Consider the following 72,089-nt stretch of genomic DNA (forward strand, 5'->3'; position numbering starts at 1 on the left):
TGCCTGAAGTTATGCATAATGTGTTTTCATGATTATTGCCTTTATGCCACTGTTTTTCCCTAATGCCCACGTGACTGGTTTCAAGTTTAGGCCTACCTTGACAAATGTCTGAAGTGATTTATGCCAAGTGTGTGTCTACTCACCAGTAGGTACGGTCGATGAGACGTTATTGCTTATGGACTTTCAGCTATCCTTGGACTTGTGATGGTTCTGGCAGCAGGCCGATTGGCACTGCCCTGTATATAGTCCCCCTGTGAATTATTCCCCGGTGCCGGCTGGCACAGTTTATCTGCACCTGTGATTCCCTTCTGATGTGTTTATTTTACAATACACATACTGTTTTTCACTTAACCTGGTGTGAAATCTCTTTTTGAAGTGTGCCTTGTGTGTCGCCTGTGTGTGCTGCGCGGATGCTTTACACAATGCCCTGGAGTTTAGCCTGCCCGCTCGGCATCAGGCTACCCCATTTCTAACACTGCCCTAAAAGTATTATGCGTTGTATTGGTATGCGCTGTAATGGTATGCATTATAATGGTATGCTTTGTAATGGTAGTTTTAAAAAATGCGTTGTAATGGCATGCATTGTAAAATCTTGCAATGTAAGGGTAGTTGTGATGTAAAGACTGTGTTGTAAAAGCATGCATTGTAATTGCATGTGTTGTAACAACATATATTCTCACACTGGCCCACTTTAGGGCACCCCAGTAGTTTTGAAAAAGTAAGAAGTGCTTAAGTCAGTGTTACATGTGGATATACTGGGTCACGTAGCCTCCAGTGGGTGCAAGAATGGTGAGAGACTCTTGCCTCTGTTGACCCACTTGCCTTCATCTGGCATCATCCTACTCTCTCTTTGACCCATTTTATCCATGCAAGGAACACTTTTGCAGACTCAGGTTTACTTTGCCATGTGCGCCACAGGCAGACAAATGTTGTGAAGTCTTTAACAAAGGGTGTGGGCCAGTCAGCTGCTAATTCCCAAATCCACCCCTCACCTAACCAAGGCTTTCCTTGAGCCCCAACACCCAGATCCTTTATCTTTGTAGCTTGTGTCTTCGAGCCTACTGCAGGGCATGACCCTGGAGGGAGCCACAGACTGCCAGCCCTTCATCTAGACACAGGCCCATGTCAGATAACCGCTACTTTGCCCAGACTACGGTGGGCAATGTGGCATTAGTGCTCTGTATCTTTGGGTAAAGGGACTTGAAATGTTTCCTCTTGCTGGCAACTTTAATTTACCACCCATTATTGTCTATTAGAGCATGCTGTTGGCTTCAGTAATCAAGCTCTTAAGTAAAGGAGCAGGGAAACACTTGACTCCTCCCCATCATTTATTTTTAAAGGCAATTAACCAGCAAGAAAGATACACAAAAAGAACAATTGCATAATAATGCAATTTTGGCGCTAGGGATATTTTTCTGTAGAATTGCATTATGATCATAATTCTTGTAGGTAAATTTGATTTAGGCATGATCTTGAAGGTGATGGAAAAGACACTTACATAATGACTAGTAATGGAGGGTTATTACTCATAAAGTAAGGAATGGGGTGAGTGAGGTGAAGAGGAGGTAATGTGCCAGAAAACGACCTTTACAACGCAGTCAAAACACCGCAATACATTTACATTGCTGTTTTTACAAATCAAGTGGTTACAATGACTTGCACTGGAGGGCACTCTAGACTAAGGAATAGTGTGATTTACCATTCAAACACCTTCCCTACTGTACGTAGACTGGAGTTGGAATAGTAAATCACACTATTCCTACATCCAGCGCCTTCCAGTGCTGTAATGTACCACAATCTAAATGATCGAGTTGTAACATCATATATCCAATGTACTGATGCTGATTCATTGTATATTTCACCTAAATATTTCATGATAACAATAATATGTACTCATCAGAAAAAACATAGAAACACATGAACTCAATGCCTAAATAGTTAATGCACTACAGCTTATATTTATAAGTAGGATGTTTCATCAAGACAGATTGCGCATTTCATTCAAAGAGCATGGTCTGGCATTACTGAAGTCCATCACCCATTCCAATGATTCCTTTGCTTTCCACAACTAAAGGGTGTTCCCTTCTATAAATCTCCTCCCACCCTTTTGTGCCCTTCCATTCCAGAGCTGCAGAGGTGTCTTCAATTTTTTTCAAGGTGCACTGGGTCCCCCTTTCTTATCAGTGGCTGTTCTGCTAAAGCTAGGGAGCCTTTCTATATTTGGTTTCCTAGTACTCTGCCCCAAAGACATTCCTTGAACACGGGTGTAGGGTTTGGGAAGTCCCCCTTGTGGACTTGTTTGCACCACAATTTAATTCTCGGATCTTGCGCTTTCTCTCAAAACACCCGGATTCATAGGCATTAGGGATGTATCCTCCTTCCAGCCCCTGGCTGAATGTTCTACTCTACCCATTGCACCCCGATTCTGGTAATTCCAGAGTCCTGGCCAGGTTACACAGGGAGCTAGCAAACATGATAGTCATGCTGCCATTTTGGACAAGGGGGCCATTGTTCCCTCTCCTTCATCACCTAGCAGCAGAGAGGGACTCTGGGGCATATTATCAAGGGGGGCGATAGGCAATTTTCGCCGCTTTAGAAAATACTATCGCACTATTAGCAAGCTCTCGCTAACAGCAGATAGTGACAGCTTGTAGGCGATAGCGAGCGGTTTGGGCCCGCTTTGCATGTCAGCGATATTTATCGCTAATGATATACGAAGTGGGCATACCCAACCTGTTAGCAACCGAAAGCAGTCGCTAACATCGCTATCGCCTATTAGAAAGGCAGGCGTAGCGATGGAAATATTTGCGCTAAGCGCAAATATCTTCAAATACTAATACCTGCCCAGACCAGTTCTTAGCCATGTTATCCAATGGGAGGTGGATAACATGGCTAAGAGCATTTCATCGCTAATGCGTGAATATCGCTGTATTCTCAGCGATATTCACGCATTTCGCTGCTATGGCCAGGTATTTTATAACTTTTGAGATAAACGTTGCTAATAACACATTATCTCAGCGATAAAATCCGGCGATGCTTGGCGATAGAAAAATTGTTGCTAAGCCTATTTAGCGATAATTTTCGCTAGTTGTTGGTAATATGCCCCTGTAGCCTTCTGATGACTCCATCCCCTCTTCCTCCTCCTGTAGAGACCTCCACATAACTAAGACTATTGGTTTGGAGATTGAGAGGGAGGGTTACTTGAACAAAAGTCTCCGTCCATTTTCAACTCCTTAAAGGTAACTAAGGGGGCTTTCAACAATCGAGAGCATAGTCATCATTGGGAATTGTTGGACATTTGTTGTTCAGCCAGAGCTAGAGATCCTATTATAACCCAGGCCATAAATATTGCAGTTACCACATGGCCTGTTTTATTTATTTATTTGGTGCTTTCTATAGCGCGAACATGACCCTGCGGGGGGTATCAGAGCGCTTCACATATGCATAACAATAAACAGTCATTAGTAGTTATACAATGATTTTGATAAAAACATTAACCCTTACTAAACATATATACAATACCCCAAAGAAGTTAATGGAAGATTAGAGGTAGCATGCATATAATCGTGGTGGAACAATGATAGTGGCGAGTCTGGTGCGAGTATGGGAGATATTTACTAATGTAAAAAGACTTGGCTTCATTTTTGATAGCATAGATTGATGAAATTCTTCTAATGTTAGGGGGGAGAGCGTTCCAAATTCTGGGCGCTGCTCTAGAGAATGCTCGGTCATAAGTTCTTTTCATGAGGAATCGGGCCGCTTTTAGTAATAGATCTCCGTGGCTCCGGGCGACACTGCATCGTCATGATAGTGTGTTTTTCTGGGCTAGGTACACTGGTGTTTTGTAGTGCATCACTTTGTGGGTAATGCATGCCATTTTTAGTTGTATTCTCGCTTCGTAAGGCAGCCAGTTAGGAGCTTTCAGATGAGGGGTGATGTGGTCAAAGTTCCTGGAGCCAGTTATGAGTCTTGTGGCCGCATTGAATAAGTAACTGTCCATAACCACTCTTAGATTGTAATGGCAGCAGTAACCTCCTTGGTGTCATCTATCCTCCGTTGAAATTCTTGTCTCATGACTATTCTGGGGTTTAAGTAAATTAAGGAATCCTTTCCAGCTTGGAATCTTCCCTTGGTGTTGTCTTACCTCCATACTGCGTCATTTGAGCAAACAGAGTGCATGCTGAGACGCTTCTCACCCTTAAGGTGGTATTTTTGGAGGATATAACCCCTACAAAAACAACATGGAAGATAGGAGCATTGGTATGTTGTCACCCCTAATTAAGAATATTTGAGGATCAGGCAGTTATCTCCATTGATCAGAATTGTGGTAAGGAAATAGCTACTCCAGTTAGAGCACATTCCACTGGGTGGATGGTGGGCGCTTGGGTGCAATGGTCCGGGGTCTCCATATTTGATGTATGTAGAGGAGGCCACTTGGGCTTCCCCTCCATGTTCAGTAACCATTATCGGTTAAATGTAGCTCATGGCTAAATGCTGTCTTTCAGTTCACTTCTTGTTAAGGGGCCCATGTTAGGCTGTTGAACATTAGATTTTGTTGTATTGATTTGTCTGGTAAGCTGTTGACAGGTAAAATCATAAGACATCAAAAGGGAAGGAGATAACATTTTGTTTCCTTTCCTAAACGATTCTAAGACCAGTGTCATCTTTTTGATTGAAGAGAGTCATGCTTGGGCCTTCCTCAGAGAGTAAAGAATGTGGCGAGTGAGGTGAAACAAATGAATGTCTGACATAATATCGACAGACAGAATATCGAACTACAAAAATATCGGAACAAAAATATCGACATCAAAAATATCGGAATCCTATCTTCATAAAGGTAAGTACAAAAATATCGAAAAAAATATATTGTAGTACAAAAATATCGGAATTAAAAATATCGTTTTTTTAAATGTATTAATAATAATGTAAAAATAATTTTAAAATACATATAATTTTACAAATATTAAATAAAAATATTAAAACAAAATTAAAACTAATACATATACATTTAAAATAAATAAAACACTTAATAATTTAATGTAATTTTATTTTTTTTAATGTTATTTAATTGATTTAATGTAATATTTTTTTGTTTTTACCCTGTACACCTGTACCCCAAAAACCTAAAACTGACCCTGAACCCTAAAAATATCCCTGTACCCCAAAAACCCAAAACTGACCCTGAACCCTAAAAATACCCCTTTACCCAAAAACTGAAAACTGACCCTGAACCCTAAAAATACCCCTTTACCCAAAAACTGAAAACTGACCCTGAACCCTAAAAATACCCCTTTACCCATGAACTGAAAACTGACCCTTATCCCTAAAAATACCCCTTAACCCAAAAACTGAAAACTGACCCTGAACCCTAAAAATACCCCTTTACCCAAAAACTGAAAACTGACCCTGAACCCTAAAAATACCCCTTTACCTAAGAACTGAAAACTGACCCTGAACCCTAAACATACCCCTTTACCCAAAAACTGAAAACTGACCCTGAACCCAAAAAATACCCCTTTACCCAAAAACTGAAAACTGACCCAGAACCCTAAAAATACCCCTTTACCCAAGAACTGAAAACTGACCCTGAACCCTAAAAATACCCCTTTACCCAAAAAATGAAAACTGACCCTGAACCCTAAAAATACTCCTTTACCCAAAATTAATTAATATTATTTAATTACCAATTAATTATTAATTAACAATAACAATAAAGTAAATATATTAGCACATTAGCTGTAATTAATTTAATTTAATAATTAATATTATTTTTCCCAATTAATTAATTAAGAATAAAAAAATATTATATAAAAAGAATTACTAAAATTAATGTAATTAACTAATTAATATTAATTAATTACCAACTAATTAATACTTAAAAATATGTACACAATTATATTAATTAATGAACTAATTAATATAAATTAATTACCAATTAATTATTAAATAAAATATGTACAAACATATATTAATTAATTAATTATTATTAAATTACGTCCCACCCTATTCCCCTATAAACCCATAACCCGCTACAGAACATATTTATCAATTATTCAATTAATTAAAATTAATTAAAAATTATTTCTCAATTAATTAATTAATAATTCCTACTAATTAATAATTAATTTAACATAATTAAATTACTTCCCACCCTATTCCCCTATAAACCCACAGCCCGCTACAGTAGTAAAAGACAATATTTAATTAAATCACATTAGAAATAAATAATAAAACATAATAAATACAATGTAATATACACTAAATTTATTTAAAAATTGATATTAGTAACATCGAAGTTATTTATTTCGATATTATTGACATTGATATTTAAAAACTTCGAAATTACTGATATCATACTAATATCGATATTAAGACTGTCGATATTACTTACCTTCGATATTTTGTCCCATCGATATTTAAACTTCGATATTATTGTATATCGATATTTAAAACTCGATATTTTGTCTGTGTACCGAAAAAAATGTAATGCCCAAATACTTATCCAGTAGACTTCATTATGCAGATTCTCCCCTCTCTTCTTTCCTCATCAGCCTTCTGTTTAGACTGAATACAAACAGGGTAGAGATGAAGTGTGTGGAGATTCATGAGGGGAAAACTACATTCAATTATGAAAAGCAACTAAAACATTAGAATGGGTGATGGGCTTCAGTAATGGTTACACATTACTAATAGAGAGAGTATTGGGACGAGTAAGGAAGAATCAGAGTAATGAATATTACAGACAAGTAATCCCAGCATAATGGAAAATGATAATTGCACGTATCATTTGAAAGTGTAACCATAGCTAGCGTTAATTCTACATTTGTATTGCATAGATTTTCCTGCAATACTGCCCAGAGCACAGCTGAACAATTTTTCCCATAGGTGGAGAGGTTGAGAGGTTAAGCACGTCCGGAACAATACTAAATACCTCAAATGGACAGCAAGACTGAGGTTACATTTGTATGCATCTTCTGGCTACTATTTTGGATTGCTGTGCTTAGGGCCACTCATGATTTAAGATTAGCTGTAATTATGAACAAGCCATCTCAAAGACATTGCACGTTTCCCATCTAATATCTTTTTGATGGCTGTAATTAGGATAATGAGCACATATGCTTAAATTAAGGCAATTGTTCACAAGATCTCTAAATGCATTCTTTGAAACAAAAGTATTCAAAAAAGCAAGCAATAGCACACATCACAAGTCACAATGAATATTAAAAGAAATGATGTGAAAAAATGCAGATTGTGATTAAAGAATGTAAAGTCATCACAATGTAACACAATCAGGAAATGTAGAAGATATCAGTTAGACGGTTCTTCTGTAGGGGCGAGTAAACTTGTAAAATAATGGGCAAAATTAATATTCCTTCATTAAAGCAATTTGAAAGTGACCATGTCATGCCCTCCTGTAATGCTGAGTAGACATTAACATGCATTTAGAGTAGACATGTATATGCACTGTCCCTATCTAAGCTGAATTCTAAGAAATATTAATACTTGCAGACTAGTATGCATTGCAGTCTCAAGATGCTTCAAACCCATGTCAATCCTGTTGTTAAGTTCTGCTTTATTTCTCAGGACATTTCTAGCTAGTGATGCCCTATTAAAAAGGGAAAAAGGAACAGTTGATGGACAAAATGCAGAACAATGCCATACATTCACCCCAGTACAGAGATATGGACCTAAATCCATCGTGATTTTTGCTCACCATGCCATTCTAGTTTGGACACAGCCCTATGCAAATCAGTCTTGACCCTGCGCCCAATGGGAACAGTCCAGCCTGAACTGCCAGGCCAGGTCCTCCCTGGACTGGAAACAAGCATCCTAGGACCATTTTTGGACGTGCCCTTTATGCCCAGACGTGGGTCCCGTGGTCACTACAACACTGGATTCAAGCTAGACTGGTGGATGAAGGGTGGTGACCTGAAACCGGTCCCAGGATGCTCGTTTGTGGTCCAGGGAGGACCTGGCTTGACCGTTTGGGCTGGACTGTTCCCACAAGGGACAGGGTCAAGAATGATTTGCATATGGCTGGGTCCAAACTGGGGGGGGGGGTGGTGAGGAAAAGAATGATTGAATAAACCTAGATCCTTGTGACTGGGGTGAATGTTTGCATTGTCCAGGACTCCGTCCATCAATTGTTTCTTTTGCTGTTAAAAAGAGAGGCAGAACCCACCTCCTCATTTAACTTCAGTTCATGGTTAGCCTTTGATTGACTATATTTTTCCATTTAGATGATTTGTCACTCACTAAAATGGATATCACAAGAATGAAAAGTTTCCTTTGGAAGCCCAAAACCTTTAGAAACAACCATAATAACGAAGGAGTTTATAATACCATAAATCCAAGCAATTTCAAAGTCTAGCAATCAGGTTGTTCAGGCACCCCATAAAACCATCCTCAAGGAACAGCACTTTCTCTTTCTTTGTATGGAAGTGTCCAATACCATAGGTCCTTTACTGAAAATATTGCCACTGATCATTGCCTGCAAATAGAAATTCCTATTACAATCCCATTACAATCTACCTCACGGTTTATGCCCAAACTTCAACATGCATCTTCAAATGATTCTTGTTTAAATCTTATTCGCCACCATAGATGCCATGCTTATAATATTGAATCAAAGGACTAGTCTGCTGTCCTCAAGATATCCTCCAAACAGCCTTTCATCTCAAAGGTTTTAGAATCCATGGCTCCCATTACAGAATGTGTCCCAAAGGACGCGGTCTCTATGCTGCTTCTGACATCACCCAGTGGACCCCTCTGACAATTGTGGGAGAAGAAAGCGGCTTTAAGGTTGTTTTCTCAACAAACTCAACAACTGGTGTAGAGCTGCTGATCTGACCATATCCATGAACATAAGCTTTATTATGACACGGAAAAGACATGTATTGGACCATCCTAATGCTGGTCTTGGTACTCCATGAGAGGGTAAAGGTAACACTATAGGTGTAAAAATCCTAGAAGACAAGTCCACCAGTCCCACGACAAAGTCTGTTTGCAAGAGATCACACATAAAAGCATTACCAGCTTACATGTAAAGTCCTTCTGGGAAAGATAAACAATATCCTGCCAGAACTCAAATAGGCACTACACTAAAATGATACCCGTTGAGTATCAGCACTGCAGAGGCTCAGAGAGGACCACCCCTCTCAAAAGCATGCACATCAAAGCATGTTTCCCTACCAGAATGCCATGCCATGGCTCAAGACCAGCTGGGATTGCAGTCTTAGTTCTTAATTGTATTAATATTAATTGTACAATGCATCAGACCCCTCTGCGATAGTTTTGACGAGATCACTCCATCTTGATCGACCGTGTCTCAGCACTGGGGGTTAACAATCTAGCCAGAGACCTTATAGGTTCCTTTCTGGCCAACCACTCCCAATCTGTGAAACTTGGTACTTTCTACTCGCCCACATCCACACTACCCCGTGGAGTACCCCAGGGATCCTCGCTAAGTCCGACACTATTTAACATCTATGTGTCGGACCTGGCAAGGGTCATAAAAACTTATGGGCTGAACCTGACTACCTAGGCAGACGACACCCAATTGGTGTTGGCGGTCCATAAGAATGGTTTGGCAGTTGCATCAAGATTTCAGGAGGCTATGCTAGCCATAGGCTCCTAGATGCTGATGAACTGCCTAAAATTAAATTAGGATAAGACAGAGGTGATGACCTTTGGCAACCTGTCCCCGGTATGGTCTGACATCTGGTGGCCCACTGACTTTGGCCCCCACCAGCACCGGTTGCCAAGGTCAGGAACCTGGGGGTCATATTCGACACCAAATTAACATTTATCCATCATGTTAATACTGTGACCTCATTCTCTTTCTTCACCCTCAGAAAAATAAAAAAAATACTTCCCTACTTACCTCCAGCTGCAGGAATAACACTGATAACCATCCTAATATTTTCAAAACTGGACTATTGCAATGCCCTCCTGCTAAATGCCCAACAGCAGGTTGTGAATAAACTGCAATCAGTCCAAAATGCGGCAGCTAGGGCACTTCTTTCCATCCCAAAAAACCAATCCGTTTCGGCGGCCATATGTCAACTGCACTGGCTCAGAGTCAGAAGCCGCATAAAATTCAAGGCCCTCTGTATTGCATATAAGGCCATCCACAACTCAGGTCAATTTTTAATAAATGCCTTCAGGATTTACACCCCCAGCAGGTCTCTCCATTCGGCATCCAACTTCCTTCTTCCTCTTCCTCGCACCAGAACAGTTGTTTGGGGAGACAGACGTTTCTTGGTAGCCACGGCGAGGCTATGGAACACTCTCCCTCTCTTCATCAACCAGTCCAACCCTTTTAATTTTCCGAAAACAGTTGAAAACGTGGCTCTTTGATCAATAATTTCACTTTTCATCTATTTCCGTCAACGTATAATCCTCTGCGCCGAGACACCTTCGGGTATTTGTGCGCAATGCAAATCTAATAAACATAAACATAAACATAAATTCAAAAATTGCAATAAATCTGCCCTACAAGCACCAACAGGCCCATCTACACCAAGCAGGCCTATACTGTTCAGAAGTAGAATCTGCCTATGCTCTCCGGATAGCTCCTAACTATGTTTCAAAAGGCCCAGGAGAGACTGAGCGAGGCATCTAGCACCAGCTGGTGTAAGATGCCCTTTGCATCTGACAGAATGGACTCTCGGGAGGACAATCAAAGAATCCATCAAAAGGGCCAGAAGAACCAGAAACCACGCTTGAAATCTCCAAACGGGAGTTATCAGAATTAAGGATAACCCTGGTGACTTTTGAAAAGGGTGGGAAAGCATAGACCCATATCTGCCTCCTGCCATACATGAAGGCATATATCACCATAGCTAGGGAAAACGGCTTCCAGCTGAACAAAACATGGAAGCTAGTGGTCCAGGCGAGATGCAAAAAAGTCCACGCCTCAAGGACCCAAGTTGTCCATGATTGCCTAGAATATTGCTAGATCCAACTTCACAGCTCTGAAGTCCTTCATATGCCTTGAATTCCAGTCTGCACAGATACTCTGCTCTGACCACTATTTTCCTGTCCAGACAAAATGGCCAGAAATCCTCTGCGAGTTATGCTAGTGCAGTTGATTTTGCTCCGTCTAGTTTGTTGACGTATCAGACTGCCGACACATGGTCCATCTTCAGCAGGATGGAGCATGACACTTTGGGACTTATTTACAAGGTCCTTGCATCAATGGTACATCACTTTTTCCCCATGTTAAAAAGCCCCATTGTCTCTTGCAATGGATTGCACCACAATGGATCCTGCGAGCAGTCTAAGCAGATGATATGCAACTCTTGTTCCTGGTCTGATCACGTACTGCTGGTAGTGATCTCTCTGCAGAAAACCCTCCAACCTAGGAGGCTGGCATCCAACTAGAAGGCCATGTCCGGTACCAATTCAATAATGGCTCTGCCGTTTCAGGCCATCATGAAGTCTAGCCACCACTACATCTCCATCTTGTCCTCTGCTGACAGCTGGACTAGGGCCGAATAAGAGAGGCCTTTCAGTTCCACAAACTTGTAAACCTTATTGACCCAGAAGAATTGCAGGAACCTGTGATGTGTGGGGAAAATCAGGACGGTGGTAAAAGACTGTCCTGCACCCAATGGAGACCCTCCATCTTGAAATGACGGTAGACCAACCATTGGCCCCATTGCCGCCATTTGCGCCGCTCTACTTCCTGACTTTCTTGAGGAAGAAGATAGAGTTGCGGCCACAGCGTGAGCATCCCTGAGCCTGCCGTGACCTCTAGTGGAGTCAAACTGTCAGCACTCCGAAGGAGACCGCGAAGAAGCCAGAAAGGTGTGCAGCGGCCTGCCGAGGAGGGGAACTGAGACCTTGCCAGGTACTGCGGCTGATGTTGTCTCTGTGGGGAGAACCCCACTGAGAGGCCCTGCCTGTTCACGAGCTGCGTCAAAGCAGGAAACCAGGACAGTCCTCGCTGCATCACTAGGTGTGCCAGGAGTGGCCTGAGAGCAAAATAGTACACCTAAAAGAAGAAAAATTGGCAATGAAAGCACAATGTCGCCTCAGACTGATACAAATGAGTCAAAATTACACACAAACTTACAATAAAATATTCTCAAGAATATCTCATCTGGCTGCTGAGCAGGAAAAAGAGGAAGTTCGGTTTCTTGAGGTTGGTTTTATGGGGTGTCTGAACTACTTGACTGGTTAACTGGAACTAGGCATGATTTTAAGCTGCCCACAATGTAGGTGTTATCTGCCAAGTTGGTCATACTGGTCAAAGTTTATACCAGCTGACTTACTTTTGTTTTTAAAGAAGTCAAAATCTTCCTGTGGGATAAGCATGGGCGGAAAATCCGTTCCGCTCGCGGATTTCGCGGATTTTCGGTAAATTCGCAATCCGCGAGATTCGCGAATTTCCCGCAAAATCCGCGAACGGAACGGATTGGGTCAAAAGTTCAAGCTGACTTTTGTAACTCTTTTAGAATGGCGCCTGCAAGCTGCCAGAGCCATTCTAAAATAGTTACAAAAGTCAGCTTCAACAGGAAGCTCTAATAGATAAAGTAAAGCAAGTGCTGCTCAAATTCAGTTACACAATCATTAATAACCGTAAACTTGGGGTGATTAATGATTGTGTAACTTAATTTGACCTTCAACTGGAGCACCTGCTTTACTTTATCTATTAGTGCTTCCTGTTGAAGCTATTTCTAGCTATTTTAGAATGGCGCTGGCAGCTTGCCGGTGCTATTCTAAGTGGGGCTGAGGGCAGAAGGGCACAAAAGTGGGACAGAGGGCAGAAGGGGACAAAAAATGAGTGGGGCAGAGGGCAGAAGGGCACAGAAACGTGTGGTACAGAGGGCAGATGGGCATAAAAAACGAGAGGGTGGCAGTGATTAAGCAGGCTAAAAAAAAACAGCGAAATTGCAAAGCGCCTTGCGAACACCCTCGAACATGCAAAGCGCTTCGCGAACACCCGCGAACACGCAAAAATAAAAAAATCTGCACATTTACGCGAATTCGCGAATTTTGCAGATTGCCAATTTGCAAATTACCAAATGTCGCGAATTACCAATTCGCAAAATTCGCCCATGCTTACTGTGGGATAAGATCCAGGGTGGTGGCCAACAATTAGCCCACAACATCAGATAAATCTTTGTCAATCTCCCACTGAGGCCTTTGGTCTTAGCGCTGAAAGCTCCAATCTGGAAAGACTTGGATTTGATAGCCACCAAGAGTGGTTTGCAGATCGGATAGATTTTCCACCGAGCCCCAAGCCAAGGTTTTATATTCATATGTAGTTACTTTTTTTAAATTCAAAGTCCTCCATTGATGCAATACTGGAAGCTGGAGTAGGAAGGCCTCCACAAGGCTAGAAACCTTCACCATTATGTCCACCATAACCACTTTTCAGCACCGCGAAGAGCAATGAGTGGGTCAAACCTGGATTTTTTGCCTGCCTCAGATGCACCTCCCTGGGCATACTCCAGCACCTTATCACAGTCTTCCAGAAGGAAAAAAATACTATATTTCAATGCTTAATGCTCTGGTAAGTTCCCCAAGGCAGTTCTGCAGCCCCAGAATATCAGGGCAGGCTTATAGGCACCAGGTCTCTCTCCAGCTAGGTCTACTGTAGGATCCAATTTGTTGTCAGCTGGGCCTTCTAGGAATCAGTATTGCTTTTCTTTTTTTGGATGCATGAAGCAGGAAAATAGGAAGACATCCACTTAGTCCTTAGAGAGCTGTTCCAGTTCCTGGATGCAGGCACGCCTTAAGAGTACTTGAGTCCTTGAGTCTTTGTGTGAGCTCTCTTCATCCAGTAGGAGTCAGTTAGAACTGGGATTTCTGGTTGGCTAAGGCTTACGCCAAAGCCAGGCAGAAACCACGATTCTAGTTATGGCAAGCAAGTCACATGCCAAGATAACCCCTGCTCACCACCTTGGTAGCTTGGCACGAGCAGACAGGCTTATCCCAGAGGCAATGTGTAAAGCATTTGTGCATGCACACAACAGCAACAACATCCTAGGCACACCACAAAAGGAACTACACACAAGGTTATATAAAAATAACTTTTGTATTGTCAAAACACATCAGATAGTACCACACAATATACATTGTGCCAACTGGCAAGGGCAATATTCACAAGGGATTATCTACACCAGGACAGGGCCACGTGGGCCACTGTCAGAATCAGCACTTAGTAGAACTAGCACTTAGAATAACTGTCACACCCAATAACAATTATAGATCACAACCAGTAACCACTGGTAACAGTACGCAATGCTAATAACCATAGGCATAGATCACGCATGGATACATAACCTCTCTAGTATAACATACTAGGCAAAGCAAACTTCTAAGCATGAGCACCTTTAGAAGTATAGCACAAGCATAACCACAAAGCACATTACGCAGCAATCACATTTAGGCCTAACCAATAAAAATACAGTAGGCAATCTCCTCACTAGTCTAAACACATTAGACCCTCCCCCTAAGCATAACTCACATTTAGGGGCGTAACTCAGAGAGTGAGACATAATCTCACTAGCATAAACCTCCACAGGTTAAACCATCTCTAGAGGTATCAACACAGGGTGCGTAAAACATACTAAATGCATTACATTTCCTAGCACCACATCACTCTAGCCCATAAAACACATATGCAATTACCATCATAAACATAGTAAAATCACTTTGCGCAAAAATCACATTAGGCAATTACCATCATAAACACTGTAAAAGCACATTGCACAAAAATCACCTTAGGGCCTTGCGCCCCACCCACATACCAGCCCCCTGGCCAACTGGCCATCTCAAGAAGGGGCTCAAATGCCCTGTGTCCAGAATGTCAGGGCGCGTTGCCACTCAGCACCAGTCAGGGGTGTGCCACTGGCGCAAACCTAAAGGTTGCAGCTGCCCAACACTTGCTGGGCAGCTGATGACAATCACAAGGGCTTAAACGCTGCAGCTGGCACTAAGTGCTGTGCAGCTGTGACAGGCCAAGGTAGGGGTGAGTTCACCAAGAACAGGTCCCCTGAAAGTAAGCCTAAACAGTGCAGCTGCCCACTACTTGTTGGTGTAGCAATTACAAGATCGAAAGGGCTCATTCCCTACTATGCACGGAAAACGGGAAACGTCCTTAGGACTACGGCTACCAGAATGCCTTGGGGCCTTCTCTACAGACATAAGCCCCTTCTCCACAGGGGTAAGGTGCTTGTCAATTAACCTGCTTCCAGAGAGGAATGCCGGATGGTATTCCCCGTCGGATTCCAGCGTGAAGATTCGAGCATCTGTTTTCGGGTAAATGACCTTTTGAAACCTTGACCTGCGAAGACTTCGGATAGTGTTTGAGACAAACGTCGCACAGTACCTGTGGAAGGAGAGCGGGCTCACCTCCTTCGTATCAATCCTTTACTCTACGGAAAGAGAAGCCGCGATGCAATTAAACGCGCGGAGTCGCGTTTTAATGGCACGTGAGTAAAAGAAAGCATTTGTGCTGCTTCTTGCGTCTGAGTGAAAGACGCGTTCGGCGCATTTACTTTCAGTATTAGGGGAGAATCCCTTAGTGTTTTGTGGGGACAGTGTCATTTCATTTCCTTGGGAGCCTGTTTGGAATGAGCTGGACATTTGCTCTGAATTACGGACAAGTAGTGGTACTATTGTAAACAATCCATGGAACCAGTGTTGTGACTGCAACAACGCTTTGTTCGAAAGGAAGTCAAGAATCCTTTTTCTAGTGACTTTTTATGTTTTGGTGTTTGGCAGCATTCTAAGACTGTGCACCTTTCGGGGAGGTGATTTGTTACTGTATTTTTCCTCAGAAATTGGGCTGAAGTTATATCTGATTTTGGATTCGAAGGTACTTGAGGAATCCGAATCATTGCAGAAGTTTATGGAACTTTGGTGAGTTGGAGGAGGGAACGAACAATACATTGTATAAATAGTATAAGAGAACAGAGGGTAATCTTCTGCTTTGTTGCCCTTTTTATACAGCGTTGGAGGCCCTTTCCAACACAGCGCAGAGTTCATACCACACCCTAGAGAGGAATACAGAAACCACAGCTTCTTTATTATTTTATCCACTTCCCCTTTTCCCCCGGGGCACAAATTCACGCACGGAGTATATTCTTCTCTGTTGAGGGTCGTGTCGAGAGGGATTCGGGGGCTTAGCTTCGAACATCGTCTCCGCTTGGCACAAGAACAAGGATAGTGGCGTTCTTTATTCTTGCGCTGCTGCCAATCCCGACAGATTGACAAGCCCAAGTATACAAGCCCCGCCTCGACGATGGATATTGAAGACGTGTTGAAATCTGTGGTGGAGAGCCTGGCGCTTTGCAACAGGAGGTCAATACGTCCAGAAGTGAGAACCAGGCCCTATACAAGGAAGTTGGTAGTTTGTGGAGAGAGGTGTCAGGACTAACACAAAAGGGTCAAGGAGGGGTTTTCTATATTAATCCAGCTACACTGCCACCTCCAATATCCACTGCACACACTCCTCTATTGGGAGCCGAAGGGAGTGGGCTTTTTGGAACTCCTCAGACTACATCTCCCCCATCAGACGCTATCCCTACAGTACATGTCATAAAAAGCACTGGTATCCCGTTGGCGCCCCCAGAAAGATTCTATGGGGACCCCAGGAAGTTTGAGACCTTCTTGAACCAGTGTAGGTTACACTTTTTATGTAAACCTGGGGTGTTTCAGGATGACTCTGCAAAAACAGCCTTTATGATGTCGTACATGGGAGGCAATGCTGCAAGTTGGTCTATTGCACTTTTAGAACGGAACGATCCTGTGTTGCATAGTTTTGTTGACATTTGTTTGGAACTGCGAAAATTATTTGATCGAAAATCACATATGCTTTCCTTGGACAGAGAATTATTAACATTGCGACAAGGGTCCCAGGACCTGTTGTCGTATATCAGGTCCTTTAATCGACTAGTGGTCGAAACTGAATGGCCTCCCGCAAAAAGAATTTCTATATTCTATCAAGGATTACGAGGGGAGCTCAAAGATGTTTTGGCACAAGTAGTGCAACTACCTAACACCTGTGAAGACCTCATTGATCTGACAGTCCAGTTAGATCATAGACTCCTAGAACGGAGAAAGGAGATGGTCGCTAATTTTATCCTCGCATCAAAAGCTCTACCGAAGAACATCCTAAGGTGGCTGAAGGGGTAGAGCCTATGCAAATAGGAGGTATTCGGGCCCCCTTTCTGTGGAAGAAAAGGAGAAAAGGAGGCGATTGAAGCAATGCCAGTACAGTGGCAAAGGAGGTCATTTCATTAAAGATTCTAGAGCAAGGAATGCTCTGCCTGGACGATCTATGGTGCCGCGAAGCCAGGCCATTGTTCAATCAGGAAGTCCGGCGGAAAACAAAGAACCCAAATCAGGAAGAGATCTTTGCCTTGGGTTGTCAACTACAAACGATCTCACCTACGCTTGCCAACACTCTGCATCCAGTGGTAGCACATATGAATCTCAAAGTCACTCTGTAGGTTAACTCCAAGGAGGCCTTGGATATTGATGCGTTGCTTGATTCTGGTGCTACAGGGAATTACATTGATCAGGAATATGCCATGAAAATTGGAATAGTCTGAGAGAAGAAAGAAAGACCTGAATTGGTGAAAGCAGTGGACGGAACTGTCCTGCCATCCGGTCCCGTGTCGTACCATACCCGTTCATTATTAATGCAGACGAGCCAGAACCACTCAACATATCCAATTCAATCTAATAGATGCACCCCAATTCCGTCTTATCTTGGGTATGCCGTGGTTGACTCTTCATGATCCTAGAGTCAGTTGGGTGGCTCGTACCATTACAATGTCATCAGATTATTGCAAGGAGAATTGTAGACAGGAAATGCCTTGCTCCAGCATTCTTCGCAAAACACCATTGGTATGTCTGGCAACAGAATGTTCCAGTGAACACCATTGTTGTGCCACCATCCTTCCTGATGAGTAAAAGGATTATTGTACCCTGTTTGACAAACAAAAGGCTACTGACCTGCCTCCACATCGGGTATATGATTGCTGCATCGAACTACTGCCCGGAGCGGATATTCCAAGCAGTCGGGTATATGCCTTAACCGAAAAAGAGACGCAGTACTTGAAAAACTACATCGATGAGAATCTGGCAACCGGGTTTATCAGGCATTCAACATCTCCAGCCTCATCCCCGATGTTTGTTATTCCGAAGAAGGATTGCGACGAATTGAGGCCTTGCATTGATTATAGGGCCATCAATAGAGTAACAGTCAAGAATCGCTACTCTCTCCCCTTAATATCAGTGCTCTTGGACCAGCTAAAGGGGGCCCGTTTCTTCACAAAACTCGATCTTCGTGGGGCTTATCATTTGGTTAGGGTCCAGAGAGGGAAAGAATGGAAAACTGCATTTCGAACAAAATTTGGACTGTTCGAATACAGAGTGATGCCATTCGGGCTCTGTAACGCCCCTGCCGCATTCCAGTTTTTTATGGATGAGGTGCTGCGAGGTTGTCTGGAGACATTTTGCGTTGTGTATATAGACAACATTTTGATTTATTCGTCTACCCTTCCAGAGCATGTAGAACATGTGAAAACTGCGCTCAGCAAACTACAGCTTAATTCACTTTATGCAAAGCTCGAGAAATGCCTGTTTCATGTAAAATAAGTCTCCTTCCTTGGTTATGTCATCAACGCGCAATGTTTTCAGATGGACTCCAGTAAGGTAGATGCTATCACAGGTTGGAGTACCACTCAGACCGTCTAATCTGTGCAGAGTTTCCTTGGCTTCGCCAATTACTACAGGCGATTCATTAAAGACTTCTCCAAAAGTTTGTTGAATATAGCATTGAGCGTTACTTTGTCAAGTTCAGACAAGGATCTGTGTATATTAAGTGAAAAACAAGTGAATATTGTACATTAGTGTATAAATATGTGAATAATGTTTTGTATTTATGTGTAAATGTCATAAATGTGTTGTGTTCCTTTTCATACATAAAAATCTTTTTGAAAAATGAAAAAATAGAAATTAAAAGGGTAAGAACAAGATATACCCAACAAACCTTTGAGTAATACTGGTTTGTGCTTTTCCTTAAATTTAAGGATTGAAGAAAGTGTGTGGTTGGTATCTTTAAGTTTTTTCCTATATACATATGGTCCAACCAACTACATGTCCAGCCAGGACCTAACTCCATTTACCTTGAAAAACTTCTAGAAGTGGCACTTCCACACTAGACCATCTTGCCTTCCTCACGAGTGGTCGCTCCCCTCGCATCCTCCTCCTGATACTTGTGGTATCATTACGCTCATCTGCTCGCAATTTGAACCGCTTGCGCGCTCCTCTAAGCTTTATCCCTGTGCATTATTGTGTTTAGCATTCTCATAGCGCTTTGACTACGTGCACCTTTAGGCATTATTTCTTGCACTATAGTGTTTCCATTTCCATAGACTGTGCTTATATTTTCATAGCGCTTTGTCTGCGTGCACCTCTGGGCATTTACTCAGAGCTTGACTGTGATTGTGTTTAAAGTGCCATAGACTGTATTTAATTTCCATGGCGCTTTGTCTGCGTGCATTTGGCTGTACATTTCCTTGGGTTGATTTTACCTTCAGCATAGCGCTTACACTCCGGGCTTGAATACGCTCCCACTGCGGCAGTACCTAACTATATCTGGCCCTCATAGCGCCCCTTTGCCCCCACTGCCAGTGCCCCTTCTCGCCCTGCATTGCAGCGTATGTTGTTGTTGTTGTTGCTGCCATTTTGTCTGTTGACCCGAGCCCTCCTTCGACCTGGCTCCCGCCTCCCTGCTGCCCCTCCCACGCTCTGCCCCCTCGACTATCCCTTTAATGACTAATGTTCAAACACGCAGAGTCCACGCGCTGCGGCCGCGCCAAAGGTAAGCCCGTCTATGCCCGTCCGCGCCTGGACCGCGCCCAGCACCAGACCCCCTGGTCCCCGCCGCACCCAACCCACTAGAGTCACATATGATGCCACAACTCTCCTCGCCCTCAACCCCGGACGCACACCACAATGCTGCGAAGCCACCCCAGGACGTACCCACGGTCCATTCACCTGCCTCTCCTGCAAGTATAACTGTTCCAGGACCCTCACCAAACCCACCTCCTCCACACGCAGCCCCGACGCTAACCACCTGAAGTGCATCCTGCTCAACACCCGCTCGGTCCACAGACACCCTACGGAACTCTGGGACCTACTCGACACTGCTTCACCTGACATCGCCTTCCTTACAGAAACATGGATGAACACATCATCAGCAGCCGACATCGTCATAGCCATACCGGACGGCTACAAGATTACCCGTAAAGACCGCACCAACCAAACAGGAGGAGGAATCGCCATCATCCATAAGAACACCATCAAAGTCACGACCAGCACCGATGATAATCTTACATCTGCCGAACATCTCCACTTTCAAATTCACACCGACCCTAGGACCACACTTAGAGGCACCCTCATCTACAGGCCCCCTCACCCGCACTCAATTCAGCAATGACATCACGGACTTCGTCAGCCCACATGCCCTCGCCTCCGAGAACTACATTCTTTTAGGCGACTTTAACTACCACCTTGAAAACAAACACGACAACAACACCACCTCCCTTCTGGACAACCTGGCCAATCTTGGACTCAAACAACTCGTTGACGCCCCCACCCACGCAGCCGGACACACGCTCGACCCTATCTTCACCTCCAGCAAGCTCATCTCCTTCAATCACACCACAGCCCTCCACTGGACGGACCACAGCTGTGTTCACTTCAGCTACAAAACCACCCTGAACCACAACCGCCCACAACCTATTCCTCGGAGAAACTGAAACAAAATCACTTCCGACCAACTCCTCACATCACTCAATCAAAACCCTCCCACCCTCTCATTGGACCCAAACCAAGCAGCCACCAATCTCAAGCAATGGATCACCCACAGCGCTGACGAATTAGCACCCCTGAAAAAACACCAGATCAAATCAGCCAACAAAAAGGCTCCCTGGATCAACGATGACCTTAAAAAATCCAAGAAGCTATGCCGCACCCTGGAGAAAACATGGAGAAAAAACCCGACCACAGACAACATGTCCACCCTTAAGGCAGCCACCCGCATACACCACCAACTGATTCGATCCGCCAAGAAATCAGCATTCAAGGATCGTCTCGACAACAACTCTCACAACAGCAAGGAACTCTTCAACATCGTTAAAGAATTCACCAACCCCACAGCAGCATCCAACGACATCACTCCTTCCCAAGACCTCTGCGACGCCTTATCCTCCTTCTTCTACAACAAAATTGCCGACATCCACAACAGCTTCGAGAACACTCCCAGCGTTCATCCCTCCCCACCCCCCTCAGATCCAACCCGCCAACTAACAATCTTAGCGCCTGGAACCCAATCACCACTGAAGAAACCATCCGCCTAATGAACTCAATCCACTCTGGCTCGCCAACTGACCCCTGCCCCACCACATCTTCAACAAAGCGGACTCCATCATCGCACCCCATCTCCGTGATGTCATCAACTGCTTGTTCAACTCTGCCACCTTTCCAGAAAGCTGGAAACAAGCCGAACTCAGCGCCCTCCTGAAGAAACCCACAGCAGACCCCTCTGAACTTAAAAACTACCGGCCTATCTCCCTCCTCCCATTCCCGGCCAAAGTCATCGAGAAAGCCGTCAACAGCCAGCTCGCCGCCTTCCTTGAATCAAACAACTCCCTAGACCCATCCCAATCCGGATTTCAAGCCAAACACAGCACCGAAACTGCCCTAATTGCAGCTACTGACGACATCCGAACTCTACTGGACAACGGTGAAACAGTGGCCCTCATTCTACTCGACCTCTCCGCCGCTTTCGACACAGTCTGCCACAGTACCCTTATACAACGCCTCAGCAACATTGGAATACAAGGAAAAGCCTTGAACTGGATCACCTCATTCCTCGCTGGGAGAACCCAAAGAGTCCGACTTCCCCCTTTCAACTCTGAAGCCACCGAAGTCATCTGTGGCGTACCACAAGGATCTTCACTCAGTCCCACCCTCTTCAACGTTTACATGAGTCCACTCGCTTCCATCGCACGTCAACACTACCTCAACATCATCTCTTACGCCGACGACACCCAGCTAATCCTTTCCCTCACCAAAGACCCCAACACCGCCAAAACCAATCTTCACGAAGGCATGAAAGATGTAGCCGAATGGATGAAACATAGCCGCCTAAAACTCAACTCAGACAAAACAGAGGTGCTCATCCTAGGATCTTCCCCCACTGCCTGGGACGACTCTTGGTGGCCTTCCGCTCTGGGCACAGCACCCACACCCACAGACCATGCACGTAACCTTGGCTTCATCCTAGACTCCTCTCTCTCGATGTCCAGACAAGTCAACGCAGTCTCATCCTCTTGCTTCAACATACTTCGCACTCTCAAAAAGATCTTCCTCTGGATCCCCCTGGATACAAGAAAGACTGTCACCCACGCACTGGTCACAAGTCGACTGGACTACGGCAACACACTATACGCCGGAATCACAGAAAAATTACAGAAAAAACTCCAACGCATCCAAAACGCATCAGCGAGACTCATATTAGACATTCCTCGCCAAGATCACATCACCGAACACCTAAAAGACCTCCACTGGCTTCCCGTCAACAAAAGAATTACATTCCCCCTTCTCACCCACGCACACAAGGCCCTCTACAATCTAGGTCCCGAATGCCTCAACACTCGCCTGTCCTTCTACAAACCCACCCGCCAACTAAGATCGTCCAATCAAGCCCTTGCTGCAGTCCCAAGCATCCAAAAATCCACCATGGGTGGCAGATCCTTCTCCTTCCTTGCCGCCAAGACCTGGATCTCACTCCCCACTCACCTCCGCCTTACCCAAAATCACATCACCTTCAGAAAATATCTTAAAACTTGGATATTCGACAAATAATGATCCCCTTCCCCAAGCGCCTTGAGACCCTCTGGGTGAGCAGTGCGCTATACAAATTCCAGAACTTGAACTTGAACTTAAGCATGCCACGTACATCATTGCGCAGCATTCAATCTCACGAGTTCGCACATACCAAACTCGATCCTGAACTCCCCACACATCAGGAACTACCATGGTCACACATATTCCCCATGCATTCCTATGGGAGGGCAGGTCACTCTCACCACACACACAGAGAGCGCATGCACTGTACACTGGACCACAGTGAAAAAGTGCACAGAGACCTAAAATCACTAACACCAGGTTACAGAAACAGGCTAGGCAAAAGCAAAAAGTTTCGGGGTGAACCTGCCAAAAAGGGCCAGGTCCAAAAGAGTCTATGGAATTCTTCCAGCAAGGCTGTCTCAATCAGATGGAGTATTCCTAGGTCCAGGAATATTCTGAAGAGGAGGTGGTGGAGGTGTCAGATTTATTTTGTCCCTAGCCAGTTATTTGAGAAATTCTACCAGCCAATTCTACTTTTTCGCAGTCCTCCAGTCTTCTTTTGTAGCACTTTCCCTTTGTCTTTCAGTAAAATTATCTAGAAGCCCCTGTTTCAAGATGGCGAAACCCCAGCTGCCATTAAGCATGTCTGCCTTCGACTAATAAACCACTAACATATTTAGACGAACTCCCTCCCATCTGACAGGGTCAAAATTGTTTTTCCACGTGTCAAAATTGTTTTTCTTTTCTACTCTGATTGGAGCCTAGCTGTCTAGGTGGGTCCTGGGATTGTATAGGAGAAGCACGCCTGACGTAAATTCCTTCAGGTCCAACTCCATTTTATGTAGACTCGACTCCATCTTGGCCCATAGAGGTCGCCATCTTCCTTTACAGAGACAATGGGCATTGCCTTATTCCCTGATATGGGCAGAATCATTGTCTAGTCTAACTCTAGACACAGATGTCACCCAACCTTAGGAACTGTGATAGCATCAAGTTCTTTAATTATTTACATATATACACCATCTAATGAGCTATCATCTGGGTCAAATGTCTACCCTTCACCATATCAAGGTTAAATGAGAACACACAAAGACATATAACCAAATATTGTAGACTGAATTGATGTCCTTTTTAGGGCTCGCCTATCCCATTCCGCAAGGAATGGATAGGGGAGAATTTTAGTGGGCAAAATAAGTTCTCAAACCATCGGGCAGATTTCCGACAGTTCACGTGAACCCAAGCACACGATTTTCCCTCGCTACCGAGCCGCCTGCCTCAGCTGCTCCCCCGCCCACTGCTTCACACTTCACGGCCGCCAGGCCGTGTCTCCCATTTCTCCTCGCCTGCCCACTGCTTCACACTTCATGGCCGCCAGGCTGTGTCTCGCATTTCTCCTCCCCCCCTCCCCACAGCAATGCCAAGAGCTTCTTATTTAGCACAAGACAGTGCTAGCACCCAATGACTTGTTTTAATAAGAGGGGCTGCATTAGCGGTAGAGATAGGATAACGGGGGCATATATAATCGATGGGCGTGTATTTTCTTTGCATTGGACCTTGATTTGAAGTAGTTGCTTTTTATTATTCTGACAATAAAAATAGAGCCATAAACCGAGAAGGCCTTCCTCCTGTTTCGCAAGCATTGGTCGTCGTTGGCCTCTGCGCACGTTTAAAAGACGGGTTCGATAGCCTTCTTGTATTTGCTGAATCCTTGTAGCAGGGAGTGCGCAGCAGGCCAGTGGTCTGTGTTTGATGTATGCTCTGACCCCCACGAGGCTGCTTGGTGCCAGCGCGTCTCTTAGCGGGAGGCAGGGAGGAGGACTTTTACTCAAGAAGTGCGCTATGAGACCAATGTGCTGTACACAACTTACAAATACCCCGTCAGAGAAGCATTCTTGAGTGCATTAGCCAAATACTCATATGCAAGAGCCGACACTGCCTCAGAAGAAGTTTGTAGTAGACATAAGGCTTATCAGGACGAACCAGGGATTAATGTAGGTGCAGCTGAGCTCGGTGCTGGATCCCGCAGAGACACCATACTGCCACCCGATAGCAGCTTTTATCCTGTGCAACTGGAAGACGTGGAACTGGATTTAAATTGACTCATTGCGCATCCCTTCGAGGGCTTTGGCCGCTTCTTGGATTCTAATCTGGGGCCCGCGTGTGTTTGTAGATGGTTTTAAGAGCAGGGCATTGCTTCCGCCAGCTGCACCTCACAGCAGCAGCAGCACCCGGACCCTTCATGCCTACAATCGTTTGCATATGCGGAATGTTTAGAGGAATTCTCAGGGTGACAAATTTGCATCTGAAAGACAGTTGCCTGGTGATTTTTGGTGGTGACATGCTTTGGGTTTTAACTTTTCTCTTCTGAATCCGGGTTTCACCCTGGCAGTACTAAGCATTGGTACTTTAAAACATAGTTCACATTTTCACCCAATGCATTTTTTCATGACAGTCTTTCTGGATACTGCATGGATAGCAACGAAAGGCATGCTTTTGTTTATTAGACTGTCTTTTACTTAAGGTAACCCCTGTCCTATAAGTGGAGCCACCTGCGGGAACATTTTCCTTAACACTTGAGCTGCCGGACACGTTGCTCATTGTACTAACAAGGAAGGCGCACCACTGAGTGCAAAATAAAGAAATAGCAATCCTGCCCAAACTCTGAACTTTAAAAACTGAAGAAACACCAGTTAGAATCAAGCATTTGCAGTGCAAGAGGTCTCACATTTGTTAAACTAAGAGCTATTGGCGTTGAAAATTACAATGTTTTTAACTTGCGTGTTTCTATTAGCCGTCGATTAATTATATTTACAGAGTGCTATTGGTATTGTTTTCCTGCCTTTCGTCATGGCGCCTCTCAAAACTGCCCCTCCCTCCCCACCACAACCACAGAGCGCCCAGATTTCGACCGAATTAAGAGACATTTCATTTTGTGTTACGATTGTGCTTCTTCACTTGTTGTGTTGTTTGTCGTCAGCTGATTTGTCTTGCCTTCTGCTCCCCTGATTGCCCTCATTTTCTTACCTTCTGCTTCCCTGAGTGTACTCGTTTTTTTTCTTGTCTTGCCTTCTGCTCCCCTGATTGCCCTCGTTTTCTTGCCTTCTGCTTCCCTGATTTTACTTTTTTTCTCGCCTTCGGCTCCCCCACTCCATCCATCCATCCATCCCCCCAACTCCATCCATCCATCCCCCCCACTCTATCCATCCATCCATCCATCGCCCCACTCCATCCATCCATCCATCCCCCCACTCCATCCATCCATCCATCCCCCCACTCCATCCATCCATCCATCCCTCCACTCCATCCATCCATCCCCCACTCCATCCATCCATCACCCCCACTCCATCCATCCATCCATCCCACCACTTCATCCATCCATCACCCCCACTCCATCCATCCATCCATCCATCCCCCGCACTTCATCCATCCATCCCCCCACTCCATCCATCCATCCATCTCCCCCACTCCATCCATCCCACTCCATCCATCCTTCCCCCCACTCCATCCATCCATCCACCCCACTCCATCCATACATCCCCCCCACTCCATCCATCTATCCATCCATCCCCCCACTCCATCCATCCATCCAACCCACTCCATCCATCCCACTCCATCCATCCATCCCACTCCATCCATCCATCCCACTCCATCCATCCCCCCACTCCATCCATCCATCCATCCATCCATCCCACTCCATCCATCCCACTCCATCCATCCATCCATCCCACTCCATCCATCCGCCCCACTCCATCCATCCATCCTCCCACTCCATCCATCCATCCAGCCATCCATCCATCCCCCCACTCCATCCATCCAGCCATCCCTCCACTCCATCCATCAATCAATCAATCAGGAAATTTGTATAGCGCGCTACTCACCCGGAGGGTCTCAAGGCGCTTGGGGGGGGGGGGGGGGGGGGGTCCGCTACTGCTCGAACAGCCAGGTCTTGAGTTGCTTCCTGAAGGAGAGGTGGTCTTGGGTAAGACGGAGGTGGTCTTGGCTGCCAGGTAGGAGAAGGATCCTCCTCCCATGGTGGGTCTTCGGATGCGTGTAACGACGGCGAGGGCGTGGCTGGTTGATCGTAGTTGGCGGGTGGGAGTGTAGAAGGTCAGGCGGTTGTTGAGGTACCTGGGGCCTAGGTCGTGGAGGGCTTAGTGTGCATGGGTGAGGAGGCGAAACGTGATTCTTTTGCTGACGGGGAGCCAGTGCAGGTCTTTCAGGTGTCCGGAGATGTGGCTGTAGCGGGGGATGTCCAGGATGAGTCGTGCGGAGGCGTTCTGCATGCATTGGAGTCTTTTCTGCAGTCTGGCTGTGGTTCCGGTGTAGAGGGTGTTTCCGTAGTCCAGTCAGCTGGTGACAAGTGCCTGGGTGACCCTCTTCCTGGTTTCGGTGGGGATCCATCGGAAGATCTTTCGGAGCATGCGTAGGATGTTGAAACATGAAGACGAGACGGCGTTGACTTGTCTGGTCATTGACAGGGAGGAGTCCAGGATGAAGCCCAGGTTGCGTGCGTGGTCCGTTGGTTTGGGTGCACTGCCTAGGGCCGGGGGCCACCAGGAGTCGTCCCAGGCAGATGGTGATGATCTAAGGATGAGGACTTCCGTCTTGTCTGAGTTCAGTTTCAGGCGGCTGTTCTTCATCCACTCGCCTACTTCTTTCATCTCTTCGTGCAGGTTGGTTCTGGCAGAGGCGGGGTCGTTGGAGAGGGAGAGGATCAGCTGGGTGTCGTCGGCGTAGGAGATGATGTTGAGGCTGTGTTGGGGTGCGATGGCTGCGAGGGGGCTCATGTACACGTTGAAGAGGGTGGGGCTGAGTGATGATCCTTGTGGTACGCCGCAGAGGACTTCGGTGGCCTCAGATCTGAACGGGGGGAGGCGGACTCTCTGGTTTCGTCCGGCGAGGTACTAGATGATCCACTCCAGTGCCTTCTCTTGGATTCTGACGTTGCTGAGGCGTTGTACTAGGGTGCGGTGGCAGACAGTATCAAACGCTGCGGAGAGGTCCAGGAGGATGAGGGCCGCTGTTTCTCCGTTGTCGAGCAGTGTTCGGATGTCGTCGGTGGCTGCGATGAGGGTGGTCTCGGTGCTATGATTGGCTCGGAAGCCAGACTGTGAGTGGTCGAGGGATCCATTAGTCTCGAGGAAGGCGGCCAGCTGTCTGTTGACGGTCTTCTCGATGACTTTGGCAGGAAACGGGAGAAGCGGGAAGGGGCGGTAGTTCTTGAGGTCGGTGGGGTCTGCTGATGGTTTCTACAGGTTTCTTCCATCCATCCCCCATCAATCTTCCTTCCATTCCCGGCAAAGGTCACAGAGAAAATCTTCAACAAACAGCTGACCCGCTACCTCGAGGAGAACAACTTTCAGGACCCATCCCAGTCCAGTTTCCGCAGCAACCACAGCACCAAAGCCGCCCTCATCGCCGCCACCGATGACATCAGGACCCTGCTTGACAACGGAGAAACAGCGGCCCTCATCCTCCTGGACCTGTCAGCCGCCTTTGACACGGGTTGCCACAACACACTACGAACACACTTACACGACGCCGGAATCCAAGAGAAGGCCCTGGACTGGACCACATCCTTCCTCTCCGGCAGAACTCAGAGTGTCCGCCTCCCCCCTTCCGACCCAAGGCCACCGACATCATCTGCAGTGTACCCCATGGCTCATCTCTCAGCCTGACGCTGTTCAACATCTACATGACACCCCTCGCCCACGTCGCCCGACAGCACGACCTCAACATCATCTCCTACGCTGACGACACCCAGCTGATCATCTCCCTCACTAAAGACCATCACACTGACAAAACCAACTTTCACGAAGGAATGAAAGATGTCGCCGAATGGATGAAGAACAGCCGACTGAAGCTGAACTCAGACAAGATGAAGGACCTCATCCTCGGCCCCACTCCATCAGTCTGGGAAGACTCCTGGTGGCCGACAACACTGGGAACAGCACCGATTCCCACCGACCACGCACACAACCTAGGGGTCATCCTCAACTTCACCCTCTCCATGACTAAGCAGGTCAACGCTGTCTCCTCATCCTTCTTCGACACCCTCCGCATGCTCCGCAGGATCTTCAAGTGGATCCCTACCGAAACGAGAAAAACTGTCACCCATGCCCTCATCACCAGAAGGCTGGACTATGGAAACGCCCTCTACTCAGGAACGTCGGCCAAGCTTCTGAGGCGGCTGCAACTCATCCATAACACCTCGGCACGCCTGATCCTTGACAACCCCCGCCGCAGCCACATCACACCCCACCTGAGAGTCCTGCACTGGCTCCCCATCAACAAGAGGGTACCCTTCAAGCTCCTCCTCCACGCACACAAATCTCTCCACAACACCGGCCCAGCATAACTCAACAGACGACTCAGCTTCTATACCCCACCTGCCAGCTCCGCTCCGCCAGCCTCGCCCTCGCCACAGTCCCTCGCATCCGAAGAACGACCGCTGCCGGCAGATCCTTCTCCCTCCTCACCACCAAGACCTGGAACACCCTCCCCACCAACATACGGCAGACCCAAGACCTACTGGCCTTCAGAAGACTCCTCAAGACCTGGCTCTTCGATCAGTAGCAGCACCGCCCTCCCATTCCAGCCCCAGTGCCTTGAGACCCTTACGGGTATGTAGTGCACTTTATAATGTCTTGATTGATTGATTGAAGTCCACCTCTCCCTATTTACAATGTTTTTCCTAACGCTTTTTTTTATCGCTGGTAATCTTGCGATATCGACGCTTATTGCCGCTATTGCCGGGATTTCTATCGCCTCTGCGATGCGCGTTGCAGATAGTGCGCTAACCAGTCGATAGAATCCGGCAATAGACGGCATTAGGATTTTGTACGCTACAAGAGGCCAGCGATAATTATCGCTGCCGCTTGATGATATGCCCCTAAGATACCATACTGCTGCCCTCTTCCCTAGCACTGGTGCACAATTAGGTTGCCAAGCTCCACGCACACAGCTTTGTACTATTGTGAAAAGGTGTGAAAGTGATGTCTAGTATAGGTTTTGTACTGAAAGTGTACCCTTCCACTCTAAAACACTCTCCAAAGATAAAGTTTAACATGTTTCACAGATTGGGTGTGTGCTGTTGAGTGGGAGTGCCAAATGCAAAAACAACATTTGATGGACAGAATTTATTTATTTATTTATTTATTTTTTACATTTGTATGGCACACAGCTACCCAAGAAGGGTTTCCCGGCGCCGATGACAGATCAGACAAAATAGGAGGAAATTGACAAAAAGAAAGGGTGATTTATTTCTAGAAAAGCCAGGTGCAGAACAATGTCATACATTCACCGCAGTATAGAGATCTGGGCCTAAATCCATTGTTTTTTTGCACTCCACACCACCCCAGTTCAGACATGGCCATATGCAAATCAGACTTGACCCTGTGCCTCATGGGAACAGTCCAGCCCGAACTGCCAAGATATGACTTTCCTGGACCGTAATCAAGCATCCTAGGACCGGTTTCTGGCTATCAGCCGTCTTCAGCCAGGATAGCTTGACTCCAGTGGTGTGCATACCCACACGTCTAAGCATACCCATCCCACTCGGGGTGAAAAATGCAAAAACAACAGTTGATGGATAGAAAGCAGGACAATGTCATACATTCACCCCAGTACAGAGATCCGGGCCTAAATCCATTGTTTTTTTTGCACCCCACACCACCCCAATTCAGACATGGCCATATGCAAATCAGCCTTGACCCTGTGCCTCATGGCAGCAGTCCAGCCATGTCTTTTCTGGACCAGAATCAAGCATCCTAGGACCGGTTCCTGGCTATCAGCCGTCTTCAGCCAGGATAGCTTGACTCCAGTGGTGTGGAGAGCATGGGACTCACGTCTGAGCATACCCATCCCACCCGAAGGGACAAATGCAAAACAACATTTGATGGACAGAATGCAGAACAATGTCATACATTCACCCCAGTACAGAGATCTGGGCCTAAATCCATTGTTTTTTTGCACTTCACACCACCCCAGGTCAGACATGGCCATATGCAAATCAGCCTTGACCCTGTGCCTCATGGGAACAGTCCAGCCCGAACTGCCAAGCCATGTCTTTACTGGACCGGAATCAAGCATCCTAGGACCGGGTTCTGGCTATCAGCCGTCTTCAGCCAGAACAGCTTGACTCCAGTGGTGTGGAGAGCATGGGACTCACGTCTGAGCATACCCATCCCACTCGGGGGGGACAATTGCAAAAACAACAGTTGATGGACAGAATGCAGAAACAATGTCATACATTCACCCCAGTACAGAGATCTGGGCCTAAATCCATCGTTTTTTTGCACTCCACACCACCCCAGTTCAGACATGGCCATATGCAAATCAGTCTTGGGAGTGCAGCACATATGTAATGTTTGAAAAAGTCAGGAGAAATGTTTTTAACACAAAGTCCTGTCTACCATTGCAAAGAAATCGGGCTCTGCCACAAAAAAATTGGGGGGCATATTATCAAGGGGGTTTATCTCCGCTTTTTTGGCTTTAAAAGCCAAGAAAGCGGAGATAAAATTATCTCCCTATTACCAAGCTGTCGCTAACACCAGTTAGTGACAGCTAAAAGGAGATAGCGACCATCGTGGGCCCCGCTTTGCATGTCAGTGATATTTATCACTAATGACATGCAAAGTGGGCGTGCCAAGATGTTAGCGACTGGAAACAGTCCCTAACATCGCTATCTCCTATTACCAACTTTTGGAGATATTCGCGCTAAGCGCGAATATCTCCAAAAGCTAACACCTGCCCTGAGCAGTTCTGAGCCATGTTATCCAATGGGAGGTGGATAACATGGCTAAGAGCATTTGCTTGATAATGCATGAATATCGCTGACTTTTCAGCGATATTCATGCATTGCGGCCGTTTTTTATCGCATTTGCGATAAACCTTGCTAATAGCAAGGTTTATCTGCGATAAAAATCGCCGATGTGCGGCGATAATTTTTGTCTCTAAACAGGTTAGAGACAAAAATTATCGCTAGTTGTTGGTAGTATGCCCCTGGGTTTTAGTGTTAGAACGCCCATGTACCACCCATGAGACACCCCCTCAATACAACATAGATTAAAGCACTATTTGCATGAATGTATAGCAACTAAACTTGTATGCTGAAAAGTCAATGGTCAATCAACACTTTGTGTCGGTTTGCATCATTGTTTGTGATGTTGCACTGAAGCAAAGTGCAGGCGCATATAAACAGGCCCTCAGCTCTACACTAAGCAACCTCAGACCAACAGCCAAGGCCCGTGCAGGTAAGAGCAGTGAGGTCAGGGTGGGGGGATTTCGACAGATGACAACGAGGGAAAAGTATGTATTTATTTAATTTTCCCTCATCGTCGTCTGTCGAAATTCCCCCCACCTGGCCACACCGCTCCTACCTGGAATGAACGCGGCTGCAGGGCAACATTACATGGCCCAGATGGTGCAGAAATTTCCTATGCATCAAATTCACGTCGCATTTCAGATGCAAATGTATTTAACTACACACATGCAGATATGGCATTACTGAGATAAATAGCAGATCGTTTTCATTATTTCCAATTTAGCCTCACTTTTATAACTATGAAAATAGTGTGCAGAGAGAGCCACTTTAAAGGGCCAATTACATGTCAACAGAGTGGTATTTGTACATACAAAATCACTCACACAATTACGACTTTACTGGGTGCTGGCTTTCTACTCACAAGTTTGTAGCATTCGGGTGACCCAGGAGTATGCAAAATAGATCACGCCACGCACCGAGCTGTGTAGTTGAGCGTGTCTTTACTCTCCAACATTCATTCACACTCTTATCATGATGTCATACTTCCTAGACCGCGCCCTAACACCTCCCCCACACCTTACGTTGTTCCCGTCTCCGATTCTGCCTAGATCCACCAGGGTCCTAGTGCGCATCGCACGGATACGCTACAACGTGAAACTTTTTATGAATGCACACATGAAACTCTGGAAAATAGCTCTGTAGCACACATCCTTAGAAATTGGAACTATGTGCTCACCCACAAGTTCCAAGATGCAAATGAAAAAAGCACTTGGATTTTGCTAATTTTAGTTCATTATTTGTAGAAACCATTTGCAAACAAGTTAACAGGAATTTCTAATACGGCAATTCCCGATTCCTGAGACTTTTGTACATCAGGGCGTTTTTGTTCCAAAGTAATAACACAGAACTCTAAATTAAAGTTTGTGCCACTTTGGGCTGGCACGCTTTTTGCTGTTTTCTGAGAAGTCCAATGCTTTCAACAGTGTCTTTTGTAGTGCTGTTAGCACTCTAGTGTACGCACGTTGCACGCATCCCTACATCCGCAGGCCAGGCGTGGCCTGCGGGGCTGAATAAATGGAGGGCGCGCGCTCGAGCACGTCACTTCCGACTAGCACTGGGTGTGAGGCTTACTGGTTGCTGCGGCGCGCTACCACCCCTGCGCAAGCGACTAGGCCGCCGGGCAGGCCCTACGCCTTACCCCACAACATTGGCGACGAGTGGAGGGAGCACAACCCTCGCCTGTACGCTTCGACCCTGCCGGAGTGGTCTGCTCGCCTTCGCGGTGCCTACCGCGTGTGACCTGGCGATTCCACCTGCTTCACGGGAGCCGGCGCGCTCCTCCCTGCCGGGCCCCCGCCTGCTGCGCGGTGCCGGTCCGCCACGTGAGCTGCTCTGTGTGGGGAGCACCCCCTACGGGTTTTGTGCTTCGGCCTGCTGAGGCCTGGTGACGCCTGGACGGGACGCTGCTGTCGCCGACCGCCCGGGGAGTGGACCCTGTGGCGACCCCTGCTGTTCCCCGTTTGCCGACGACGAGGCGCGTGGTGTTGGCGGTGAACGCTGATTTGCCGCCATGGGGGATGCTGTTGCCGCAGCGCCCGTTATTAACATTCCTTTCCAACATGCTGCGGCTGGGGTGCTACCCCCATTCAGTGAGGCGAGCGATCCTTCCACGGCCTCGCCTCAATGGAAATTCTGGCTGGAGAGGTTAGAGAACTACTTTGTGGTCACGAGGGAGACGGATGACGCAGTGAAAAGATCCCTACTACTCCACTATGCCGGGGACGAGGTGTTCAGACTTTTCAAGCACCTCCCCAACCCGAACGCAGTGACCACCTATGCTGCTGCAGTCACCGCGCTCAACAACCACTTTGACCCCCAGTTAAATGTCGACTTTGAAGTCTTCAAATTGGGCCAAGCCCGCCAACGGGAAGGGGAATCCATGGATCAGTTCCACACCAGAGTGAGGGAGCTGGCCAGCTCTACCGATGAAGACCAGCCAAGGGCCATACGGCGTCAGTTGATCCAAGGTTGCCGCGATAAAACACTCAGGGGCCACATCCTGCGGAAACCAGGGATCTCCCTGGAAGACATCCTCATTTTAGCAAGAGCCCACGAACTCTCAGACGCTAGAGCAACGGCTATGGAGCAGGCCCTGCACAAAACTCCCGCCAAAACTGAATCCATCAAAGTTGAACGCGCCGACACAGTACGGCCTCGAACACGTGGCCAGACGCACAAAGGATACCGCAGGGACCCGCCTCCATCACGCTGCGGATACTGCGGCCATGAACCTCATGTGGCCAAAGACTGCCCGGCTCAGGGGCAAACCTGTGGAAACTGTGGAATCCCTAACCATTTTGCATCCGACTGCCGGAGAAAGAACCAACCCAGAAGCTCCAAGAAGCCGTGGACGCCTTCCAAAGCCGTCCGCCAGCTATCACTGCAAGATTCGCCACCGGAGAGGTCGGGAAAACACCTACCCACAATTTATGACGACTCGGACGAGGAAGCGTATGTGATCTCATTTGCCAGGGAACTGAAACAGAGACGACGGCCGCAGCCAACATGTGTGGTAAAGATGGGGGAGAATGAGGTAAAAGCTATCATCGACACAGGCGCTACTGTCAACGTCATGGGGCTACAACAGTTTAATAAGCTTCGCCCCCGCCCTGAGGTCCTGCGCTCCAAGACCAGAATTCTTGCCTATGGAGCACATACCCCACTACCCCTCAAAGGAAAAATTGTGATACCCATCCGGGCAGATGAGACAGAAATATCAGCAACGATACACATCATTGACCGGGAGGCTGATACCTTGTTAAGCAGCCACACTGCTGAGGACTTAAAACTGATCGCGTTTGCTAACCGGATCAGAACCCATCAAGTGGACGAGTTGCTAGAACGATTCCCTGAACTGTTCAAAGGACTAGGCTGCATCAAGTGCGACCCTATTAAACTCCACATCGACAAGTCTGTCACTCCCAAGGCACTACGTCACCGGCGGATCCTGTTCCACCTGCGGCCGCTAGTGGAAAAAAGAACTAGAAAAACTTGAGAACCTGGGAGTTATTGAGAAGGTAACATGGCCCACCCCGTGGGTTTCCCCCATGGTCATAGTGGAGAAACCCAAGCAGCCGGGCGAGATTCGCCTATGCATTGATATGCGATTGCCGAATACCGCCATCAGAAGAGAAAGACACTTGACGCCCACTATGGACGACATAGTGGCCGATGTAAACGGCTCAAGATGGTTCTCGAAAATCGATCTCAACGCAGGTTACCATCAACTACCCCTCGCGGAGGAGAGCCGTTTCATCACAACGTTCAGCACTCACCTGTGCCTTCGACGATATAAGCGCCTCAATTTTGGAATATCGTCAGCGGCGGAGGTATTTCAAAATACCATCAGAGAGCTGCTATCGGGTTTGCCGGGGGTGATTAATGTTAGCGACGATATTTTAATCCATTCTGCCACTGCATCTGAACACTATAAACATCTGCGGGATGTCTTGAAAAGACTGAGCACACACGGAGCAACCCTCCACAGGGACAAGTGTCAATTCTTTCAATCGTCAATCGAATTCTTTGGCTACGTCTTTAACCAAGAGGGAGTTCAAATTGACCCAAGGAAATCAAAATCCATAAAGGATGCTCCCGCACCGAAATCACCGACAGAGGTGAGGAGTTTCCTTGGGATGGCTACGTATTGTGGCCGGTTCATACCAGGCCTAGCAACGCTTAGTGAACGCCTACGAGCACTAACGAAAACGGACGCCAAGTGGCTGTGGGGCTCGAGAGAACAAGAAGCCTTCCAGGGGATAAAGGATGCCCTCCTTGAGCATGCAACGTTATCTTATTTTGACCCCGCCAGACGGACTGAAGTAATCGTCGATGCCAGCCCGGTGGGCCTCGGGGCAGTTCTGACTCAAGAACACGAGCCTGGCCAATGGACGGCTCTAGCTTTCGCCAGCAAGGCGCTGACCCCAACTGAAACCAGATACGCTCAAATTGAGCGGGAGGCCCTGGTAATCAAGTGGGCTTGCAGTCATTTCCACTTGTATCTACAAGGTCACTCATTTGTCATGGTGACGGATCATCAGCCCTTAGTGCCTCTCTTCAAGGGCACTGCCCCACATCCACCACCGCGAATTGAGAGGTGGGTGATCCAGCTTCAAACCTATGGTATGGAAGTAGTATACAGACCGGGAGCCAAGAATCCGGCTGACTACCTGTCGCGCCACCCGCTGCCTCATGAGCCAGTACCCGTGGACGACGACTGCGAAGAATACGCCCGGTGGGTAGCACTCACCTCCTGCCCCCAATGCATGACCATCGAAGAGATCAAGGAAGCTGCAGTGGACGACAACCCATACATGAGGTCGCTGAGAGCTGTACAGGAAGGATCCTGGGCCAACTACCTACACCCTCCTGACACATGGACAGCCTCAGACAAAGAAGCTCTCACGAAATTCTGGCACGTCCGCCACGACCTCAGCGCCACGGAAGAGGGTGTACTGCTGAGAGGAACAAGATTGGTGATACCACAGCGCCTTAGATACCGGGCCACTCAACTCGCTCATGGCGGACACCAGGGCTCCACGAAAATGAAGGCACGCATGCGTGAAAAGGTGTGGTTTCCTGAATTAGAAGCAATGGTAGAGGACTACGTGAAAAAGTGCATGTCCTGCCAACTAACGAGTGATCCCGAGAGACCAGCCCCAATAATCACTGAGGAGGCATGCACAACCCCCTGGACCAAGATCAGCTTGGACTTCGGGAGCTTCCCGGGGGAAGGACACACCCTGGTGGCTATTGACTCGTACTCCAAGTATCCCCTAGTGGAAAGGGTGCCCTCCACCGCCTTCACACATGTGGGGCCGGCGCTGGAAAGACTATTCGCCATGTTTGGTTACCCGGAGGAGATAAAGAGTGACAATGGGCCACCATTCCAGGGAGCAGAGTTCGCCACTTTCCTGAAAACCAGAGGCATCTCCCACTGACGCATCACACCCCAATGGCCACAAGCCAACGGGGAGGCAGAAAGATTTATGCGGACTCTCAACAAGATGTTCCGAATAGCGGTGGTAGAAGAGGCTGACCCCGAACAAAGGTTACATGAGTTCCTAAGGGAATATCGAGGAACTCCCCATTGCACTACCCAGAAGAGCCCGTGGTCCCTCATGTTCCAGGGCCGACGCCGGGACCTCCTCCCTACGGCCCCGGAGCTGACGCCAAGCCCGAATAACACGAGTGAGATTCAGGATCGTCGACGCCAAAATAACCAGCGGGCGAGCCAACGGCGCAGAGCGACGCCACATCGACTATATCAAGGGGATCGGGTGGTTATACGGAGCAGGCGCCCCGGAGGAAAGTTCCAGACCTTCTATGAGCCTGGCCCATGGACAGTAAAAGCTACGAAAGGGACCATGGTGACCGCTAGAAGAGAAGGAGAAGAGGTGTCAAGGAACACATCGTGGTTCAAAGTGGTTCCCCCTGGGCCGCGGATGGACACAGGCGACGCAGATAGAGCCGGGGAGTCACCCCGGCCCCGGGCCACGACGCCCGAGGAAGACGGAAACCCAACAGCGGACCATCGAGGGTCAGTGCCGGAGACGGCGGGTGGAACACCGACGATGCAGACACCTGTCCGGAATCCATCCCGCAACAGAGAACAAGGGCCAGATAACACCCCCCGGTACAATCTAAGACCCAATCCACCCCCAAGCCAGAGACTAAAAGACTATGCCTGTCAGCTGAGACCCTGAAGCCGTCATCCAAGGGACACGCAAGTACAGAGCAATGTCTTGGAAAATGTTGAATTCTGATAAACGTTTATAGATGGGACATTTTGCAAAAAGTTTATGAAGTTGGATAGTGATGTAGTGCTGTTAGCACTTTAGTGTACGCACGTTGCACGCATCCCTACATCCGCAGGCCAGGCGTGGCCTGCGGGGCTGAATAAATGGAGGGCGCGCGCACGAGCACGTCACTTCCGACTAGCACTGGGTGTGAGGCTCACTGGTTGCTGCTGCGCGCTACCACCCCTGCACAAGCGACTAGGCCTCCGGGCAGGCCCTACACCTTACCCCACAACATCTTTCAAGAGTCAAACCGCAATGCTACGTGGTCTTACTGTTGAAATGTGATTCCTGAGTTTAGGGAGAGGAATTCTTCAAAACGACTTCTGAAATGAGTTTGCAGTTTGTCATTTGTTGAACAAAATATTCCCTGCACATAATGTGCCTGTTATTGCTACTTTCTTTCACCTTCTGTGTAAAGTGGACTGACAGCTCCTCGTGTGAGTGAAGGCAGCTGCATTCCAATTAAATGTAACAATAGCCCACTTGTTTCTATTCACAAAGCTTTAGGCCGCCCGTGACCAAGTGTCTTTTTTTCCAATCCAATTGTCAAGTCGACGCTAAATCTAGCCAAAGTCAAGATGGAGTTACAAAGATGTACTCGCTAATGTTACTCGAGCTGCGACATGCCTGCATGCATCAGCGCCTAAATCAATGAATAAATTTGGAATCTGGAACGAAAGATTGCAAAGATGCTTAGTTAAGCTTGCAGGGCGTCACGCGAGGTACTGCTGGGGCTGTCATTTCCGTTAAAGGCCTTTAGCCTCGACAAAAAACAGGAAACTGTTTGAAGGGGGCTACAGATGAGACAGATCTTCTAACAATTGTTTTTGCATTTGTTTTGATTCCTGTGTCAGTCTGCAGGAGATGGGAACAGTTGCGCGCGCATCCTGAGGGATCACAAACAATCACCAATGAAGTATATGTTAAGATGCTTTGTAACAAAGCAGCACTTACCTGTCCGAGATCAAATCAACCTGTCCGAAATAAACTGTACCTGTCCGAAATCAAATCGGAGCTTGATGTCTTTAATCTACACTGACAATGTACGGGTCTATCATTTTCCATGGCCTACATCCACCTTCATAGTTTGATTGCTTACTTATAATTGTATATGACTTATCACAGACAGCAAGTTCTGGTGTTCCGCACTTTAATATCAAACATTAGCATTCTGTCTTTTTTGATTACTTTCTTACTTACAAAAGAATGCTGCTTATCAGACACTCCAGGTAGCAGTCTTCCACCGTTGCTCGATTGTTTTCTTAGGAGTGGCTACTGCTGAATACACATGTGCACTGCTGATTCATCTGAGTGCTACTACAATCTGGGCCATTTCACTTGAAGTGAGCACTGCAAGTGGCAATTCAAGATGCTCGCCCGTCTCACTAAATATTAGCAGTGCTAACATAAGATAGTATGGCCGGATACCCGCCACCCCCTCTCAACACACTCAACAAGGATGGGAAACCGGAAACAGTTCTGAACTTTTGGAAGACGGGAGGGAGTGACCCTCCCGGCCGTATTTATTAAAATATGAAACGAAATTAAAACATTAAAAATAACAGTTTCATATTATGTACAATTTCATTACCACATTGCGATGTTTGGCTAACCTTAACATATTCTCTAATACAAAGGTTCTCCTAGCCGAACTAACATCCTACAAAACATTAACTTGAAATTTTGAAATTGTACATCCTAACGTTTAAGGGCCAACGGCAAGGTCGTAACCGGTGTCAAGATCCCTAAACCCGAAATATCCCCCTCACTTGTGAGGGGCGACCGCACAGAGGTGTACCTCAAGTGCAACTACCAATTTCCCTTGACTTGACGGGGGCCCCAATAAACTCGACGCCACTTAAAGGTCGTTCGAGGACTCGTGTGAGGTATCTAGAAGGTAGCGTAGACCCCCTCCCAAACCCCACACAACTTACCACATCTGCCGTCGCAGATATCCTGGCCCCGGGAAATTCCCCAGGAGGGGGCTGTAGCCCCTCCTACCCAGGAAGGGGCCTTGACCGCCTTTCCTTTCCTTTCGGCGTCCCACCCTTAGAAGGGACCGCCTACCCGTTGAGGGGCCAATGGCCACCTCCCTCGAGCGCTCCCATCCGTAATGGGTGACGCCCACTCATAGGGATCTACCAATTAGTGCTCACCGATCATGACCTTACCGCCCGACCAAAAATAAATACGACAATTTAACTAAATTACTCAATTACAAAACAACCATAAACCATTTCACGTATGATTACTGATCAATACTAGTGCAGTATTACTTTATTTGAAAAACATATTGTAGCTGACCATTCTTTATTGCATACTAAGAATAACACGACAATCACCACAACCTGCAAGAAATAGAATTACTACATCAAAACTTTATTCAAAATAACTGGCTGTCCTCAGGGGCTGGTGGGTGGGTTCAAAATTGGCTCTTCGTTCCGTCTCGAGCTCACGTGCAGCGAGGGGGTGCAGCTTCAGAGCACAGGAACAAGAGGATGCGTTCTTGGCTTGTTGCTCCTTTTATCCGTCTTCAGGGCGGGCGTAAACCCGCCCCTGCCTGCCTTTAGGGCGTGGCCAGCCGCGTCAGTGTCTAGGCTAGCCCACTCGAGGGCGGGAAAAAACGCGCCCCGGCTACGCCGCTTCGGGCATACCAGCCGAGGCTCGCCTCCCGCCCAAAAATGGCTTCCCGGGGGGCTCGTGGTACTCAGCCATACGTTCGGGGGGACCGAATGGTCGCCCCTTTCCATATGGCCGCGATACCCGCCACCCCCTCTCAACACACTCCCCAAGGATGGGAAACCGGAAACAGTTCTGAACTTTTGGAAGACGGGAGGGAGTGACCCTCCCGGCCGTATTTATTAAAATATGAAACAAAATTAAAACATTAAAAATAACAGTTTCATATTATGTACAATTTCATTACCACATTGCGATGTTTGGCTAACCTTAACATATTCTCTAATACAAAGGTTCTCCTAGCCGAACTAACATCCTACAAAACATTAACTTGAAATTTTGAAATTGTACATCCTAACGTTTAAGGGCCAACGGCAAGGTCGTAACCGGTGTCAAGATCCCTAAACCCGAAATATCCCCCTCACTTGTGAGGGGCGACCGCACAGAGGTGTACCTCAAGTGCAACTACCAATTTCCCTTGACTTGACGGGGGCCCCAATAAACTCGACGCCACTTAAAGGTCGTTCGAGGACTCGTGTGAGGTATCTAGAAGGTAGCGTAGACCCCCTCCCAAACCCCACACAACTTACCACATCTGCCGTCGCAGATATCCTGGCCCCGGGAAATTCCCCAGGAGGGGGCTGTAGCCCCTCCTACCCAGGAAGGGGCCTTGACCGCCTTTCCTTTCCTTTCGGCGTCCCACCCTTAGAAGGGACCGCCTACCCGTTGAGGGGCCAATGGCCACCTCCCTCGAGCGCTCCCATCCATAATGGGTGACGCCCACTCATAGGGATCTACCAATTAGTGCTCACCGATCATGACCTTACCGCCACAGGCCGGATAGTTGACCGGCTATCCGGACCCCCCACACACTCCTACCTAAAGGTCATGTCTTAAAGTCCCCAGCCAAGCTATCAGGTCTCCTATGAGTAACTCGTTCCCCACCCGGGACAAATGAACCCCATCACCCAAATACATACTGTCCCCCTGAACACAACCATGCGAAATAGAATGCAGTGTACTTGAACGGAACAAACGACTCACTTTATTATTAATCTTCCTTACTGAATGATTTAGAGCAGAAACTGACAGAGCCCCCCGCCACACTTTTCGCGGGATCATATGGGACCATGCGATTGTGCACCCTGGAACTCTTCTCGCTAACCAACTTACAGTGGAAAGCATTGCCTCAAGAAGTAGTCGTCTACCAGTGGACACCAAATCGTTGCCCCCAAGATGTACTATGACTATAGCCGGCGGTGACCTCGTCCGCCCTAACAAACCCTCAAAAAATGATTGAAACTGGTCAATACAGAGCCCGCCCTTTCCGTAGAAGGACACACTGTACCCGTATTCCCCAGCCACGTGAATCATGTCACCCGCTTTGAATACGTCCGCGGCCCGCCTCACGTATGAGTGGCCCACGACCCACACCTCCTTTTTCACAGCCGGTGATGTCTGACCGCTGACCCGGTGTTGGGTCGACTGCACAGTCCGCCCCGCCTCGTAGGCTTGCGCAACTGAAAACCAAACAAAAACAAGAAGCGTGAGTACATCATTACAGCTTCACAACATGTGCAACCGCACATACCTTTTATAACAGTTCGAGGACCAACGCCCCACACGTTTAACTTGTTCGACATTCAGACCCCTGGCTGTAGCCTCAGTAGCAGCCCCTATCCGAAAGGAATGGGTCCCAAACTCGCTGGGGTTCAAGCCCGCAGCGGAAATTGACATTGCAAGCACCCGCTGAAACTGAAACCTCGTCAGTGGGGTGGTGTCAGCGTGTCTCAACAAGGTCCCCCCCCATGACGCCACCCTTTGCGCTAAATATTCCTCTACGCAACTTACTGGGCACATGGAGGACCCGGGAATCCTTTGTATGATTATGCAGTCCCCCATCGCACCCTGGTCGGTCTTGGACCTGACAAACGAGATGGACATTGTCTCCCCTCTGACCTGAACGTGCTCTCGGCACAGTCCCCCCGTCACATCCCGCTTGTTCCTCGCCACTAGTTCGCTTACCCGCATAGCCCCATGGAATGCCAGCGCAAAAGCGGCTCGGAATAACACTGTTTCATACTGGGATGAACACGTTGAAGGGAGTACAGATAATAACAGGGCCAGCCTATCCAGACCTATCGGGCGCCTTTCATCTACTCTGCGACCCTCAAGGCGTTGCCACCCACGTAGCGCTTTTTGTACAACGAAAGACGCTGTCGGGTCCTGGATCCCATAAGCCCTTGCCACAAAGGAAATGGCTGCCCGATGCCTCTGGGCAGTAGCCACAGATTTGCCTGCCTGATGTAAAGACAGCAGGAAATTTACTACCCACTCCTCCTGGCCCCAAAGCTCCCCTCCAGCAGTCCCCAAAAAGGCCAAATAGGAACGGAACGCCCCTTCATATGCCTTCCTTGTCCTGGGTGCTAAACTCTCTCCCACGAGGTTTCGTAGTTCGGGGCACCGAGAGACCAGAGAGCTTCGGGAAAGGGTGCCGCCACCGGGTCCGCTGTGGGCAGAAAACCCCAGAAGGCCTGCATACGGAAACGAGAAAGCGCATCAGCCGCTTGGTTCATCACCCCCGGCACATGTCTTGCCTTAAATAGGACATTCAATTGCATACACAACAGGACAATTTCTTTGAGCAGCCTCAGGATCCATTTGCATCGTGCCGCCTGGCTATTGATACACTCAACTACGGTCATGTTATCAGACCAGAATACCACAGAGTGATCTCTAAACCCCTCAGGCCAAGTTTTCAGGGCCACCAGAATGGGGAACAGTTCAAGAAAAGCAATGTTACTCGTCAACCCACCTTCGTGCCACCATGACGGCCATTTTTGAGCCGACCATTGTGTGCCAAAGATGGCACCAAAACCAATGCTCCCTGCCGAATCTGTCCACAGCCCCAGCTCCTCGGAGGACACCGCCGGTTTGCTCCAGACAACTCGACCATTGATATCCGCCAGAAATGCCAACCAAATGCGCATGTCCTGGCGAACCTCGGCCGAGAGCCTCGTGCGATGGTGACCCTCCTTCAGGCCGACCATGGCCTGAGCGATCGAGCGGGAAAAGGGGCGGGCCATCGGTATTACTCACTGACTAATACACGTCTCCAGGGAGGCCCTGAACCTTAGCACTTTTTCTCTTGGTAAACGAAAACAACCCTCCTCCGAGTCGAGCTCGATCCCCAGAAACTCGAGGCAAGTCGAAGGACCCACCGTCTTACCGGGCGCCAATGGCACACCGAAATGATCCATTAAGACACAAAATTCATTCAAAGCCTGACCACATTCCGGATCCCCGGCTGCCCCTAGAAACAAAAAGTCATCGAGATAATGCATAACCAGATGAAACCCCGTCTTCCTTGTGAAGACCCATTGCAGGAAACAACTGAACTGCTCGAAATAGGAACAAGATATAGAGCACCCCATTGGCATACATCTATCCATGTAATAGTGTCCCTGAAACATGAAACCAAGGAGACGCTGATCGTCTGGATGTACCGGGAGCAACCGGAACGCTGACTCGATATCAGATTTCGCCATCAGCGCACCGGGCCCTAGGCGATTCAAAATGGCTACGGCCTCATCGAAAGATGCATACCGTACTGAACACACTGCCGGGTCTATCGCATCGTTTACAGAAAAACCACGTGGGGCTGATAAATTATGTATCAGCCGAAACTCACCCGGGTCCTTCTTGGGGACCACCCCTAAGGGGGAACAAACAAAGTTAGCAACCGGTGGCACATTAAACGGACCGGCGACTCGACCTCGAGCCACCTCTTTCCCAATCTTCTCCTGTACCACGGTCGTGTGCTGCAAGACTGATATTTGGTTTTTACATTTCGCTAAACCCTGAAACTCCCCCACTGGGATGCGGAAACCATATGAAAACCCGTTCCGCAACACTCCAGCGGAAGCGTGGTCCGGGTATTCGCTGAGCCAAGGAATCATTGCCATGGTATCAATCGGAGTAGGTAAAGGCGCCCCTCGGACTATTTCAGACCTGTTTGGCGCCTCCTCTACCCCCGTTATCACCCGTTTTGGCTCTGCACATGGACTCAGGATGGGACGCTTGCCCACACCCGCTACATTCGTGCCTAAATTTGCATGACCCCTGGGGCCTCGTACATTTACCCCTGTTAAAGTTCCAACAACTCCCCTTTTTACCTGTGGTGCCATTCGGCCTGGACTGGTATTCGTTACTCGCGCCTGATCGAAAGGAGGTCCCAGAATATTGGCGGGAGGACTCCCCCACACTACTCCCTACTAATGGCAAATTCAACATACCAGTATCCGCCATTTTCGACCATGACACAGAATCGTAACAATCCCAAGTTAAGTTTTTATCATGTTCTTTCGCTTTTCTGAAAATATTATCGTAACAGAACCACTGATTACCCCCATGTGACACGGAATACCCCATGATCCGTGACTGATAAATCGGCAATTCAGACAGTAATTCAGGCCTACGTTCGCCCAGGATGGATGTAAAAATCCCCCACGCCTTGCCCCAATTGCCAATGTTCTCATTTACCTTGAAGGCGGCCATCTTTGCGCGCCAAACACCCGGATGCATGAGCTCCTTTTGGCTCTTCACATATTCCATCTCATAATGATCGGTAAGCAACGAGAAGATGTTCACATACTCATCTGCCCATATCTTCTCCTTAATAGCTAGAGGGACATGTTGACCCAACTTTTCCCTTCTTGACGGGGCAGACTCATCCCTCGCAATCGGCAATGGCCGCTTACCTGAACCGGAAGCTGTATCTGCGGCTGAGCCTATCCCAGGTGGCTTTCCTCCTGCCGCGGCCGGCGTGATGACTGGCGATGCTGCCTTCGCCGCCTCCCTTGTTTCACGCAGTTGCCTCATCAAAACTTGTGCGTCGTCAGCTGTGGCGCCCTCGTTATTTTTACCCAACCACGCTGCTAATTGTGCTGCCAGCTCGGGCGGCATATCCTCCCCGGACACGGGGGTGACCACCACGGGAATCGGATTCCCCTCCGCCGGCACCGGAGTTGGTTCGTCGAGTGGGGTACAGGGAACCGGGATGTCCCCTCCAGCTGCTCCCCTTCTGGGCCTCTTGCCTTTTCCTCCCGGAGCTGCTCCAGCCAACGGACGTTTCGGTCCATCTTCCCCGTCTTTATCCGCCATTCGCTTTTTTAGGTCGGTCACCTCTTTCATAAGGACACGCAGCATCTGGTCGGTAGTCATTCGCTTTCCAACTTTCTTAGGCATTCTCAAACAGAGTATCTGTAAGACAAACAAGAAAGATTACCACACTCAAAATTGGCTCTTCGTTCCGTCTCGAGCTCACGTGCAGCGAGGGGGTGCAGCTTCAGAGCACAGGAACAAGAGGATGCGTTCTTGGCTTGTTGCTCCTTTTATCCGTCTTCAGGGCGGGCGTAAACCCGCCCCTGCCTGCCCTTAGGGCGTGGCCAGCCGCGTCAGTGTCTAGGCCAGCCCACTCGAGGGCGGGAAAAAACGCGCCCCGGCTACGCCGCTTCGGGCATACCAGCCGAGGCTCGCCTTCCGCCCAAAAATGGCTTCCCGGGGGGCTCGTGGTACTCAGCCATACGTTCGGGGGGACCGAATGGTCGCCCCTTTCCAGAGTTATCGGCTGTCTCGTTTTTCAATAGTTTCAATAGTTGAAGTGCCGGTTATAGTGTTGGACGGTTGCTTGTCACATGAACTTTAAAATAATGTGCTGTATGTGGTTGGTGATGTAGCAGCATTTGTTCACATCACTAAAGTAAACAACAGAACATGATACAATAATCTACATGAAGGAACATGACACAAATAAAACATAACAGGGCACACATATAACAAAACAGCAAAAAGTGAAAGCAATATAACCACCACAGTACAGTACAGTACAGCAACATCATATTATAATAACACAGCAAAAAAAAAACAGCACAACACATCACAACCACAACAAAATGACAAGAAACAACTATGCAAAAACATTCTTGTCACACAGGACCATTTCCAGAAATCTGTTTTTGTAATACCGAAGCAAGAGGTGTTGCATCAAGGCCCTAGGGGGCATATTATCAAGGGCGTTTATCTCTGCTTTTTTGGCTTTAAAAGCCAAGAAAGCGGAGATAAAATTATCTCCCTATTACCTAGCTGTTGCTAACACCAGTTAGCGACAGCTAGTAGGAGATAGCGACCATCTTGGGCCTCAATTTGCATGTCAGTGATATTTATCACTAATGACATGCAAAGTGGGCGTGCCAAGATGTTAGCGACTGAAAACAGTCGCTAACATCGCTATCTCCTGTTACCAACTTTTGGAGATATTCGCGCTAATCGCGAATATCTCCAAAAGCTAACACCTGCCCTGAGCAGTTCTTAGCCATGTTATCCAATGGGAGGTGGATAATATGGCTAAGAGCATTAGCTCGGTATTGCATGAATATCGCTGACTTTTCAGCGATATTCATGCTTTGCAGCGATTTTTATCGCATTTGCGATAAACCTTGGTAATACCAACCAAGGTTTATTTGTGGTAAAAATCGCCGCAGCCCAGCGGTAAATTTTTGTCTCTAACCAAGCAATAGCGATAATTATCGCTATTGCTTGGTAATATGCCCTTATGTGTTTAATTCTTTGAAACATACTGCTTCCAAAGCCACTGGGCTACAGAGGGACTGATTTTTCGATGGAACAGGTACGTGGGTATTTTACCATGTACAGTCTTCAGTAGCATTTAAAGTCATTACCAACGAACAAGATTAAATTCCACGACGTGGGAGAGTAACTAAAACCTGAGTGAACTTTTTATATTTCTAAGAATGGCAATTACAAGATGGAGGGTGGATGCTGACTGCAGAGGACAACAGTAATATTGCATCCTCCACTTCATTTTCTCTACTACTCTCTCAAGATAGTGGTGGCAGCATGTTTATAGATGGGGTCAAGCATTTATATTTGTACCCCCGTGGGGAGTCTGCAGATCAGTTCTCCCCTGGAAATGATCATTTTAGTTGTATAACTGGGGCCAAGTATCATGATGTCAGGGAAAAATTTAAACTGTACTTACTGTTTAAATTAAATGAGATTACTTCATTGAAAATTTACCACTCTTTTGCTGCCTATGTGAAGGCTGAGAAATAAACAAAAGATGCTAGGACTTCATCTACCACAATGCAATGTGGCCTTACTGATGGCAACTGTATTGAATGTACACCCATGAAATGTTCTGTTTTGGTTAGTTTGAGTGCTACCACAATCTATATTACAGTTAATACTTTACAATACACAGTGACATTCTACAACTATTTGACTCATTTTGCATAAATCTGTACTGTTTATCACATGCACTACAAACTGGTATTCATACTTGTTTGTTTCTTATAAAGGGACACGGATTATAACATAAACTATACAGCGTTCGATCACATAATTGTTTACTTTAAATTAATATTGCTTGTTGAAAATACACAAAAAAGTGGTATTCTATTTGTTTGGCAGATATTGTATAAATAACTAATCTTTGTCATTACCCTCTTCAATGTTACTTTATGATCAAATAGTCACTAAAACTCAAATAGCAATAATTGCTCGTTGAGAGGTGTCTTTACTACTTCTTCTACAGAATGTAGACACCAGCTGTCTTCCCTGTGTAACTGTGAATTTTTAAATAGTTTTCAAGAGTTTTTTATTTTATTATTTCTTGAAAAAAACAGAACAGACCTTATGCAGATATTGTTGTACTCCACACTTCTTTTACAATAGGATTTTTTTCTTGTGAGTTATAAGATGTCATGCAGACCAGGGAGCGGAGGTTACCAAAGTATCAATGTCTATGGAGCAAGGTAAGGTGATTAAAAGTGGAGCAAAACTTGTAGTAGTCCGTCAATTTGAAACTAACCACTTTGTTTTCTCTTTTAAACCCTTTATTCAACTTGTATCAGCCTATATCTCTCCCACACCGAGCCATTTGGAGTGATAATCATCAGCCTACTCGGTGAATGCACACAATTATTCTTGAGTTCAGAGTTTGAACACGCCTGCAATTAGGACTTGTGTGCTTCATTGGTAAAATTCATTCCATTCCCACCTACCTGTGCCCTGGTGAGGAGCTTCCTACCTGGGATCGCTGCAATTGCTACTTGTGGGTCCAGTAGATGCTGGTTTCCACTCAGTGGGGTTCTCTGTCCTTGACTCCATTGTTTATACACCATTCTATAATGCTACCACTCTTTCCTCTACACTGAATTTTGGCTACTGGGCAAGTGCTTCTGTTTCTCTGATTTATAAACTGTCCCCAAGCTCTGCCTCATTATATCACAAATTCTACAGCTTGCAGTCTCACACAATAAGGTTCATTGTTCTGCAATCTAGCTACAGGATCCGGTTTCTGCAATCTCCAGTTCTACAAAGTCCATTCTAGCAGCTACAATATAGATGCTTCTATTTTCTATGTGGCTCATGAGTTTTTCCCCTTCTGTAAGCTCCATTGATGAAATCTTTATTACTCCAAACTCATACACTTCAAACCTTGCTAACCTCAAATTAGCATTCAAGGAAAATATAGGAGAATACTAAGGGATAAATTGAAGAATGGCGAGGATCTTACTGTACCACTGATGGTCTGACACATTCACTGTTACAGCCTGCCTTTCCCAAATTAGACCTGACCTGAGCAACTACTTGCCAATAGAAAACTACTGAATTGGTTGTATCCCCTTGAAAGTCTTTCAGCAATACCCTAGAGAACTTCAACACTGTGATCAATTATGAAATGAAATCCAATTGAGAGGGATTATCCTCTTATGTGACATGAGCTTTCACAGGTGACTTTGATCCAGCTTACTTAACATTGAGAGTTCTGATTACTTGCCATGGCCAACTCATGTCAAAATAAATGCACCATCCTGAGTGGCCACCAAATTCCATCACCAGGTGAAACACAACGGCTGTTTTCATATTGAATTCTAGCACGAGATAGCTGAAACTGGTTAGGATATTGCTTGTGTGGGTATAAAGACAAACACCTTGGAAATTAAATGTTTCATGGTATGGAAACATATCTTGATGCCATCTATATATGTTAATCTCTTTATGCCAAGTTTATACTGGTCAGGGTCCTTGTGGGTAGCCATGCCAAGTTGTGGAATTCTAGAATACTGACCTCTGATCTAAGTGAGTACAATCTTCAGATAGGTGGAACATTGACATCCTTTATTTATGATCGCCCTTTTTGCAAGATTTATTAGATCCATAGACGATAGTGAGCTCCCAATTTTTCTTATACTTGGACTTTTGAGAAACTACATTGCCTAACCCAATTCCACTAGTATCTACAGTAACAATGAAAACTTCATCTACTGAAAGGGAAGTGCTGAAGCAGCTAGATCTAAATCCTTGACTCTATTAAAATCTTATGTCAATTTTTCAGTCCAAATAAACTTATTTTCTTTTTAATAAAATCCACATGTACACAGTATGAGAAGAGAAAGCAGAAACAAATTTCAATAGTAGTCGCAAATGCCTAAAATTTAAGAAAATTGTTTCTTCAGCTTGGGTAAAGGATCTTTTCGATAGCCTTGAGAAGACCCTCTCTTAGATTTATGCCTTTAACAAGAAATAGAATATCTAACATACTCTACATCACTTTGTAGAAATGTGCACTTATCTTTATGAAGAGTCATACCTCTGTCTTGTAGAACAGCTAGCACTCTGGAAAGTATGCTATTACATTCATCAATGGTAGTAGCCCAAATTATGCTGTCTTGAAATGCTGCCTCCCCTACCTTATTAGCAAGTAAGGAATCCATAAACATTTGAAATACAGTTGTAGCAGAAGCCAATACAAATACAATTTGTAAATAACAAAATGCCCCAAATGGTGATAGAAATGTGGTGAGGTATTTGCAATTATCATCATTTATGCAGCCCTCGGGTCTAAGGTGGCAAAGAATTTGGCTTCTCATTTTGCCGGAAATGTCCTGTATTTATGGGAATGGATGGCAGTTTACTAGAATCTGCCTATAAAGGAACCTTAAATCAGCACATTATCTTAAACTATTTTAACTAAGACCATAGGGAATATCCACTGTAATGATTCAATTAGTTGAATGGCTCATGCCTTGCACAAATTATCTAATAAAAGGAGACATGGTGACATTCCTCATTTTATGTTTGGTGGTATGGTATTTTTAACCAATTTAATTTTGTGGGAAACAACATTCACTTTACCTATTTTTTTTTTTAAATACCAGTAAATTGACTTAATATGACCTCAACAGAATGGGGTGTTGTCAAACACAAACATGGGTGTATCAGTGCCAGGTTTCAGAGTCATACATACATATCTCTGTTGCCTCATTCCTTAATAATGTGTTTTTTGAGGAGAAACATACCTTTTACACGGACACAAATTTTGTTTAAATTGAATTTCAGAAACAAAAGATTCTATCAAGTCGATATTGTTCCTGAAATTTGAAAAAGCCCTAATATCTGACTCAAATAAAGATACATTAACCTAGTTTTTGTCAAAAAATCTGTAGATGGGACTCGTCACTAGAAATCTCTCACTGAAGGGGAATATAAGGCTCCCAATCACTATGTTTAACTAAATCCAGATTGATTACAATAACAGATGTAATTTTTATTTATTATTGTAGTTTTAAAGAGTCTCCTTTTCTGAATAAACCTTTTGATCACTAATGATGAGTATCATATGGACATTTATTTCATTATCTTCAACATCAACATCTTGACTGGAATTGTTCTAAAACCATTATTACTAACAGATGCAAAATGGCAAATTTTGCCAAATTAGTTTATGATCTGCATCGGCAACATTTGCGTACAGAATCAGAAGCTTTTGCAAATTGACGTTTGGTTGGCTTGTCTTTTGACTTAGCTCCATTTTCATCAGATAGCTTCTTACATTTGATTACACCATCTTCTTCATTAGTGTTTTTGTCAGACATCACTTTGATAAAACACATGGCAGCCTCAGCACTATTCATAATATTATTGATTTCTCTTAAGGTGAGGTAGTGATGTCTCAATAGTTGTATTTTTCAATTGTAATAATATACAATAATTTGAACTCGGATTAATCGTTCCATCAATTTGACATAAAAAGGCTAAATTCCATAAAGCTGAAACATAACCATCAATTGGTTCATTACATAATGATGACATGTGTAGAATGTGTGTCTTGCCATTTCAATGTGTGCTTCTTCCTAAAAATGTAATTTCAGCCAGTAAATTGATTCTAATATTCTTTGTAATCACCAGAATATTACCAATTAGAGGAATGACACTGAGGTAAATGCTCAAATATTTTTGAGCTTCTTTTCTAAGAAAGTACAATAATAATGCTGTTTTCCATTCTACATGAAACTTTTTACCTTCCATTGCAATCAAGAAATTGTCGAATCATTTTATCGAAGAGAGGGTGGATGGCTGCTACGGAGAACCATACCTCCGTGTAGCATCAGGTGATCCTGGCTCCTCCCCCGGGAATGGCGGAGCATTCCTGACTTCTTTTGTACTACCTGGATAGCAGGCTACGAGCAACGGCTACGGGCCACTGAAGGAATTCACCGGACATCCGGCAGACTCGGCCGGTGGCATTTTTCATCTCTCCTCATTGTTTCCCGATTATTGAAGGAGGCTGCTTACGGAGGTTTACGGCTGCCACACGGCAGTCATACGGCGGATTTCCCCTGCAGCATGAGCCTAACTGATACTACCATCAATCAACCAGCGCGGAACGGCGGAGCTCCGTGAGAGGCAGCTGTGAGGTGGTCGGACGCTTTGTTAGGAGGTGGTGGAGGTGAGGAGACGTCGGGCAAGTGGCTATTCAAAACTTAACCCTGATTAGAGCTGAGCCATAATCCTAGACGTTGGAGGCAGAGGCGGACCATCAGATTTAAACGCTGATTTCATAAGCATAAGCTTAAAGCGCTGGGGTTAAAAGTAGAGTCAGCAAGGCAAGGCAAGGTTGACTTAAAAACGTGTACTCTGTGCAGAGAGAGCTGTTGAAGTTTGAATCAGAGGCATTGTTAACATTGTAAGCAGCTAGTATGCCTGGCACTCCAGAATTGGGGAAGCAGCTAAATACTCGTCCTTCAAAAGCCAAGGCACGGCGGCTAGCCAAGGAGGCAAGGGAACCCAAGAAAGCAGCACGGCTAGCAGAGGTGGAAAGCTCTCCCCCGCCTCGTATCGCGGATTCTACACCCACCTGAGAGCTCCAAGGGTGAAGTGGAGGAAGAGAGCTTGGACACAGCCACTCAGCAGCTAGTACTCCCTGAAGAGAACATAAGTAAAGATCTGGCCATCGCAAAAACTGTCACCAATGTTGCCACTGCAACCGCTGTTTTGGCACAAGATGAATGTATTCTGGACAAAGAACCACATTTACAGAAAAAGGGGTGTAGAAAGGAAGATAAGCCATTCTCATTATTCATGAAAAAAACCTATGCTGCAGGCCTCTGTTCCTATCTCCTCACCAGGTATCCAGAACACTAACAACGCTAAGAAGGATGCAGATAACGGGGGCAGGGTCAGTCTAGAAAGTCCAGGTCCGGGTCTTGGCCCTGATTTTAGCCCACAAGATGTACTTAATAAGATGCAAGGCGTCACTCAATCTGCCTTATCTTACCTGCCCGATTCCTGCAATTCTGACAAAGAGACCAATCTCAGCTCTGTTAATCAAATTGAGAGGCCAATGCCTAATCTGCAGAATTCCGGGAATGTTCAATCAAGAGAGAAACGGTCCAATTCTGCAAACAATCCTGTCCCTTCAACAGCTACAACAGTATCGAAACCCTCTGTTCAGGGTCCATCTCGTCAGCAAGAGGACGCAGTGGCAGTGGATCTGATTACTCCCCCCTCCGTAATACTTCCGCCTCCGCCACAGTTGTCATCTTTGCCTCCACCTCTTCTCAATGCTAATGTCAGTATTGATACTGACTCTAATACACTGATGAACTCTTCAGGAGAATTTCAGATGAGTGTCAAGGACATGCTAACTTTAATTTTAGACGAAGTGCGGGACTTAAAAAGGGTTCATAAAGCAGAATTGGCCTCCCTCAGCCTACGACTGGAGAAATCAGAAAATACTATGGGGGCTTTCCAATCAAGCTCCAAGAGGCTGAGGAAAGAATTTCGTTCTTAGGAGACCAACTCGCCTCCGTTCTCAAAGAAGTCAAAGTCGCTACTAAAAGTAAACAAGCAGTGGAAATGAAACTGGAGGAGTTGGAAAACCATTCTTGGAGATCCAATTTCCGCTTGGTTGAGGTACCCGAAGGTCTGGAAGGGTCTCAACCCCTGAGCTGGATTAATATTTGATCAAACAAAGGGTCATTCCTGACTTTCAGGGGGACCTCACGATTACGAAGGCTCACCGTGTTCCACCTCAACCTTTTCCCAACTCAACACTTCGCGCACGATCCTGATCAACTTTGCAGACTTTCGCATCAAAGAGGCAGTTCTAACAAAAGCATTTCAGTAAAGACAGTTCTCCGTGAATGAGACTACAAAATGTCGAATCTTCTCAGACATATGTGCCTCTGCGGCTCGCCGCAGGAAAGAATTTGTCAAAATGCTGCAATTATTCAAGGCAAAGGGGGCGCAGGCGTCTATATCCCAGCAATCTAAGCTAAGAGTCCTCTTGAAGAGGAAGTTTTTTTATGTTTACAGATGCTGATGAAGCCTAGTGGCTTCTGGATCAGATCACTCTGAACGTATAGGGCTAAAATAATTAGAGTCTAGGATGATATATAAACCTAGCCTGCTGTCAGGGTTTATGGAATTGTACCAAAATGGTTTTCTCTAGAGAAAAACCTTTTTCATTCCTTTTCTCTCTTTCTCTGTTTTTCTTTTTTCTGACTATATGTCTTAGCAGGATAACTAAATAGTCAGCTCGCTGGCCAGCATTTTGAGATTAGCTGCCAAGGTGGATGGTTAGCCAACACTCCCGGGAAGGCGGGAGCTGAGATCACCAGGGTGTTATAACATGACACCCAAATTGAGTTGGGGTAGTGGAAGGTGGTGGAGGGAAGTCCACCTTCACTTGGGGGGTGGGGAGGGGTAAGTTTGGCAAAGAGGAAAAAATGAAGGTAGTTGTTTGTCTAGAATTTATGACTTTTTTCTTTTCTTCATTAGAAAGTCCTTAGTTTTCATATGTGGCTAGTACCTTAAATTTAAAGGTTGTATCTTTTAATGTTGATGGACTCAATAATAAGAGAAAGATGCGTGCCATTGAAGCTTGAACAAAAACTGAAAATCCTGGAGTTATTCTCCTTCAGGAAACCCATATTTCATCTACAAAGATATCCGAATTTTCTATGTTCAGACTATGGGCAGCTTACCGCGGGTTTTCATCCTCTTCGGCCTCCCACAGAGGGACTGCTATATTTATCAATAAAGGCTTACAAGCTGAGTATATCAACTCGGGTAGTGATCCATCGGGGAGGTGGTGTTGGGCCTCCTTTTCATTCAGATTAAAACCTGGCTCTCTCACTTTTGTGAGTTTTTACGCACCAGTGGAGGATAATACTAAACCCCACGAGAAACTCTTCCTAGCACTGAGCAGGATCCCGGGTGATTTGATTGTGGGGGGGGATTTTAATATTTTGATGAACCCGCGGTTAGACTCTACAGTACAAGGGAAGAGGCAGACAAAGCCAAGATCCTTTAAAATCTTGAGGAATTATGAATCTATATTGAACCTACATGATCCATGGCGATTTGCATTTCCGTCTCAAAAGAAATTCACGTGTGCATCAGGTCGATTTTGTTCCTCCTTCCGCATTGAATTTTTTCTGATTTCCCAGGGGCTAGATTTCGTTCAACAAAAATTATTTTTTAATGCCTTCTCAGACCATGCAATGCTGACTTTGGAAATCCACCTGGGGGCAGGTCTGAGACTGCCGAACCGATGGATCTTCAATAAGCAATATTTAAATGATAAGGATTGGGTGAAATTGATGGATTCAAAGAGTAGACAATTCTTAAACCTGAATATTCTGTCTACTGCTCCACACATAGTCTGGGATGCACTCAAAGCATTTGTCCGGGGGCTGATAATAGGCAAAGACGCAGCTTTGTCAAAGAAAGCTAAGCTCGAGAAGCTACAATGTGAAGATAAGATCCATGCTCCTAATGAGAGATTTCTAAAAGATCCCTCTGTTTCAAATTAAAAACTTCTTGATCAGGCCAAGCGTGAGCTCTGCTCTGTCTATATCATCCAAAGTGAGATCTTTTTTCAACGTTCTCAACAGAAGGTATATGAGGAAAGTAATTTCACATGTAGGCTGTTGGTGTGGCAGGCCAAAGAGCAAGCCGCTGCAAATCAAATAAAGGCATTGAAATCCCCCTTGACAGCTGCTCCCTACAGTAGATCCAAGGATAATTGCCGACATCATGATGGCCCACTACGATTCTATTTACGGTCAACTTCAAAGGGTCGACGCCCAACTACTTGCCCCCTTCCTTCCGAATAATCCATCACCAACTCTGTCCGAAACAGATAGCCAATTTATGGCCAGTTCTTTTTGTTTGATAGAAATGGAGGAAGTTGTAAAAAGCTTGGTGAACGGCAAGGCCTGTGGCCCAGATGGATTACCAGTCGAAATTTTTAAGGTCTTTTTTGGGGCAATATCAGAATTTTTTTAAGCCCTGATTAATTCCTTATTAGAAGGAGGCCCAGTCCCTGAATCTTTTAGGCAGGGTAACATAGTTAGTTTCCCAAAGAAAGGCAAAGATAAGACGGATCCTAGCTCCTATCGTCCGATCACGCTATTGAATTCAGACTATAAAATTGTTACAAAACTTTTATCATGTAGGTTCTATACATTTGCAGCACAGTTGATCCATGCTGATCAAAATGGGTTCTTGACGGGTAGACAATTGGCCATCAATACCCACTTCCTTGCAGAAGCATTGGACTATTTTGAGGTTTAGAAAATTTCGGCTCTTGTGTTATTGTTTGACGCTGAAAAGGCCTTTGACCTTGTGGTTTTGGAGACATTGTTTTCAATGTTATATTCCTTTAATATCCCACAGTCTATGATACTTTTAATTCAGAATTTATATGAGAACGCGGTGCCCAATATAATTATTAACTCTGAAATAGTAGGATCTATTAAAATCAAGCGAGGCACAAGACAAGGGTGCCCTTTATCACCTGTGTTATTTGCTTTTTTTATTGAACCCCTAGCAACAGCTATTCGAAATTGTGTTGATATTCGTCTTCCAATCCCAGCAATACCTAAAATAAAGTTATATGCAGATGACATCTTGCTGTTAATCAAGCCAACAGTGGAGGTACAATCCAAGGTTTTTAAGCTATTTGAGGAATTCGAAGCTTTGGGGGGTTATCGAATTAATAAAGGCAAGACGGAAGTCATACTGAGTGGGAGCGAAACGATAAATCTACATCCCAACATTCAGTTTTCTGTTAAGTCCACCCCAAAGCGATACTTGGGAATATTCTTTTCCAATTTAATAGAGGATCTATATGAATAGAATTTTGTCCCCTTGATAAAGAAGGTCAAAGGCCTGTTTTCTAGATGAAACTTACTCCCACTGTCGATAATAGGATGTGTTGCTTTGATTAAAATGTCTGTATTGCCGTTATTTAATTTTCTGTTTTCCTCAATTACATGCACTTTATCCGGTTCCTTTTTCTCTCAGGTTGAGTCAATGTTTACAGCCTTTATTTGGGCAAAAGAAAAATCAGCGTCTAGCACTCAGCACTTTATATGAAGATTTAGACCAGGGTGGGTTAGCGCTTCCCAACCTTAAAAGTTATTATGATGCGTATTTTGCACAATATTTATCAAGGTTCAAGCCTCCTCCACAACCACATTTTTTCTCTAATATTTTTATCAATCTCATGTGCCATGACAGTCAAATTCACTCTCCTCTACTAATGTTTACTTCTAAAAAGTTGGTCCGTTACAAGAGTCTCCAATGGCTTTTCAAAAGAAGGCAAGCTTTTTTAAAAAAAATACTCCATTCCGGTATTCAATTCCACTTCCTTATTAGAAGAAATCCTCCCTCTGATGGGTGTTAAGACAACCCACATATTTAGCCATAAAATGGGCGGCAGCTGACTATCTTAAAATTTCTGATTTTATAATGAATGGCAACTGGGTGTCTATAGCTGACATGTGCCAACTAATGACTAATGACTTTATTCTTATGAACTCTTATGGCACCTTATTTAAATATTTTGCTGAAATAAACGTCACCCACTTTTTAGCTCAAAATCAGTTTGTGGAGGATTTATTAGTTAAGACTTCTGATAGGCGCCTGGAAGAAATATTTAGCCTCCATCAGGGGGCTGATCTTGAATCTAAAGATTTGAGGAAATGGTCAGAGCAGGAGAACTGTGTAATATCTCTCCATATTTGGTCTACGATCAATAGGTTAAACTTTACTTCCTTAAGAGGTGCAAACTGGCGCAGGATGCTATTTTTTAGTAAATGGCTGCTGTATCGAACTCCAGCTGCCCTTGTAAAGATGTACCCCATTCAGTCCTCCCAATGCTTCCGATGTCTGAATTATCCTGCTGCTAATTGGTCACATATTATGCTCCACTGCCCAAAAATTAATGTGTACTGGGTTGAGGTATTTGAGTATTTGGAAAAAGAATGTGAATTAAAAATGGTAGCAAATGACAGGCTAATTTTATTTGGTTATGATCCTGACCCCCTTTGCTCAGTTTCAGGACTAGATTTTTGTATATAGCTATGGCAATTGCAAGGTCACTGGCATTACAAAAATTGCGCACGAATTCAATTCTGTCAGCCCTGGAATGGGGTCAGAAGATGAGAAGGGTGAAGAAAAGTGATTATACCTATGCAGCAAGAGTTGGAGGACTTAAGAACTTTTATAAAATATGGGCCTCCAGTTTTGACTAATAAGTAGAGGGAAGGACTGCATTTACTGCCAGATGGTCGAGGGGTGGAAGGAGATTTTAGACCTTGCTAATTATTTTTATATCAATTTATTGTGTAAATGTGTATAGGGGGTTGTTTCTATGTGATTTTTATAACTGGCGTAGATCTTTTTGTAGAGTGTTTAATAGATTCATAGTGACTTAATGATGATTTGTATTGTCAAGATAGACTTCTTAACTCTGTTTCTTTTTTGTACAATATAATACTATAGATGTAAATGTTTATGTGTGACAAAATCTGTCTTCAATTAAAAAAAAAAAAAAAAAATGTGTGCTTCTTCCTTAAAATGTAATTTCAGCCAGTAAATTGATTCTAATATTCATTGTAATCACCAGAAGATTACCAATTAGGAGATTGACACTGAGGTAAATGCTCAAATATTTTTGAGCTTCTTTTCTAAGAAAGTACAATAATAATGCTGCTTTCCATTCTACATGAAACTTTTTACCTTCCATTGCAATCAAGTAATTGTCGAATAGTTTTATCGAAGAAGCCCTTCTCATAGAAAATTCACCAGGAATTTCCAAAAATGCGGGAGATGGATTGCACTGCATGTTAAGTAGAAAAGGTGAAGGTTCACAACAAAAGGAAAGCACAGAATAAAACTGTTTACTGTTGCAGATTTTCCACACTGGTTGCAAGAATTTGCATCTTAACAAAATAAATTAAACCACTTTACAGTTTTGTTGCTCAGGTGGAGCAATATGCTTCCAATCATGGAAGGAGAAGGTTAAAAAAAATGTTTTTCCCAATGACATGAATTCTCGTACTTATGCTGTGCAAACTTTCAGCTGGAAGGTGTCTGCTTTAAGTATCTATCTGCTTGGAAGCTTTAATGGCTGCTACAAAAGCACCTCTGAAGATTTACCTCAAACATTGGATTAAGAAAACAACAATTACTTTTTATGTATTCTGTGCTGAAAATCTCCTTGTCCTAACACTTGATTGTCAAAGTTGCAAAATGACCATAATATTGTGGGCACCAGAAGAGAACTAACTAGTGAAATAACTAGCTCAAAACCTTAGTACACCATCTGGGGGATTCAGTATCACCTTAAACTGAGATTGGTTCACAGACAGAATATTGCCACCCAAAATGTCCCCATACAACAATTTTGAGTTATCAATATTGATGTAAAAAATATGAACATCCTATAGTTATAATGGTAAGTGAAAAAATATTGGAAACAACTATTGATGTCATAAATATAGTTGTACAAAATGTTGTGGTATATATATATATATATATATATATATATATATATATATATATATATATATATATATATATATATATATATATATATATATATATATATATATATGTAGACCGTGAACAAAGCCTGTGAATCAGGCTGAAACGCGTCGGTCGAGCATGGAGTAATAAATATCTGAGCGATATCACCCAATCTGTGTGCCGCAATTCTTTGGATGAAAATTAATTGAATGGGCTAAGATCCGGCCCTGTTGCAGTGCACCCGCAGTCGAGCGCATAGCGGTGGAAGGATCGTTTTGAAATTATATATATATATATATATATATATATATATATATATATATATATATATATACATATATATATATATATATGTATATATATATATATATATATATATATATATATATATATATATATATATATATATATATATATATATATATATATATTTTATGTCACAAAGGGAGCGGCACACCAAATTTCTTTTGAAGCCTTTTAATCAGCGCTTCACCCCACCAACGCGTTTCAGCCTCACAGGGCTTTGCTCACGGTTAGTAAGTCCTTCTACTATTTTCGTTTTTATACTGGCCCATATTAGCCTTAGGTGGCATTATGGGAGTTGTAGTTTGAAAACAGTATATTTACATTTCAAAATTAAAAAAACAGAAAGACCGATGTGGGGATAGAGGCATGCCAATACTTTTTAAAACAACGCAGCATCACCACATTGGAGCACACCAACATGCTTCTACAAATGATCACCTTATGTTTAACAAACAATGTATTCCTATTCAACAAGGAATTGTATAAACAAGAGTGTGGCACCGCCATGGGCATCTCGTTTTCGCCGAACTATGCAAATACCACCATGGGATGGTGGGAAAAGACCATTGCATGGAATAGTACCAATCAGAGGGATGTAGATCGCATCATCTTATGGGTGCGATATATAGACGATTTGTTTTTGATTTGGCATGGATCTGATTTTGAATTTCGTGATTATTTTTCAAAATTGAATACAAATGATGTGGGATTACAATTCACCTGCACAACAAGTAATAAACAAATCGAATTTCTCGACACCAAAATCTATATATCTGATGGAAGACTGAAATCAACTCTGTTTCGTAAAAAAACAGCCACTAATAGTGTGTTACACGGGACAAGTTTTCATCCCAGGTCACTATTGAAAAGCATTCCATATGGGGAATACATAAGGTTAAAAAGAAACTGCTCTGAACCTGAAGATGCTGAAATCAAAATCCAAGAGAGTAAGTTAAGATTTAAATCAAGAGGATATGATGAACGCATTCTAAAGAACTGCAAACATAAGGCTGACCAAAAAACACGAGCTGAAATCCTGATTGAAAAACCTAAAAAATCAACAGAAAAGGATCCACCAAGATTCGTGACCACGTACAGTAAAGAAAGCAGTATTATTGCCAACAAAATGAAAAAGTACTGGCATCTCATATCGGGAGACCCGGACATTGGAGAACTTGTGGGTAAACAACCAGCAATCACCTACAAAAAAAACATCTCCCTTCAGGATCTCCTAGTGAAAAGCTACTTTGAGAAAAAACCGAAAAAAAATTGGCTGCAAACTGAACGGAATGGCTTTAAACCATGTTCATCATGCAAGGCATGTAAAATAGGAACTAGTAAAAAAAGCTACGAGGAACCTGATGGAAAAATCATGCACATTGATCAACAAATAACACGAATGTCTAAAAATGTGGTTTATATCATCGAGTGCAAATGTGGCAGCAAATATGTGGGCAGTACCACATGCATGTTGAAAAAGAGGATGTTGGAACACATCAGGGCGGTCAAAAACAAGAACATGCTTTATGCAACCGCCAAGCACATCAATGCCTGTCAAGAAGGAGACTGGAGAACTATGAGATTCTATGGGGTGAAAATGCTCACTAAAATGGAAAGAGGAGGCAACCGTTCGAAAATTGTGACAAATGGAATCTCGCCTAATCATTCGATTACGGACAAAAACACAGAGAGGCATGAACTTTGGGGAAGACCTTCATATACATCTGGAGTGACCTTGATAGTACCGGCTTAAGAGACTCTTGATTTGATTGGGTACTATACCCAACTACGAACTAACTGTAATTACTGGAACTATTCCAATTACAAATAATTCAATTAGCTCATGTGATTTAACATGTTAAGACGAGAGTATGATACTAATGGCACACCGGTCTTTCTGTTTTTTTAATTGTGAAATGTAAATATACTGTTTTCAAACTACAACTCCCATAATGCCACCTAAGGCTAATATGGGCCAGTATAAAAAAGAAAATAGTAGAAGGACTTACTAACCGTGAGTAAAGCCCTGTGAGGCTGAAACGCGTTGGTGGGGTGAAGCGCTGATTAAAAGGCTTCAAAAGAAATTTGGTGTGCCACTCCCTTTGTGACATAAACTCTAAACTGGGCCTGGATCCGACCCCTGAGCCGAGCACACGCTGTTGAGCGCATCGACTGTCTGCTGGATCACTTTGTGGCAAATAAAAAAAAAAAAAAAAATATATATATATATATATATATATATATATATATATATATATATATATATATATATATGTATATTTGTATATATATATATAAAATATAAAAAATTGCATATGTTAAAATTATTTAACATACATGTTAATAAATAAATCTAATAAACTGAATTAAAAAAAGCTATACACACTTATACAATAATTATTATATATAGTTACTTTTTAACACAATTAATTAACTATTATTTTTTTTAAATAATTTTAAAATTATATAAACATTTTACAAATAAATATAAATACATTATTTACTGGAGGGCAGCGATATTCGAAGGTGGCAGCTTATACACAATATTTGTGGATCTGAGGGCCGCCTTCGACCTGGTGCCCAGAGGGAAACTGGAGTGTTTTGGCCGAGATGGGCGTCCCCCCGGATATCCTGATAATTTTACAGAGATTGCACCATAACAACTATGCTCGGGTCAGGTGCGGGAAATTTGGGGAATTGACGGACAGATTCCCCGTTGACAGGGGGGTTAGACAGGGTTGTGTATTGGCACCGACCCTGTTCTGCCTCTTTGTCAATGGGGTAATCGCCCACCTAAATGGAACTGAATACACTGACGCCCCAAGGTTGAACGGCAGCAGGGTGCCTGCAATCATGTTTGCAGATGACACCCTGCTGCTGTCCAAAACCCCCATGGGGATACAGAGGATCCTTGATTCATTTGTGGCCTCTTGCACAGATAGGGGCCTAGAAATCAATGCCGCAAAAACTAAGTTTATGGTCCTGAACCCAACCCAATAATCGCGCCCAAATCCCTTATTGGGATCGTCACGGCTAGAGAGAGTCTCCACCTTTGAATATCTTGGTGTAACTTTGAACGAAACCTTGTCCTGGGGACCACATCAGACTAGGGCCAATCTTAATTTAGTACAGACCACTGGGGGCATTGCTCGGATGATGAAAAGCTCCACATACCGTCCGTTGGGGCCGCTCATCCAGATCTACAAGGCACAGGCCAGGGGTGCTATCCTGTATGGGGCAGAACTGTGGGGCCATACATCTTCCCGCAGTCTGTCTATAACCGAGAACAACTTTATCAGACAGATAGTTGCACTTCCGCCTAGCACCCCGCTCCTTCCCCTGAGGATGGATCTGGGATTGAGACCAATAGCTGACGAACTAGGTCTCAGACCCATAGTCTTCTGGCGAAGGCTATGGAGTAGCGAAGAACTCTCTACTTATAGGGCGGAACTGAGGGAGTTTCTAACCCATCCCAAAGCTTTACAGATCCCCTGGATAAAATATATACAAAAATCCTGTGTGAGACTGGGGTTCCCTGACCTTTGGTCCGATCCAGCTAATGCCTCACTAAATATCCCACGGAGAGCTTTGGCCAATGTTTACCACGAGCAGAAACTAGCCAAGGCCTTGGACTGTCAGGGTGAGGGGTCATTAACATCTGTATTTGCGCAAAGCAAGGGCTCATACAGGCTGGAGAGGGTTCTGGACGCTATGTCCCCCGTGCTGGCCAGGAAGCTATTCCTCCAATGGAGATATGGCACATTGCCTCTGCGATCCTTTACTAGCTCCTGGTCAACACCGCCCTCCACCAAGCAGTGCCCGGCATGCACTGGTGCTGAGGAAAGCGATTTACATGTGGTCCTGTTTTGCCCAACTTACAAGGCAGCTAGGATATACTGGCTCCTCCCACTTATTAGAAACCTCGGTTGTAGGGAGTATCTCCCGATGTATAGAATTTTAAAAACTGATGTTTTGAGTCCAATTGTGTTTGCCCTAGCAAAATTTCTTACCAATGTCTGGCATACTCGCACCCGCATTCTAAAGTCGCAGGCTCCCACCTAATTTTAAGTCTAACGAATTTCAAATGCATGGTCTTTTATTTGTGTTAACTCTAGTAGTACTTAATTCCTAGAATGGAACGATTTTATATTGCACAAATATGTATTTGTTGTTTACTCTTGATGATTTCATAATGGTTGTAATATGTTCTTATTGTATATCTTTGATGGTCAAATCGGCCGAAATAAAGATTGATAAAATAAATAAATAGACATAAACCAACAACATAAAATCTATAAACAAACATTCTATTATAAATTAAAACATTAAATGACTTAAAATTCTTTAAACTTAAATTTCCGATGCTACGGCAGGGGTTGCTAGGCAACGCTCGAATCGTGATCATGGCGGAGAGGTAGAGCTCGGTGAGGAAGCCAGCGTTAACGACACAGCAGTGAGACCGAGACCGAGAGCGATAGAGGGGCAAATGCGTCCAGAGAAGCTGCAGCAAATCGAAGGAAGTGTTACTGAGGCTGGAGAAGGAAAAATGCAGCCAGAAGGTAATAACGCTGGAATTGTTAATGAGATTGAGGCTGAGTCTGGAGAATACATGGGAAACAAAGAAAGTCAAGGCAGGCCCATGACTGAGTTTGGTAATGCTGATATGTTAGGTGCTCTGTTGGTCATGGAAAATGAAATGAAGTCAGCAAGTTTAGAGCCATTGAAAACATGGGGAAGCTCTCTCAGCCTGACAAGTAAAAATGATGTTGGTGAGGGCGATGGCAAGCTTGAAGGTGGATCGGCAGAGGGAGATTGTTTTTTCTCAGTGAATGAGGAGACAGACACTGATCAAACAAACACTGGCAGCTCGGAGGAGGGTGAACATTCAGATTCAGACTCAGACTTAAGCATTGATAAGGATACCACCCTTAGAAGGAAGTCCTTACAATTATCTAGGCAGCTCGCAGGGGGGTTTGAGGAGGCCCAGAAGAAGTTACTATGGGATTACTCAGCGACATCACATGCGTACCAGGAGGTAGATGATAATAACCCAGGTCCTACCTCAGTAGGCTCTGATACATCCCATCAGTTCCCAGCTGAACTTCTGTTTAATACCCTCAAGCAGATGCAAGCGGAGGCCAGGGCAGAAAGCCGTAGAGCAAGACAGGACGCTAAAAAAATACAAAATACAATGAGGAAAATGAACAAGCTCTATGATGAACTAGCTGAAAGAGTAACAGAGGCTGAAGAGCGGACAGGCAAGCTGGAAGATGAGATGGGCGATTTCAAATCTTTTAAATCAGATCAAGAAAAACTTACGGAGGACTTCCAATGGAAGTTGGAAGATTTTGAAAATCGTCAAAGAAGAAATAACATTAGACTTTTGGGTGTGGCAGAAGGGATTGAGGGGCAGGACACAAGGCGGTTTGTTGTGAACTTGTTAAAAGGGTCTTTTCCAGAGTCAGATTGGCAGTGGGATAAAGAGGTACAGCGTGCGCATAGATATCCTTTTACATTAAAACAGGGGGCCAGGAAAGATGGACAGGGCTCTTATCCCAGAGCGATCTTGGTAAATGTAGGTAATTACCTGCTGAGAGAAGAGATTATTGCCAAAGCTAGACCAGACAGTAAGAGGGTATTTGAGGGTACCACATTTTTTGCTAGGCCTGATTTTTGTCATGTCACGGTAGAGAGGAGGTGGCGGCTCAGGCAGCTGATCGCACCATTTCAGGCATTAGGGTCAGAGGCATACCTCCTTTTTCCTGCTAAACTGAAAGTTGTAACAAAGGGGAAAACTAGAGTGTTTATTTCCGAAATTAAAGCCCAGCAGTTCATTGAAGAGTTGAAGAACAGGAAGGGGGCTTAAGCTGATGACTAGGATATGATAGTTGGGATCATAATATAAGTACAGATTGGATAAACAATAAGGGGAACCATGGACTCAGTTAAGTGGAGAGATTAGGCTGAGAGGGGAAGCGACTGACGCAATTCAAAAGCGGCCACACATAGGTCTGTTGACCTATTTGCCTGTGGAGGGGGGGGGGGAGACCAGGGTGGGAACCGTGGGGAGGGGGGGCGGGAGGGGGGGGGGGGGAAAGAAGTACTGTTGCACGATATACAATGTTTGACTCAGCACGATTACACATCATACAGATACCAGAGTATGTGGTATATAAAAAAGTTAGTTTTTCATATAAGGAAAATGTGGAAGTATGATGACGTGTAGAATTGCCTCAATTAACGTTTGTGGTCTTAATTGTCTTAATAAGAGGTTGAGGGTGGCAGCACTGCTAAAATCCTTGAGATTGGACTTGGTGTGCTTACAAGAGACACATATTGAAGGTACAAGAGGTTATTTAATGGAACAGCTTGGCTACAGGCTATTGGCTAATACTAAACAAGGGACAAAAACAAGAGGAGTAGCGGTTTTGGGAAAGACTAGGGAGATAACAGTTAAAAGAAAGAAAGAAGATCAGTGGGGAAGATGGGTCATACTTGAAATTTGTTTTAAAGGAAAGACTTTTACACTGACGTCAATATATGGTTCTACCGAGGATGACCCTGATGTTTTACAATATCTAGATATTGAATTAGCTCAATGGCCAGAGCCAATAGTGTGTTGCGGAGATTTAAACATACATGTTCCGGATGGTTCTAGCTTGCAGACGGGTGGATACTATGGGGGGAGGAAGAAGAAAGTATACAAGGCTCTAGTAGATTTGGTGACACATAATTCCCTGGTAGACCCTTGGATTAATTCACAACAACAGGTAGATGGTAGCACATATTTTTCGGCCCCGCATAGGTCTTTGGTTAGGCTGGATTACTTTTTAATTTCTAGGACAATATTTCAGGATGTCCAAATTGAGAAACAACCTCGGATAATATCTGATCATAGTCCATTGATTATAACTATTAAATTAGGACAGGGTCAGAAAATGAGAACACAATGGACATTTGAAAGATCTTTACTAACAGATGACGCATATAGAAGTCATATGGAAAAATGGATAAAATTCTATTGGGAAATTAATAGGGGATCTGCCAGCTTAGGTATCGTTTGGGACGCTTTCAAGGCGGGGGTAAGGGGGGAGACAGTTAGTTATGTATTAACAAAACAAAAGAAGGAGAAAGCGAGATTGGAGGAGGTGAGAGTGAGATTGATAAAAGAGGAAGAAGATCTTGCTATAGCCTTAATACAGAACGCTCCAGTAGAGCCACATCTGTATAGGATTATAGCTGTGAAAGCAGAAGCAGTAGAGTGGATTGCAGAGAAGGAGGCAAGTAATTATTTGGCTAAAAAGGAGAGCGCATATGAATTAAGCGAGAAGGTAGGGCATATATTGGCGGTTCGCACAAGACAGAGACTTGCTACTTTTGATATTAAAGAAATTAAGGATAAACAGGGCAATTTGGTAAGCGAGACAGAACAAGTAAGAGAGGTCTTTAGGGAGTACTACGCATCCCTATATACTCCAGAGAAGGAAGAGAGCTTTGCAGATATTGAGAGATACTTAAGGGGAGTTGAGTCCTGTAAATTGTCTGAAAATGGAAGAGAAGAACTTGAGATGGCAATACAATTAGATGAGTTTAATACAGCACTGAATAGCCTGCCATCAGGCAAAGCCGCAGGGCCGGACTTGATCCCTGTGGAGTTTTACAAAGTATTTAAGGATGTGTTATGTAGCGATATGTTTAATATTATGATTTCAGCACAAAAAGGAGATGGGTCTCCCCCGTCCTGGGGAGGGGCAGATGTTATTGTAATTCTTAAAAAAGGGAAAGATCCAACAAATACTGGATCTTACAGACCGATCACATTAATGAATGCTGACGTCAAGGTCTACTCTAAAATATTAGCTACAAGGCTATCAGGGGTTATTGAGAGTTTGGTAAGCCCCGTCCAACATGGATTTATACCGGGAAAAGGGACAACGCAGCACATCAGGACGGTTCTAACTATGTTTGATGCTGCAGGTGGACTGGGAGACCCGATGGCAGCACTATTCTTAGACGCCGAGAAGGCATTTGATAGGGTCACATGGAGGTATTTATGGCAAACTTTGAGGTGGTCGGGGATAGGTGAGGGTTTTATTAGGGCTATACAGGGGTTATATATTGATCCAATAGTCAGAATCAGAGTGAATCGAGGATATTCAGCAGATGTCACTATAGGAAGGGGGACAAGACAGGGGTGCCCTTCATCTCCACTCCTATTTGCCCTGTATTTAGAACCGCTGCTCCGTAGATTAGAAGACAATCCTTTGATTACGCCAGTTAGAGCAAATGGCTGCGTTGTCAAATCCCTAGCCTATGCCGACGATGTGGCAATTCTCACCTCTGACCCCCATATGGCAATTGGTCAAGTTGAACAGGAAGCGGAGCTATTTGGGCAAATTTCTGGGTATAGTCTTAATAAAGCAAAGACCCAGATTGTAGAAAATGGATATTCTAATTGTAATGATCCGCGTGTGGTTACTTCTGCAGTATATTTAGGGGTGGCTATTTCGGCAGATATTGATAACGTTGTGGGAAGTAACATCGCCCCCCTATTGGCAAAAGTCAAAAATGATTTGGAAAGACTTAATAATTTACATCTGTCTCTTGTAGGAACCACAAATGTTATCAAAATGTTAATTCTTCCTAAGTTCCTCTATTTTTTTAGAGCCATTCCCCTTCTCTTTGAGAATAAGTGGTTTAACTCATTAGAGATTATTTTGAATAAATTCATATGGGCGCAAGGTAAGACGAGAAGGGCTTATAGATTTATGGTTCTCCCAAGAGAAGAAGGGGGGTGGGGAGTCCCTGATTTCAGGATGTATTATCTTGCTGCTGCCCTACAGTATATGCAGGGGTTAATTGGGGGAGGGGGTAAGACACAAAAAGTTACAAGTATGTCGACAGAAATCTATAAGGCTGTTCTGGGTGAAGAAGTCGAAAATTGTTTTTTAAATTGTATGGAATATGGGTACTACAAAAGGACCAGGTTTAAAACACTAAGTGCTGCCGTTAGAATCTGGAATATTTTTTTAATGAAATCAGGCCTCGGCAGGTTTAACAGATATGTTAGATTGTACAAGAATAGGTCACTACCCGCAGCAATTTTTGCAGATAGCACAATGGCTGGTTGGGCTGAAAGGGGAATTAGTCAGATTGGGGACCTCAGAGGGAGTGAAGCGATGCTACAGTTCACAGATTTAGTGTCGAAATTTGCCATTGATGGGAGATCCTTCTTTAAATATCTCCAGGTTCGGAGCTTTTTGGGTGGAAAACAGGGAGGGCCTGTAGGATTCCAGAGGAATGAAATTCTAGAGAAAATACAAATCTCTGGAGATTGTACAATTAGGAGCCTGTATGCATGCCTGGTGAAAGGAAGAGTAGCCGATATAGAGAAATTCAGCAACAAATGGACAGCTAAACTGGGTAGTCCAAAGGATTTATTTCAAGAGTCACTTGAGCTTGCACGTATGGTTTTATGTTCGGCACCTCTACAATCACAGCATTTTAAAACTCTGTATTTCTTATACTTTACCCCAGCTAGAATAGCTAAATGGGGAGGAACCACGGGCATTACATGTGCAAGGTGCAACCATCCGGAGGCGGATATAATACATGTCTTTGCTACTTGTCCACAGCTGTACACACTGATTGAAAATGTTGAACGATTTTTAAATAGGACTTTGAAGTTACGTATAACCCTTACACCATCAGTATTATTGTTGGGGTTGGATCAGGTTGGAAATACACCACATAAAGAGTTTATTTTTGTGGCTGCTGCAGTTTATAGACTGACTATAGCTAGAGCATGGTTAGATAAAAATCCACCCACCATGCAAACCTGGTTGGCTAATTTGTTAGCAGCCTACAATTTGGAGAAGCCTATCTATTCCAGAAAAGGGATAAGGGGCAAAATGAGAGGATTAAAAATATGGGAACCCATAACTAGTTGGAAAGACAGTATGGGGTCTCAGTAAGTCTAAGGGCTATTCTTTTGTGTTTTTGTATTTTTTTTGGTGTTTGGCTTTTCATTCTCGTGTTCCCATGCTTTACCTTATAGGCAAATAATATGAAATGCAGTATATGTAATGTATAAATTGTATGATGTGTAAATTGTGCAAATTATGGAAATAAAAATTTTAAAAATAAAAAAAAAAAAAAAAAAAAAAAAAATAAACTTAAATTTCCCACTCCAGCCAGTGCAACAGTAGGGAAACTATTGGATAGCGGAGAGATAAATTGTACTATTCCCACTCCACTCAGTGCAAAAGTAGGGAAAGTGTTGTATTGCGGAGGGGTAAAATTTACTATTCCCACTCCAGTCAGTTCAAAATTAAAAACAAACACTCTGTCAACAAACAAATTAAAAAATTAATAAATACATATGGTAACAATTTAAATACAAATATATTTAATATTAAAAATAAAAACATGTTATAACGTTATACACATTTCACAAATAACTACAAATATGATATTAAATAAAATAAGAAAATAAATACCAAACAAATAAATATTTGTATTTAGAAATTATTAATGAACAAAAACATTAATTATTAGATACATTGAGTTTATTTACTTCCTAACCTATAACACCACACAATTCACAACCCACATCTAAATAAAAAAATTTACTTACATAATCAACATAATTAATTAATTACCAATTAAATAAATATTAATAATTAAAAAAATTAATTAAAACACATACAAATGAATTCACTTCCTACCCTTTACCCTATGATCCCCACAAAACACACCTAAAATTTAACAACAAATTATAAAGTAAGCAAAATAATTTACTCCCAACTCTTTACCCCTATATAACCAACACCCATGCACATTTTATTTGAACAGTTACACTAATTAGTTATCAAGTAATTAATGTTAATTATCAACTAATTATGAATTCATTTCAAATAAATTACTTCCCAACCTACCCACACTTTACCCCTAGAAACACCACAACCTGCACCTAAAATGTATTAAATAATTTACATATTTATTTTTCAATTAATTAATTTATATTAATTAACAAATAGTTATTTATTTCAAAATAAATAACTTCCCACCTTTTACCTTTATAAACCCAAAACCCACACCCCCCAAAATCAACAAAACAAATTATCAATTATTTATTATCAACTGGTTATTAGTTAATTAAAAATAAATTTCTTCCCTCACTTTAGCCCTACTGGCCCCACATCATGCACCTAAACAAATTAACAATTAATTAATTAATATTTATTAACAACCAATTAATAATTAATTAAAAACACATTCCTTCCCACCTTACACCCTTATAAACCCCCCGACCCACACATAAAATGTACAAAAAAAATAAAAACACAATTAACACTATAAAATCTCAATTAAATAAACATTAATAAATAAAATAAAATCATTTGTTATTATTATAATTAAATAACTACCCACCCTATTCCCACAACTCACCACAGAGCTAAAACTCAAAATTTAATTAAAATAAAATTGATAACTACTAAAAATGTAACACATATGTTAAAAACCAGTATCAATGCTTATGCAAAAAAAATACATCACATACATTTAAGAATATATACCAAATACATAACACTTATTAAAAAATCTATATTTAAAACAACTATATTTTTGCAAACAATATTAATGACTTCTATATTTTTGAAAATGATATTTCTTACCTTAAATTTAATATTCTTGACCCCGCTATTCTTGCTGTCGATATTTCTGTTTAACTATACTTACAACTTGATATTTGTGTAGGTCGACATTTTTAACTCGATATTTTGTCTAAATAGATATTATCTAGGTACTTGTCTGACTTGACTCTCTAAAAATTATTTTAGTCCAGAAAGATTTTTAAGTCCCACAGTGAATTTTCCCTTGGCGAGCCACCCACCAAATGTAAA

The sequence above is a fragment of the Lissotriton vulgaris genome, chromosome 4_1 (assembly GCF_964263255.1).
Source record: "Lissotriton vulgaris chromosome 4_1, aLisVul1.2, whole genome shotgun sequence".
NCBI lineage: Eukaryota > Metazoa > Chordata > Amphibia > Caudata > Salamandridae > Lissotriton > Lissotriton vulgaris.